The following is a 72,089-nucleotide window of genomic DNA, read 5'->3' as shown; positions in this document are numbered from 1 at the left end:
AAAAGACGCTGGATAAAAGGTAGCGTTAACAGTGGTAATTTTCTCTTTTTTAAATGGTGCAAAACTAACATGAATTAACGAAATGGAAAAAGTGATCAATGGCTAGTGTACCAGTAATCCAGCGGCTATTATTGTACATGGGACATCCTCCCCATGATCATAACCATTTATCATATTAACCCCATCATGGATGAATAATTTCTGAAAATGACACTGATCCAATGATCTGGTGGGTTCATCATAAGATGCAAACGAATGGATGGAAATAAAAGAGGCTAAAGTTTTAACCGATGAAGGACCGTCCGATCTATACGATTTTACTCAATGGGCCTACCAATGATGATATTCACCAAATAAATGGTTCATATCACAAAGTGTTGGGCTCCACATATTCTGTTGAGCCAAGGACTATAGTTTCAAGGTGGTCCGATGGACTACTAATCCAATCCTAAAGGATAGGTATAAACCGACATGACGACATCTTTACACCATTGGAAGTGCAGCTAGTTAGCCACGCGAGCAACCTTTCCATTTTCCGCCCAACAACCTTGTTGCACACGAGTTGAAATAGGGCGCATGCCAGACGGTCCACAAGACCTTAGCACTCATCTGGTACGCCCCAAGATCACAAATCACCCAATCAACTACAAGGAGTGGTTTGGATATTCTGAATATTATCCCAGTAGATGAACGGTTCAGATCTACATTTCCCTCGGCCACCTATAGAGAAAGGGTAGGTTGTATACGAGTCCAATGCAACAGCGATGTTGTGTCGACACTACAACTAGATAAACATGCGCCGCCATGCCGGGCGTGGATTGACTTCTTATAATTTGAACAGACGTGGTCACATGCAACGTTCAATGTGAACGCTTTCTTTCACCCTAACGTGTTAATCTTTAGGAAATCCAAGCCGACCAAAAGATGGGCCACACCGTAAAGATCATGTTGGTAATTGGATAAATCCATTCATTGGATGGGCCACCCTCTTGTATTGAGTCAGAGTATTTGATTTCCAATGATTTTCAATGGTAGCTTGTTTGCAAATGGACGTCTTGATTTTCCCTACGGTTATCTCTATGATGGACGTTTTGCACGGCTAAGATGCTCTACAAAAGTGACACACTGGCACATTCTATGCGGAAAGTTAGAAGTTTGCTAATTCCACACACTTGTGTGATTCGTATACATCCACGAGCGGATGCATGCATGGGTCACGATGCGACTGATCACACAAGATTCCCTTGGAAAATTCTCAACTTTCATATATATTGCTTTACCCTAGTGCTTTACACTAACTAAGCTCATATATCCATATCTAATGAATATACATGAAAAGAAATCAAAGAATATATGGTAGAAAAATAAATCAGGATATATAAGATACTCAATATACTTAACAAAATATCTATCACAATTATCACACTCCTTTTAAAATTTGATTGATGTGGGTAATCGATCAACAATAATTTATGTACTAAAATAGAATGTTTTGCACTCGTCATCGTAGTCTTTGTTAAAATATTGATAATTTGATATTATGATGCCATGTTTTAAAGAGAATTAAATAATTTCGAATTAAAACTTTTCACGAATGAAATGGAAAATGACCTAAATGTGTTTGGTTATCTCGTAAAAGACAAGATTATATGAAATCCGGATAGCGTTGGTCTTATCTACTTAAAATGGTGTCCAAAAATGATTTCACTACAGGTGAAAGGCATGACTCTATACTTGGCTTCTATGTTAGACGTAGAAACATTTGGTTGTTTCTTATATTTTCAAGATATAATAGAAGTGTCAAGAACCATATGATATTCTATAGTGGATCGACAGGTGAGGGCACATCCGGTCCAATCGACATTAGCATATGCAAAAAAGTCAAGGAGAGACATAGATGAAAAGAACAATGAATGCTATGATGAAGTGCCTTGCAGATGGGATAATTGTCAAGACAATTGCTATATGCAAGGTATGAGACTCGTTCACAAATTGACTAATTAACAACATGTACAACATAGGCGATGTCAAGTTCATCCATTGTCAAATAAATAAGAGTACCAACTAGGTGATGAAAAGTATAGGCTATTCTAAGAAATCACCAATATTGAACATTTGATTCCTCGATGGTCCTTTGATCAGAAAGGTTTTCCAATTTGATAAGATTCTTGGTATATTTTTGTTGGCTGACAAGTATACCACAATCTATACAAGAAACTTCTAAGTTAAGAAAGTATATAAGCTGACCTAAATCCTTCATATGGAAGGATGACCGAAGGATCGGCTAAAGCTTTGTGATTCTAATAGTGTCATTGCCCATTAAGAGTAAATAATCAACATACATGAGTAAAATCACAATGCCATGGGCTGCAGATCGTATGAATATAATGAGGAATCGTAACCACTCTATCTAATCCCAACCCCAAGCACAACCTCGTGAAATCATTGAGACTATGCATGAGGTGCTTATAACTTTAGCCTATATAATTCTTTCTGAAGGTGATATAAATTTTTTTTCTAAGTTTGTTGGACTCAAGGGTTGAGCAATGTACATAGTCTTGTAAATTCTTGTGAAGAAATGCATCTTAATTTACATTCACCAGTCGAATAGACCAATTAAAAGTAGCGATAACCACAATAAGTGTTCGGACGGTCTTCATTATGGCTACTGATGCAAAAGTTTTTTCAGAGTCAATACCATACTATGGGCGCTACATCTCAGGCCAGAATCGACTCGTGCTTCGATGGGTGCCTTTTCCAAAGGCTTTGTGAATGCTGTGTTTGAAAGAATATTACGTTTGATCAAAATTGCCACTAGCTAGTTACTTCTTCTCTATGGTCGGCTACCCCCCATAGAAATGCTAAGAGAGAGGATCCTAAGATGATTATTTGGTCTATGATAAAAGATTTAAGGTAAGGGACTGCGGTTATAGAGAGGGAAGGTGTTAAGCATCCACTATGCCCGTACCGTCGTACAATCTCTACTTCACAAGATCTTGCTATTCTTGAGGGTCAGTGATTAGTTCTTGTGTATAAACAATGCAATGGTGTGTGTAATGTTGTGATGAATCTAAAGCTTATGACAAGCTTAGGTTCAGGCTAGATAAATCTAACATAACTCCTCTACTTGCCTTCGAAAATAACCTTGGGAACTCGGGATCAGAGCCTCTGTAATCGGGTGATGATTTTCAGGGCGTGACAATATGGTATCATAGTAGAGTATTGAAATAACTAGAACCTTGGGAATTGGGATTATACAAACCACCATAACTAAGGGATGCAACGTTTTAGATTAGAGGTTTAAACATGTAGGGGATCTCCTTGATTTTAGGAGTATCAAATAATGTATGAAATTTAGTAAATTAGGAACAATGAACGTTAGGCCCAAATGCTTCAATTTGCCCGTCTTGAAATTCGAAACTAAGAAACTAAACTCGATCAAATCCCTAAATTTTATGGTGCTTTCAAACGTGAATTTAGAGATTACCCTAAGATCGCCTTGGTTGGTATTGTCATGTGTGAAGTGCTCGACTACATGAAAAATTTAGGTTCGGGCGGCTCGATACCAACTACCCCAAGCGCAGAAGAACGACTTATATTGAAAGTGGAAATCGTCCAACGTATGAGCGTAGATATTGGATTACAGTTAAGGATTATGCCTATTGAATTACCACTATTCCTAAGTTAGGATTAGGCTACTGGTTACATTAAGAAATGTAAATGACTGATTATGCTATTGAATTGAACATTAGGTTAACTCAGCACGTCCATTAAAACTATTTCCTTTAGGACTTATTATAATCGGTAACACGGAATGACAAAACTATAGACAAGTATGACAGAACAGAAGACTAAATTTCACTAGGATTAGGAAATGATATAATGAATTTTTTACCATAACGAGGCAGAAGATCGATGTATTCAACTCAGACCCATTGCAACATTCCTTCCGTGTTGGCTTGACCATCGACGATCGAAAATTTGTTACTTCACCTTTGAGAAGTGTTAAAGATGGCTGATAGAGGTTTAGGCCCAACTAAATCCTTTCGGTGGGCACTAGATAGTTAGAAAGTTAGGTCCCAAATTAAAACCGACCCATTCCGACATATGGTCCAAGACATAAATTCTTAAGTCATGTGGGAATGTTTAGGGATTTTTGGATATAAAACATATTTGAAAATTTGGTTTTTTGGCTTTTTAAAATAAAATTAATGGAGAAATCTTCAACTTTGGGGCTGTTGATCAATGCCAGTCTACAGATGGGTTTCTACATACATCGATGCACGAAAATCATGGTGTCTACTATTGTTGTTGGGGTTTCTACAGATGGGTTTTGGCTGAAAGACAGAGATGGGTTTTATGATGCCCTTGAGAGATGTGGATGTAGTGTGCTGGGCCACCAACTATGTTGAAGTAATATAGGTTAAAACAAAGATGGCTGGAAAAGGGCTGCTGCCGAAGATGAATTGGGATGCAGTGGTTAGAGTCCGGATGTACATGATGATTAATGGAATCTCTCACAATTATTAATGGAATTTCTATCAAGATGATCAGTGAGATTCTCGTGCCTTTAAAAAAGAAACTATGAAATTCTTGTAACAAATTAGGCCATTACACACATCAGGTGGCCTACAGCATATCAAAAGAAATGAATGACTAGATCATTCTAACTGTGAATTTACTTGACAGTGCCACACCTTAAGAATATCCAATCATTATTTCAAACTTTATATAAAGATAAGATCTTACACGTATTACATTTGCAAGTGTGCCTGGATGTGTATAGAATCTACACGCCTGTGGAATGAGTAGACATCTCGAAGTTCATGTAAATGGACACTAGATGTAGATTGACCGTACTCGCCTCGAAGTTTGGGCAAATTACCTAGAAAGCTAAGTCATTCCATATATTATAAGAAGGGTCTTCTGACATGCTTTCGAAAGTTACTTGGACCAAAATGCCCTTGTCCTTGTTTCAGTAGTTGTACGGTTTTCCAGAGAAGAAAAAGTTACGTCGTATTTAATGCCAAGAAAGTGATGTGTATGGAACCCTTTTTTTGTGCGTGGGCAAGGACCAAGCTTGTGGGGCCCACATTGATGTATGTGTATAATCCATGCCGCCCATCCTTTTTGCCATGTCATTTTAACGGCTCCGGCCTAGATATTAGCCTGATCCAGAGCTTGTGTGGGCCACATAATAGAAAATAATGGGGACAATAGAACCCACTATTGAAACTTTTCAGGCTCACTATGATGTTTGTTAGAAGTAGACACTGCCCAAGTTAGGACTTTTTTGAGCCCAAGCGGAGTAGGCCGATAAGGTGGATGGAATGGATCACCCCATTGTGGGCTTTAAGCTATGGTACCAATGGTTTGGTAGAAAAGGATGTGAACATGTTCAAAACCATGATCCATACAACATGACAGCCACGACCTATATAACATAACAACTACGACCCATGCAAACCACGACCCAAATGGCCCCCTACACTGATGTATGTGTATAATCCATTCCGCCCATCCTTTTTATCGTGTCATTTTAGGGTTAGGGCCCAAATATCATCCCGATCCAGTGCTTTTATGGTCCACAAAATAGAAAATAATGGTGACCGTTGAAAGTTTATAGGCTCACTATGATGTTTGTTAGAAGTGGACATTGCCCAAGTTGGGACTTTTTGGGGCCATGCCGAGCTGGCTGAGAAGGCGGATGGATCAGATCACACCATCGTGGTCCTTAAGCTATGGTACCAATGGTTTGGTAGAAAAGGAATTGAACACGTTGAAAAACACGATCCATACAACATGACAACCATGACCCATATAATTACATGACCACTACGACCCATGCAAACCACGACCCAAATGGGCTGTAGTTGTATGGATCATAGTTGTCATGTTATATGGGTCTTAGTTGTCCTGTTATATGGGTCACAGTTGTATGGATCGCAATTGTCCTGTTATATGGGTCGTAGTTATCCTATTATATGGGTCACGGTTGCAGTTGTCCTGTTATATGGGTCTTAGTTGTATGGATTGTAGTTGTCCTATTATATGGGTCACAGTTATCCTGTTATATGGGTCGCAGTTGCAGTTGTCCTATTATATGGGTCTTAGTTGTCCTGTTATATGGGTCTCGGTTGTATGGATCGCAGTTGTCCTGTTATATGGGTCGCAGTTGTCCTATTATATGGGTCACAGTTATCCTGTTATATGGGTCGTGGTCGCAGTTGTCCTGTTATATGGGTCATGTTGTCCTGTTTTATGGGTCTCAGTTGTATGGATCGCAGTTATCCTGTTATATGGGTTGCAGTCATCCTATTATATGGGTCGCAGTCGCAATTGTCCTGTTATATGAGTCTTAGTTGTCCTGTTATATGTGTCTCAATTGTATGGATCACAACTTTCCTGTTATATGGGTCGCAGTTATTCTGTTATATGGGTCACGGTCGCAGTTGTCCTGTTATATGGGTCTTAGTTAGCCTGTTATATGGGTCTTAGTTGTATGGATCAAAGTTGTCCTGTTATATGGGTCATAGTTATCCGGTTATATGGGTTGCGGTTGCAGTTGTCTTGTTATTTGGGTCACAGTTGTCATGTTATATGGGTCTCAATTGTATGGATCACAGCTGTCCTGTTACATGGGTCGCAGTTATTCTGTTATATGGGTCGCGGTCGCAGTTGTCCTGTTATTCGGGTCACAGTTGTCTTGTTATTCGGGTCGCAGTTGTCCTGTTATATGGGTCACGGTTGTTGTGGGTCGTGGTTATCATGTTATATATGACCCACAATGGGGTGATCTGATCCATCCACCTTGTCGGCCAGCTTGCCGTGGGCCCAAAAAGTCCTAACTTGGCCCCACATTGATGTATGTGTATAATCCATGTCGCCCATTATTCTTGTCATGTCATTTTAGGGCCAGGGGCCAAATATCAGCTTGATCCAGTGCTTGTGTGGCCCACATAATAGAAAATAATGGTGACTGTTGAAACATCAATGAATCAGATGTGGGCCTAAGTTAGGACTTTTTGAAAATAATGATGATTGTTGAAACATCAATAATGGTGACTTGGGCATTGTCCACTTCTAGCAAACATCAATGTGGGCCCAAGTCAGGACTTTTTGGGCCCACGACAAGCTGGCCAACAAGGTGGATGGATCAGATCACCCCATTGTGGGCCATATATAACATAATAACCACGACCCATATAACAGGACAAGTAAGACCCATATAACAGGACAACTGCGACTGCGACCCATATAATAGGATAACTGCGACCCATAAAACAAGACAACTGCGATTCATACAACTGAAACCCATATAACAGGACAACTAAGACCCAAATAATAGGATGACTGTGATCGTGACCCATATAATAAGATAAGTACGACCTATATAAGAGGACAATTGCGATCCATACAACTGAGACCCATATAACAGGACAACTAAGACCAATATAACAGGACAACTACAACCGCAACCCATATAATAGGATAACTGCGACCCATATAATAGGATAACTGCGATCCATACAACTGAGACCCATATAACAGGACAACTAAGACCCATATAACAGGACAACTGCGACCGCGACCCATATAACAGGATAACTGTGACCTATATAACAGGACAACTGCGATCCATACAATTGAGACCTATATAACAGGACAACTAAGACCCATATAATAGGACAACTGCGACCGTGACCCATATAACAAGATAACTACGACCCATATAACAAGATAACTGTGATCCATACAACTGAGACCCATATAACAGGACAACTGAGACCCATATAACATAAAAACTACGATCCATACAACTGCGGCCCATTTGGGTTGTGGTTTGCATGGGTCGTAGTTGCCATGTTATATGGGTCGTGGTTATCATATTGTATGGATCGTGGTTTTCATCGTGTTCAATTCCTTTTCCACCAAATCATTGGTACCATAACTTAAGACCCACAATGGGGTGATCCGATCCATCCACCTTGTCGGCCAGCTCGGCATGGGCCCAAAAAGTCCTAACTTGGGTAATGTCCACTTCTAACAAATATCCCAGTGAGCCTGAAAACTTTCAATAGTCATAATTATTTTCTATTTTGTGGGCTATAAAAGCACTGGATTGGGCTGATATTTGGGCCCTAGCCTTAAAATGACATGATAAAAAGGATGGGTGGAATGAATTATACACACACATCAGTGTGGGCCCATTTGGGTCGTGGTTTGCATAGGTTGTAGTTGCTATGTTATATGGGTCGTGGTTGTCATGTTGTATGGATAATGGTTTTGAACGTGTTCACGTCCTTTTCTACCAAACCATTGGTATCATAGCTTAAGGCCCAAAATGGGGTGATCCATTTTGTCCACCTTGTCGGGCTGCTCCGCGTGGGCCCAAAAAAGTCCTGACTTGGGTAGTGTCCACTTCTAACAAACATCATAGTGAGCCTGAAAAGTTTCAACAGTGGGTTCCATTGTCACCATTATTTTCTATTATGTGACCTACACAAGCTATGGATCAGGCAAATATCTGGGCCTTAACCCTAAAATGACACGGCAAAAAGGATGGGCGGTATGGATTATACACATACATCAATGTGTGCCCCACGAGCTTGGTCCTTGCCCACACGCAAAAAAGGGTTCCATACACATCACTTTCTTGGCATTAAATACGACGTAACTTCTCTTCCCTGAAAAACTGTACAACTACTGAAACAAGGACAATGGCATTTTGTTCCAAGTAATTTTTGGAAGCATGTTAGGAGGCCTTCTTATAATATATGGAATGACCTAGCTTTCGTAATTGACCCAAACATCAAGGCGAGTATGGTTTCTGTACTTCACTGATTGTGATGATGATGGAATACATATACGCTTCATCCTGTCGGTCCAGTATGGCTGTGGGTAAAAAACCTGTCTACTCCGTTCATTAGGTGAGGTCCCATGTGTCAGAAGATGTATGGCTGGACACACTGGATGAATGAACCAGATCCGTGCACAATAAAATGGGATAATCCAAAGCAGTCATTTCATTGCCGTATATATAAAACGGTTACTCTGTACAGGTACTTGTAGAAAAGCCTATACTATTCTACGTGTAGGGCCTATTGGGGTGTGTGTGGCATCCAACCTGTCTAGAAGGGTGGCACCTACTATGGAAGTCAAATGCCCCCAAATCAGACAAATCCCACCATCTAGTCGGTCACCATTTGAATATGGATGTTTTAGATGGCTGTTAATTGTTTTCTATGGTATGATGTACTTAAAGATTATATAAGCCTAGTTTTGGAACATCCCATAATCATGGGCAAGGGTTGAATGGAAATATATAAATATAATAATATGGAACATCCCATAATTTTATTTATTTATTTATTTATTTTATATACTCACTTACACAACACCACCACACACTCACGCCATAGTGGAATTTCACCACCTATGGGTACTTGAACCCTTGAGCAGGCGTTGAACTCCTGAGAGTCTACCACCAGACCAAGAGTAAAGACCCGAAACATCCCATGATATGTAACATGTGATGGTTGGATCACCCATTTTCTCAGAGTGTCCAACTTTCATTGTAGGCAACCTTGATGAATAAGTTAGATGCCAGTCCACACACAAACTTGCAACCGAATAAAATTTTTAGTTTCACTGAGGGTGTGGCTAGTTGGTGGCCCATCATGATTGGCTAAGTGTCCACGGTAAGGACGGCCCCATTTATTTTTGACCGTTCTTCGTGCAACTAAGTGGCATCCACCCAAATTGCAATATAGACAACTAATAGATTTGTGGATCGCTATAATGACCTTCAATAATCATAATTAATGTAATCTTATGGTTGTACATTTTCTTATTTATCAGTAAAAGTTGAAATTGAATAGGCTGGTTGTATATATATTTGTTTTAAAGGTAAACACACCAAAACGGAAAAAAAAGGTGTAACAAGGAGTTCAAGATTCTTGGAGGTGATACTAATAGACATTTGTGAGCCATTCCCTACAACATTCTTAAGTGGATACAAATGTTTTTATCAACTTTATATATGACTACTCGTATTTTGGTACTTACAAATAAAAAAAAATAAAGTAAATACAAGAGCTAGTTTGATTGTCAGTAGAAAATTTCCCTGAAATCTAATCAACACATATGGAGCCCATAACTGCTTTTTCCTATTGATCCGAGGTCCCATCATGCATGGATAACTATGCCTAAAAATCATCTAAATAGAACAAGTTTTCATTTTTATGTATCCATCATGTTATTCTTTGAATAATCTTTCTTGGCTTTGATGGATGGCTCTATGCTTTTTACCACATTCACCAACTTACTAAGAACAAGAGCTTAAATCCTTTATACATGAGCTTTAGTTTCCGTATCTTCGGCCTTCAAAGTTATCTTCTGAATATTTATTAATGCTCATGACTCCTGGCTATACTCCACAGCTCATGCTCAAGTTTTGCAGCATCAACTGTCACTGCCTACTCATCAGGGCATGCAATCACTCCTATGGCCGAGCATCAGTAGTGCGCTTCAATGTCACCATTTGTGGAGCTAGTTGAGTTGGAATGTCCCCAAACATCATATAATTGCATTAATTCCACCCTTGTAAGTGCAATTGCAATAAGGTATCTTATCATACAAGTTCAGATAAAATCTTATAATACACCCTCCAGAGGGCCTAGTGCCATTGATATTATCTAAATTAGTTATAAAGCATTCAATGTCTTGTACACTTAAGGTTGTACATAATCCAAACCTTCCATCATCGGGGCCATAGCATGATGATCATCTTGTGGAAAAATCAGCCCGATCCAAGCATTGGTAGACCAAACATAAAATTCATTGAGCAGTATTTATGGTATAATAAAAATATGGGTATAGCCCAAATAATGGGTAGATGATGAAGTATTCAGATACGTGTAAATTAGAGGGCATCGAGAAATCTATTACAACTTAACCTAGTACTGCACTAGACGGCCCAACCCAAATAAAGGAGTTGATGTCAAATAGGCAACTTATTATAAATCTGCCAAGCAATAATAAGAGTTCAGCCAAACTCAAATCATCAAAAGAATATAGTGACAGTGAAGATCACAAGTTTAATTTCCCCTCAAATTCATAAGAACAATTAAAAATGATTGTTGTGGATGTTGAGCTCTATATGAATGAGTAATAATGTACGTAAGTCGAACGGTACAGATGATATGCATCATCCCATAAAAACCTTATAAATTTTAGCCTGATCCAAAACTCTGATTAAAAAGAACTTTTTCAATCAAATGACTTTCTAATAGAAATATTAGGAGTTTTCCAATTTAAACCAACCATAGTAGCTTTTTTTAAATATGGGTTTTAGATCGAGTTTAGCTAACTATATGAAATTTTTAGAGATTTAGAGTGTTAAACATCCCAAAATCATAAGGGAAGAGTGTTGCGAGTTTGAGAATTGCTTTGGTGGAGTCAGCTTTTTCAAGATGTTAAAGATTTTTTAGGAAAATTTTCCCCCCCCTCTTGTGTCTTGTATTGGGTTTGCTAATCCCTTTTTATAGACTCTAATCCTCCCCACTAGCAGTCAGGTTCTGGGTGCCTTAAGGCGTCATTGGGAGTGTGGATTTGATATTCATTGGCAATTTTACTAAGGAATCTATGTAAATTGGTATCACCGGTCATGTTCGGTAGCCTGTAATCAAAATCCATTGGATGTAATAGAATTTCATTAGAATGTGTTTGACAATCTGCATTTGGAATGCATTAGTGGAGTGGTAACCAAAATCTTTGCAAGATGAATTCACATGGTTTTATTGTGATTTCAAAACATCCCCTTTGGGGGTATTTGATGTGAATTGGATACTCTTTCAAATGCACTGATTCACACTGATTACATGCTCCCAAACGACCCCTAAAGAGAAACACCAGTCCTCTCTGCTTCGGATATGCTTAGATTAGAATGGTTAAAACTGAATTTAGAAAATAAATTCATTTTGTAATATTGATATTATTAAAACACCATTTTAAACATTTTGGTTGTCGCCTATGGCTACATGCATGATCACACATAGATTACTCCTTAAACATGAAATCTTGAAATTCTCAACTAACAAATGCTTTCTAAATTAAATAAAAGAAAACCGAAGTAACTATTGTCTCTAATACACCATTAATAATAACTATAATTAGAACTAGCAACCAAACATGCTCTAAACATGTGGATAAAAATCATTTCAACCCCTTGAGTGTGTCATAACAAAATTCTTGTGTTCCTACTGCTGTATTAAGGCGTTTTGTTACATCAAAAACCCTAGCTTGAGAACCAAGCATATCACTAGTCCCAATGTTCAAGTTATCTCATAACTGCAGATAAATAAATAAAAATACTTTTATTAACAAACACACCATACGCGCAGAAACAATCCATGTTATTGTAAAATAAAGTTTGCTAATTACACAAACCTTGATCTACCCGGCCCGACACATGCCTCCACCAATGTAACACATATGGAACATCAGAGCCATCCAATTGGTGGGTCAAACTATTTTGATGCCCTACCACCAAAAAAAAGTGGCTAATTTGATCTAGTGTCCATTTTTTTGGTCCACAAGATGAACAGATTGGTCTGTCTGTTGTGCCAGCACACCTGATGGAAGGCTGAGATACTGGCTTCCAAATAGCTAGGTGCATATCGGGATTAGCACTATTATAGTAATTAGGGTTAGATTTTCCACAAAAACAGTAATGAAAAGAAGAACAAGCAACAACAACCAGGGTTAGGTAGACAGCAAAAACAATAACAAGAAGAAGAAAAACAGTAACGACTAGGGTTAGGTTGTCCAAAACAACAACAACAACAACAATAGATAAATAGTAGGTTGAGAAGGGGCTGAAGGTGATGACAGAAGGCTAGAGAGCACAAAGGAGTGAGATGCGTAGCCCATTTGCATTTCATCATCTGTGCTCTCTATCTTCTGTCAACAGCATCACACCATCCATGCCTCCTCCCTCTCTCCCTCTCTCCCTCTCTCTCTCTCCCACACACACAGGGAAAGAGGAGTACTCCTCCATAGGAACTGAAGAGAAACGAGGAAACATCAGCTGTGGATGATTTAACAAGCTCTCTCCTTCACTATATTTATAGAAGGCTGTGGCGGGCACACACGTCCGTTTCACACGAGTACCTCCTACATGTAGGCGTTTTCTCATGAGAAATCCGATGCCCCAATATATCCACCGGATTGATTTCTACACCCACATCGATGGATGGAGGGTTTTTTGATGCTCTGGCAACCTGCGGCACTTGATGCACAGGTACTAAGAACTTGTATATGTGGCATACATTAACTCAAATTAAAACAACTAAATGGTGGAACCCACTGTTTGTAAGTAACATTCTGAAAACAAGACTGATTGAACAATCGTAACCACTGATTCATGCTCACTCGTCTGTTGAAATTGGACCACTGGACATTTTTCATTTCAACCATCCAATGAATATCCAGCAATCTGATACGCAGATAATCAAACAAGCTATAAGCTTTTGTTCATGGTACGTCTAAACCTTGACCCATAATTTGGACAGTTTAAATTTGAATTAGCTGTATTCCACGTATGCAATTTCTAAGTAATTTTAAAGTGCGTGTGTATCATCTGTCACACTGCGCTAGAGTATCAATGTTTTTTTCCTGATTGATATGCTTACCTAGTTTCTGTTTCTGGAAGTGAAATGGTACACTTTTATACCAGAAATACAGGCCTTTTCACGTTATTTTGTAAAAGAAGATCGAGTGGTTGCACATCAGGATGTACACTCGTGCACATTATATACCATTAACTGAATCCTAACCGTCCAAAAGGGGGACCCCTCTGTATATGGGGCATCTCAGAATCGGATTGGTTGAACCATTTGCTGCTTTGATGTCTGCTATCTAATGAACTTTACCTTTTGCTCATTTTCATTTTAACCGTGCATTTGATGGCTATCAAACAAACGGTTAGGTTCATATATTAAGTGTAATTTATAGAGAGTGTGTGACAAATCGATGATGGGCCCAGAAACCAGACAGTTTGGATTGAGGTATATAAGCACCACGTGTATGTTAATCATGTGGACACGTGTATAGTCATTGCGTTTACGTATGAAAATGAAGATAATTCTTTGATTTAAATGGTCAGTCAATAACAAAATAGGGTGTAACTATCATTTAATAGTTTAAACGAGATAAAAACTTGGATACTCTGGAGAGTGTGATGGATGATACGCATGCACTTATGAATTACTAAGAAATTGCATATGTATCATTCAAATTAAACTGTCTTAATTATTGGTCTCCACTTTAGATGTATCATGAACCAAAAATTAAGATTATCTGAATATCTGACAATTAGACATTATTTGATGGTTAAAAACGAAAAATACCCAATGGAACAAACGAGTGTCCACAATCAAAGGCCGGATTTAAAAACAAATGAAAGGCCAGATTGTAAAAAAAAATTATACATTGGAAGCCATAATGGGTTCCGCAATTTAGTTTATGCCATGTGTACATTTTCTAAGAGCTTGCTTATCAAGTATCATGCTTCACCAGAGTATCAAATACTCCTCCATTTAAATTTGAATGTTTCTTGGGATATATTTTGCTGCGGTTGTCGATTAGTGGAAGATATGGGAAAGGAAACCTTATTTAAAAAAAAATTGTGGAAAAGGAAATATGGCTTTCTTTATAAGAAGATTTTTCTTTTAGAAACCTAAGGTCTATTTTTAAATTTGTTGTTTAATAAAATAAAAAAATTTCTTGAGAAAAACTTTTAAGATGGTTACTGGTATGTGCTAGATTAGTACATGTGACACATGTGGGAGGCTTATAGACGGACAATGAACATGCCACATATGCCACATATGTTGGCATATATGACACATATTAGGTGGTTAATGGTACATTTGAGTTCAACGGTTGAGAAACTTATTAAACTTTCATAGTGAGAAAACATCTTTTGATGAGGTGGAGTAGGAAAATAACTTTATTTATTTTATAACAAACATAAAAAGCGAGAAAAGATGTTTCGAACAATTGGTTAAAGAAAGGCTTGACTAAAAATGAAAAATTAATTTTATGAAAAATAATGTTTCCATTTGTTTCCTTTCCATGAATCCAAACATGTTCAAAATATGATTACAACTTAGGGATACAGTCGATTGGAACCCAATTGACCCAACGGGATGGGTTGAGTTGGGTTGTCAAGGTCCTCATGTTGGGAGTACACATAGGTGGTGGAGTTCCACTACAGCGTGAATGTGTGTGTTATTAATTTAAATAAATAAATAAGGTCCACAGGTTGGGAATGGGTTGGAAATTGTCAACCTGATTTGAATTCGAGTTAGGGATAATCACATGTATTTGAGAAGGGTTGGGTAGAATATAGAGGACTTTCTTTTGTATTTGGGGTTGGAAATAGGATCAGGTCCAGGTTGGATTCTCTTAAGGTCGGGTTGGGCTCAGACTGACCTCATCCCGATCGAACTGCCTGAGTTGCACCCTTGATAAAGGATGCAGTATTAGGCAGATGTTAGTGTTACGCAGACGTTTTTCCATTACTACGCATCGCATCCTCTACTCACAGAAATCGTGACCGTTCATTTGTTGAGTGTTACCATAGATGGACGTCCTAACCATCCGAGCAGTTTACTTATGCCCAGCGAGTGTGGACTGACCAATAAACTACTTTTGTAATCCGAACTTAGATACGTAGACTCGAATCGTCTGATAGATGTGATTTTTGGGCTCCACCCTTGAATGGTCTATATCTTGAATATATAAATCTAGTGTTTGAAAAGGAATCAAGAAAGACGTAAATTAACATCACCCCGCTAAAAGATCAATGTCAATATTCGACCGTCCATTGGGCAATACAATTCCATTAGGGTCTAGTCATGAATCATGCAATAATGGAGAACCTTTTCTTTCGTACACTTGTCAAGCAGCCATCGGTTGCGTGCCATTTTCATATTTACAGGCCTTTCTTTCCTGCCGACATGTCACATATACAGGACATCCTATCCGTGAAAAAGATGGGCCACACCAAGATATGATCACCCTAGTTCATGAATCAAACCGAGCAACTCATCAACTGGGACACAACATCTAATCAATGGACATAATATGGTATGACTCATAAATTGGTGTGGCACACCTAATGAACGGATTTGTCTGATTTTTCTATGGCCCACCTGAGGAAGGCCAGCTGGGAGTGTGAAAATTTGTGATGACATACATGCAGAAAAGGTAGACCTGGTCTTTGATATCAGATCACATCTCAAGTAGTTTTAAGTCGCACCCCTTCTTGGAATCATCTATCATTTCTAAGAATAGCTACGACATTATCCTTAGCATGCATGACGTGCTTTGGAATAGATGGCAATTGAGAGTGGTACATTCGACGTGGTTCCCACAAGAAGCATCTTTGCTTACCATGGTTGTGTGGCATGATCACATTACATTGAGATTGGACAAGATTGACAGTGAGAAATATCGACATTAAAAAAGTTTTATTGAAGTCATTTGAGGGGTTGGTGGTGTAACTTTCAATGGAGACTGAAAATGAGAAATGATTTGGTGCAAAATGAACCATGTTGGTGGTTTTTTTTTTTTTTTAAAATATTTATTTATTTAAATTATTAGGGTTGTTCTTTAGAGGGAAATGAACAATGATTATGAATTATTGTATCTATCTCCTAACGAAAGTTGTATTTGACTGCAATAATAACAATTTTATATTGTTTGATTATCTACAATAAAATCATAATTATATCAATTTTATATTACTTCAATATTAAATTATCATTAAAATAAACTAATATTGCGGTCTGAATGAGTTTTATTTTTTATTTTTTAATTTTTTTTTAATATTCTTTTACATGAAAAAGTGTACAATATTACAATTATTTGTTTGCTTAATACATTTGCATTCGACAGTCCATTTCTATGTTTGATTTGACATTGATAAAACAACAATGAAGACATAATTACTTTACATTAGTAGGAAAATGGGTAAAACAAATAGGCTCTGACGGACCGGAACATGTGCTAGAGTTTTGGGCAGATATCCAATGTGTCAAAGATTCAAGGCTTTCATAAACTAGGGTATTTTGAAAATGCATTAGGCCAAAATTTTGATTTGGCAAAGTCCATTGCATTAGAAAATGTGCACTAAATAAAAGAAAGTCCCATGGTCCGAATTCAAGATACATGTGTGGATCCCTAGGGCTAGTTTTGATACCACCCAATAACTAACTTCTTAACTTATATATGTTAAGTTAATAAGTTATTTTTTTAACCTTAAGATAGTTTAACTATTAAACTTAAATAAGTAACTTATAATACAAAGTAACTTATTTTGATAAGCTTTATTTTATTATTATTTTACTTTTCAACTTACGAAAAGTAATTTACACTAGGTCACCGCGAGCCATGGTCGTGATAAATGGATGTGCTATGTTGGGAAATACATCCCGTGATGTTTTCGTGAAATCTACCCTGTCAATCATTTTATCCATATCATTTTAAAGGGTGGGCCTAAATATGAGGTATATCTAGCACTCAAGTGGGTCAATTTGTAACAATGGTATTGAACATCCATTGTTGAAACTGCACTCATTGTCATACGGCCCACCATGATGTTTCTTAGAAATCCACTACGTCCATCAATTTTTTCCGCTCATTTTAATTGGTGTATCCAAATATAATGATGTTCTAAAACTCAAGTGGGTCACATAGCTTGAAAAAATACTAGTAAACCCCACTTTAGAATGCATGAGCTCAAAAAAGTGAAGTGTCCTAGCATTATGTTTTTGAGAAATCCACCATTTGTCATTTTCCTTGCTCATTTTAGGTTGTTAGCCCAAATATGAGGTAGATCCAATACTCAAGTGTGTCACACTACTTGAATCGGTGGTATTGAATCTCTACTGCTGAAATAGTCATGAGACTCATGACATTTATTTATTTTTAAATATCCGCTTATTCACCTATTTTTTCATATGATTTTATGAGGGTGGGAATGACATTATAACCAGTTTGGATGTCATATATGTTGAGAATTTGTGCTACGGAATCACACAGATCTAGATCTAGGATAGCAATCCAATGGCACCAAGGACACACAAGAGAACACAAAGATTTAACATGGAAAACCCTTACGGGAAAAAACCATGGCATAAAGCGATATAAATCCACTATGAAAGCAAAAATTACAAAGAGAGAGGACTTACCCGATTCGAACAATCTCGAATCTTACCCTTGTTACACCCTTTGATAACCTTAGAACCCTTTAGAATACCTTTAGGAAGCCTTATAATACTTTAGAATAGCCCAATGGACCCGTATTTATAGTTTAAGAAACTCCACTTATGCACTTCCTTTGGAAAAGTTTGGAAATCGCTTCAAATTTACGCATTTCGCGCAAGATCTGGGTAACCTAGACTGGTCGAGCCGAGGCCTTGACTGGTCGAGGAACCCCCTTGACCGGTCGAGCCATACCCTCGACTGGTCGAGTGGCTCGGACACAAAAAATAATAGTACGCTGGACTTTGAGTTGAGCAGTGCACGACTAGTCGAGCGACTCACTCGACCGGTTGAGCCAGACTCTCGACCGGTCGAGTAGCGCCAAATTAAAGGCATCTGACAAAAATCTCCACCATGCCTTCAATCTTCAACTGTGCATCTTGCTGCCATCTTCTCTTATCTCTGCATCATATCATAGCTTCAATTAACACTTTTTGTGCACACTCTGTCCTTCTTTTAAGATATCGCCAAGCCCAGAGAAGTTGCACAGAACTTGAACTTCTCTACAGGAATGACTTAGGTGAACATGCCTGCTGGATCTGAATCCACGTGCCCAACCACCTTTGATCTTGTTTTCTCAAAAGGAAAGACGTAGTCTTCTTACCATCTCATCGCTACCTAATATTGTTTACCGGGGTACTTACTCACAACACTGATAGCCTGTGAAATAATCGGTCTAATCCAGACCATGGCATACACTGCCAACCGCATTCGAATAAGGCTCATGAGATATCCTGCTTTTCCTCATCCATTTTGGAATATATCCTGAGGAAAACTTGAGGAGAGACGCGTAGGTAATGCTCTCCGGCTTTACATGGTCCATCACCTCCTTGATCAATACCTACCCAAGGTATTCTTCATGAGATAACCAAAGCCTACTTCTCTTCCAGACTCAATGCCGAGAACCATCTTTGCAGCCCCCGATCCTTCATACTAAATGTCCCACTTAACTGAGTCTTTAATACATTGATTTCAAACATGTCATACTTGGCGATTTACATGTCATCAATTCCTGACTCACCATGAAGAAATCAAACCACTACCTAAGCGACAGGTCGTGCCACGACCTCCTGCAAAGTCTTTTCTCAGCTCCTTTAACTTCGAACCGCTCTGGTTGCTTCATATAGATTTGCTCTTCCAATTTTCCTTGTAGAAGTGTAGACTCCACATCCATCCTTCCAGCTAAAGATCACATTAGCCAACCAACGCCAATCAAGGATCTAATAAATACCTGCTATACTGTCGGCGCAAATATCTCTAAAAAGTTAATCCATTCTTTTTGAGTATAACCCTTCGCCACCAACCTCGCCTTATATCTATGCTATATCCTCCTGAAGATCCACTTGCATCCAACCGCTTTTCGGCCCACTAGAAGCTCCACCAGCTCCCATATGTCAGTTTGGTACAATAAGTCTATCACATCGCCTATAGTCACCTTCCACTTCTCAGCACCAGGCTCACCTAGAGCCGTCTGAATAGAAGAAGAATCCCCTACGACATTTGGAGTCGTCCATGTACCTCGTCGATGTCCTGCAATTATGCCGTATGATTCTTCCCATAGGTGGCTGCTCAACCTGCTCTGTATCTCTGTCCGCGCGTCTCAGCCTTCCTGCCCTGCCCACTCATGTGGCCATGCACAGCATGTCACACACGTGTAAAAGTGAAATCCGCTACAACCATTGTAGCTCCACTTTTTGAAGTGCTCCTGATCAACTTGTAAACATGATCGAGTCGTTGCGCTTTTATGACTACCCGTGCCCCCTTAGATACCTTAAGAGTACCATCAATACCTGTGTACTTACATCATTTGGCTTCAAGTACACCAAGAGAAATCAGATTCTATTCTAAATCAGGAACGTGCCTGACATCAGTCCAGGTATGCTCCACCCCATTAAACATTCTGATGCGCACCGAACCAACAACCACAATATTACAGGCAATGTCATTGCCCATAAGTACCTGTCCACCATCGCACTCCCTATAACTAGTGAACCAACTACGATGAGGAGTCATGTGAAAAGATGCTCCTGTGTCTAGCATCCTCTCGTCCTTACAATCATTGTATGGCCGCCTGATTGTAGACACAGACAAAACATTACCATCACATCCACTCGATCCATCTGACGTGGTAGCATTGGCCTCCCTGTACGAAGCCTTAGAATCTTCTCTCTTAGATTTAGAATTTTTATAATCCTTTTTCACATGTCCTTCCATCCCATAATTCTAGCACTTACCTTTCCTTTGCCCTTGCCCCTGGATTTGGATCTAGAACCTGAAGAACCTGTACCTTGTTCAGAATTCCTATCCTTCGTAATCAGTGCCTCAGAAGATATACCAATGTTGACGTTAAGCTTTCTCATGGCCTTCCTTTGAAGGGCTAAGATAACGGTGTCGACATTAAGAGTTTTATTTGTGCTGCACATAGTATCTTTGAATGACTCATATGACGCCAGAAGAGAATTCAGCAACATATATGCTTGTTCTTCATCTTTCACAACTTCCTCCATATCCAGTAATTTGTAAATCAATTTATTAAAGTTGCTGATGTGAGCCTCCAGATCTTCACCCTTTGCCATCTTGAAGTTATACCACTTCCACTTCAAGTGTAGGCGATTTTCAGAGGATTTTTTCACATAGACATCCTCTAACTTCGCCCATAACTTAGCCGCAGTTTTCTCCCTCATGACATTGTAGAGAACCTCATCCGTGAGACATAAACGGATCGATAATAAAGTCTTCTTATCAATAGTATTCCATTCATCATCAGTCATAGTAGACTTTCGCTCATCAAGAGCACCATCTTCGCCTTGCTTGTTAAGGAACTGATCATCTTGATCTTCCATAACTCAAAATTATTTTTCTATGAGTACTTCTCAATATCATACCTAGTACTTGCCATTATTACTAATATCTTATATTCAGATATGTGCCCCAACGATTGCTCTGATACCACTTGTTGGGGATTTGTGCTGTGGAATCACACAGATCTAGATCTAGGATAGCAATCCAATGACACCAAGCACACACAAGAGAATACAAAGATTTAACATGAAAAACCCTTGCGGAAAAAACTACAGTACAAAGCAACAGAAACCCACTATAAAAGCATAAATTACAAAGAGAGAGGACTTACCCGATTCGAACAATCTCGAATCTCACCCTTGCTATACCCTTTGATAACCCTAGAATCCTTTAGAATACCTTTAGGAAGCCTTATAATAGTTTAGAATAGTCCTAGGGACCCCTATTTATAGTTTAGGAAACTCCACTTATGCACCTCCTTTGGAAAAGTTCGGAAACTGCCTCAAATTTACGCAGTTCACATAGGATTTGCGTAACCTCGACTGGTCGAGGAACCCTCTTGATCGGTCGAGCCATCCCCTCGACTAGTCAAGCGGCCCAGACACCAAAAATAATAGCACGTTAGACTTTGAGTCGAGCAGTGCTCGACTGGTTGAGCGGCTCACTCGACCGGTCGAGCCAGACTCTCTACCGGTCGAGCAGCGCTAGATTAAAGGCATCTGACAACAATATAATCATCACAATGGACTTTCAAAAGATTTCAATGGTGGTCATTCAATCTCCATTATTTCCTTCAATGTGGCCTACTTAAGCTTTAGATCTGCCTTGTTTTTGGACCCATCTTTTAACATGATATGGTAAAATGGATGGATAGGGTGGATTTATGAGAAACATCACGGTGGGCCGTAGGTAAGTGGAGTTGGTTTCAACCGGCAATCCACTTCAAGTCAAGTCAGGTAGCAACTTGTTCAATCAAGCAGTGATGATGGACCCACTTTGATGTATGTGTTATATATCCCTATTGTCCATTTGTGTTTGGCAAGCTCATTGTAAGGCATGAGCTCAAAATGAAGCATATTCAAATTTTAGGTGAACCACACTGTAGGAAATATGATGATTAAATGTCTAAACTTCTTGGGGGCCACAAAAGTTTTGGATCAAGATGATATTTGTGTTTTCCCTTCATCTTGATCTATGTAACCTTATCAACATGTTGGATGAAAAATAAACATTATGGTGGGCCCTAAGAATTTTTTAATGTTGGTCATTCAATGACCATAGTTTCCTATGGTGCGGTCCACCTGAGATTTGGATATGACCCATTTCTGGCCAACACCCTAAAATGAGTTAGAAAAACCAATGGATAGAGTAGACATAACATATACATTAAGGTGGGCTCCACCATCACGACATTAGTGGATTGGGTGTTTGAATAACGTAATTAGACGGGCTGTTTTAAAAAACATACTTACCAAACATGTTTTAAGTAGAAACCAAGATAAGCTACTTGGTAACTTATTTAAAATAATTTATTATCGGAACACACCCTTATGAGTAGAATACCTTGGTTTTTTGTGTATAGAAGTTTTCAAATATGTATTACCAAGTGAATAGTTTGGATCTGTGAGGTGTGCCAATTTTCTGGATGTTTGTGCAAGAGTCCTCATTGTATCACAACCCTGAGGTGGTGAAATCCCACTATGGCATGTGTGTGTAATATATATATATATATATATATATATATATATATATATATATATATATATATATATATATATATATATATATATATATTGGATCTTTTTTGTTTTTATATTTCATTATTTGGGTTTTGGAGATTGGAGTATCCATAGGTGGGGAAATCTCACCATGGCGTGAGTGTGGTGGTGTGTTTGTAAAAAAAAAAAGTTGCAACGGCAGCTATTGAAGAAACCTTACCTTTGTTTTCTGACCAAGTAATTTTCGGGAGCAACGCATTCTACGCACAGGCGAACACATGCCGCTTGGGCAACATATAAACCATTCACGTTACACGCCACAATGAGAAAGGACCTACCCTAAAAAATGTAAGCAAGTTGGGTAAATAGGTGGGCCATTAGAATAGATGCTCATGAGAACCGCCCTTGCCTTATTTTTCCAAGGGAAAAAAAAGATTTGGGAGAGCCAGTGATTTACCACCTTCCACGCACATGCTAATGTTTCAATGTTTGTGGAATCTAAACCATTCTCAAGACATCTTATCATAAGAAAATGCCTTCCTTGAAAAAATCAGACCTATGGAAAAATAAGTACCCCACTCTAGCCGGTACAATCAAAGTCGTAGATTCAAGTTTGGATAGGCATTGACCTCACTAGAGCTGTACACGAGTCAAGTTAGCTTGGTTAGCTCACTTGAGTTGACTCGAAAAAGCTCGACTCGCCTCTACTCGAAAATGGATTCGAAGTGAGTCAAGTTAGTTTTTGGAGCTAGAAAAAATTTTGAGCTTGCCCAAGCTAGACTCGACTCAAATTGAACCTCAACTTGAATCAACTCGGATCAAATCGGCTCAGTGACTCGATTATTTTGATATTGATGTTGCTCGGCAAGTGTTTGATAAAATGACTCAATGAAGTGTGATTGTCCTTGTATCTTGAATTTTATGTTGCTCATAGAGTGTTTGATAAAATACATGTAAAGTGTTGTTACTGTTTTGCATTTTGTGAAAAATTAAAGATTAACGCTATGTGTTTGAGAAAATGTTGTACAGACTCGAATTCGGTTTGAATTGCCTGAGCTATTGATCGAACCTATACGAACTAGCCAAACAAGCCCGATGACCGAGCCAAGCTGTGCCGAGCTCTACTCGGTTCGACTCGTGTACAGCTCTAGACCTCACCTTTCATACTCTTGTAAATAAAAATCTCATTAAACTTATTTTCAGTTGGCCTAAATATTTTTATCACACCATCGAAATCACATTACAGGCAAAAGCAAGCACATGAGAAAATAAAACTCTTCAATGTTTGATAAGGATCAATCCCGGCCCACTTGTTATCATTGGCCCACCAATGATGAAGAGGTGATATGATTCATCCGAATCCAATTTCAGCACAATATTCACCCTTGGAAAGGGTTGCAAGCTGCAATTTGGTGGGCCGTCCAATTTATTGGGAGATGAGAAAATGGGTTCAAATTCTCGGGGAACGATAAATCGGTCTTGTGGTGAGGGGGTTGCGTGAGTGCATGGGCATCCGTGCAACTTGCCAGGAAGCATGGAGAAAGAAAGATAGAATTTCGAGCATCCCTAAGCACATACTCCTTATCTTCTCTCTCCCAACAGACTCCCTCGAAAGCAACTTCTTCCTATTCCCTCCTTAGAAAAAATGCAACAGCTACACGCAAGATCCGGATTTCCAATGTTCATCTCCTCATATGTGTGATTTCCACATTTGGTTGAGATCCGTACGGTCCATCAGGCGGGCCCGGCATTTCTTGTCCTGGATCCAAAATTCAGGCGCGTATGACAGTCATGACGTGGAATACCCATACAGAAGTGGAAAAAAAAGAATTTATACTCATTTGGCCCACTTGATCATGAGAGAAATCTTCTATTTTGGTCCATTATACTTAATCATTGGGATCTAGCTGACGAACGGATTGGATATTGTGCTTGTGTAGAGGGTAGCTTGATGTCACTCGTGCGAGTAGCCATTGTATGATCAACCCGGAAGTAGAAGAGTTCCACTTGGCTGACTGCTTTGATGAAGAGATGGTCAGATGATCGGAACCGTTAGTTCTTGTCCCTCTGTGGACGGTCTACATCCGGAAAATACTATTAACTGATGAATATGACCATCTTTGTCTATAGTTGAATATGAACTCTTGAAATGATTTTGTAATGGTTTACCTTCAACTGCACAGAAATAATGGTTAAAATAAACCCCTTCAGTGGTTTTATTATGTGGTAGCTGAGCCAAGATAGGATGCATAATATGGAGGGTTCCGATCATCTGATCGACTATATTTGCATGTGAGGTGGGGCGACGAATGCTTGTATGTCTCTGTCGCGACTGACGTAAAACGAACACGATATGGATGCCGCCGACGAAGGAAAGATATCGAGAATCGGGCGGTGCGCGTGCCTCCATGTGGCAATACCCGGTGGATCCTTCTCGATCTCAACCCGTGTGGGGCCCACTACAACCCGTCACAATTATTCGACCTCGATCCGGTCGGACGCGGACTGCCTGTAGACCCGGTCATCGGCTATATCCCTCGCGACCCGACTGTGTGGGGACCACCGTGATGTATATGTTTTATCCACGCCGTCCATCAGTTGTCCCAGACATTTTATGGCATGGGCGCAAAAAATAAGGTGGATCGAAAGTTCAAGTGGATCACACGACAGGGAACAGTAGGGATTGAACACCTACCGTTGAAACTTCCTGTGGGCCACAGAGGTTTTGCATATTTGTGTTTTCCCTGGTCTGTATGAACTTGGATGGCAAATAAACATCATGGTAGGGCGTATAAAGGTTTCAACGGTGGTGTCATCATCCCCTGTTTCCTGTGGTCTGGTCCACTTGACCATAGAGTCGGGTTAGGGCAATCCACGTCCGATCTGATGGGTTGGATACGAGGGAGCGGACTGGGTGGGACACCGCACTCACCCAAGACGATGCGGCCCCCAACTTAATGTATGTATTATGCATCTACGTTGTCCATTCATTTTTTTCAGATCATTTCTAAGTATTATTTTAAAAATGAAGCTGATTTAATTATTAGGTGGACCATATCATAGGAAATAGTGGTGATTGACTATTAATGCATAATAAAAGTTTTGGATCAAGCTGATTATTGTTTTTTTTTTTTTTTTTTCTCTCCAACATACCGGCTTATGTGATGTTCCAGTGCAATCCAAGAAGTTTTGAATGTAGAGCGCTCATTAACCACTGTTTCCTATGATATGGTCCACCTGGTTAGATCTCCTTCATTTTTCAGATAATGCTATAAAATGATATGAAAAAAATCGATTGACTTCGTCAATAAAGAGTACATATATCGAAGTGTGCCACAAGGAAAGGGCCGCACCGTCTCGGGTGAGTCTCGGGTCAAACATGATCCGCTCCCTGCTCTGGCCTATGGGGAGTGAATTAGGGGTTACCCGGGTAACCAATACGGTGGGCCCACCTTAATGATGTTTTGTGTATCTACGCCGTCCATCAATTTTTTCAGCTCAGTTTAAGACATTTTACAGAAAAGGATAATTTGATACAAATCACCGATGGACCACACCAAAGGAAAATAGTGACTGAATGTCCACCATTAAAAACTTCCTAAGGCTTAAAGTAATATTCAGTGTAATGTTTCCTTTCCATCCAACCCGTTGATAAGGTCAAAAAGACCTGGATGAAAGGAAAATGGAAAAATCACCTTGATCTAAAAGTTTCTAGGCTCACAAAAAGCTTTTAATAGGCATTCACCACTCTTTCCATTGGTGTGGTTCAATTAAGGTTTTTATCTTCTTAATTTTTAATATTCCGTCGTAAAATGATATGGGAAAACGGGTGGACGGCGTGGATATACAAAAAATTCATCAAGGTAGGCCCCACACGGTAATGGTCACCTAATCCACTCCCCTAGCTCTGAACGGCGGAAAGTTGGTTACAGCTGGCGTGACCAGATTGCGCCGGTGAGGCGCTCAGCGGCAATGATCGGTGGGCCCTACATGGCCCATGCCATTTTTGGACGGTAGCCTTTTGTGTTGTTTATTTCCAAAAATGGACATGGAATTTGTAGGGGGGATGGAAAATGATGGAATATCTTATCCTGCTTTGGGTCCATTTCCAAGGCTATCTTTATACTGCCTTTTCAATTGTTTATTGTATTTATATTCATCTTTATGTTCCTTTTGCAGGCAAGGGAATAGTCACCGTTCATTCCTCCCCAATGTCCTTTTTGACCTTCTCTCTCCTTCTACAATCCTTTTATAAATAAAAATGACTTAAGTAGTAGCCGTCCATCAGGTGGGCCTTGGTATGAATGGGCAGTGATCATAAGTTTACATGGATGCGACCATCTTCAATGGTCGATCCATTGGCTTAAATGTCCTAGCGTTGAGGGGGTGGGTAATCGCCGTACTAAGTCGGTGGGGTCTCCCATTCTAAATGTCTGGTATGGATAAAGAGAGGGAAGTGATAAGCCGTTTCTATTTGGATTCGGTTCACAGCTCATGCATGTGGAATGCATTCGCATGTATATGTTTACGGTTACTGTATTCTCTCACTCAAAAGATTAATTTTTCTAATTGCTCCCAATGATAATTGTCCAACCTTCACAAATCATCAGCATATGTCAAATTTAAAAGAAGTCTAGCACCAAATAAAATTTTCTTTTACAACAAGCGTTGTTTGATTTGTATTATTGTTGATGTGAATCTTCTTCAATAACATTGCATTATAAGAGATGTTCTTTTGAATATAATAATGTTATATATATGTGCGTTTGGATGTTGCATGATAGAATTGATTCTTAACCAAATGTAAAATACTTTTATTATTTTATTGCTATTCAATTCAGACGCGTGGCCACATGTGTTACGAACAATCATAATTCTATCAAATATATGTGATTAAGAATAGTATTGAGTGTGCCAGAGTTATGCTTGAATCGATTGAATGCTTGTAATTCTAGGTGCCGAACCAACTGGATTAGGATTAGACTTGTGAGGGTTGATTTGACTATTCAGCATCAATTGTTGGTGATTTAAGAAGGGGAGAGTTAGTCCTTTACAATAAATTTTTTTTTTACCTTGAGCTAATGACTTTTCTTTTAATGGTAATAATGTATGAGGTTTCTCAGTGAATTAATAATGAATGAGCAAGATTAAAAATAAATTTGATCACCGATTTTATTGATTTGAATGTAAAAATAATACAATCAATGGAAAAGAACATAAACTAAGTAGAGAAGAAAATAAATACCTACAATTGCTTGTGCTGGGAAATGGCTTGGAAAAAAAATACTAGACAACGTGAGATGGTCGGTGTGAAGTCAGCTAGGAGAATGTCACTGGTGATCTGCTAAGGACTTGGTGATCACGATCCGACGACAGTGGTCATGGATATTTATCCAACTCTTAGGACGTACTATGATGATGGCGTTGAATAGTAGTAGGTTTAAACTAAATTAAGGATTCCAAATTTGCTACAGCATGATTGGATAGAAGTGCAATATATAAGCTAAGAAACCAAACTAAAGATAAACAATATTGTGTTATAGAAAGATTTATTATGTATGGGGAGGGCGCGAAACTCTTCTTTGAGTGATGCTTTTATAGGCTTTGAGAGACGGTGGCCTTGATGTAGTTTCCTTATAAGTCTTTAGTTGCACATTGGCCATATCCTTGCAAGATCTAGAATCATTCTTGTATTATGCCACTATGTATAATTTGTTTATAATCCTGGATAGGCTTTCTGTTGATCGGTCTTAATCCCTGTCGCCTCCGAGATAAATATTGATTATCTAATTTGGGACGACTGTATTCTATATGAACTGGATTGCAAAGAATCCGTCATCGGCAGGTCTTTGAAACTTCCAGAGTGCATAAAAGTTACACACGTTGTGCGTGTCAGTCATGTGCTATTCGAATGATATTTGCCTTTCTATCACAGGCTTGCTTTTGAAAGGCTACATGTCACTGATCATTGATGCTTGTGGCCCTTCTCTAGTGTGAGTATGATTTTCTCTAGTAGTTCATACAGGAGTGTTGACAGTGGTGGCTTCTCACTGGGAAATTTAGATTGTGACATGCCATTTGTAAACAAATCACAATAGATACAAATATTCTTTTGTTCAAAATCAAGTTCACTAACCAAGCTTTTTAATCATAAAGCTTCCTTCATAACTTCTATAACAACTATATACTCTACCTCAATAGTAAATGGAGCAACCATTAATTGTAACATCGATTTCTAACTAATCTAGCTACCTACAAGAGTGAACACATAGCATGTAGTGGGCCTTTTTTAATTCAAATCACTTGTAAAATCAACATCAACATATTTAATGATATTGCAATTTATTTTATCACTATTTCTGTCAAATGCTAACATGATACCTTCAATACTCTTTAAGTAGTGTAGAACCCATCTTATAGGATGTCAGTGTGTAGTTTCTGAATTTGCCATGCATATATATGCTTACTACACTAACTGCTTATAAAATATTTGGCCGTGTGCTTGTCATGTCATATATTATACTACCAACTACACTAAAATAGGAAGCCTATGATAGGTAGTCCTACTTATTATATGTACTTAGCGACTAAGCTGCCAAAAACTTGAAATGAGTAATAAGAGAAATAACCACTAACTTAGAGTTTTCTATACCAAACCTAGCCAAAACATTCCTAATGTATTTCCTTTGTAATACAATTTTCCTACCATTCTTTCTATATATGTGTATTTTCATATACTCGGATTGATTAGCGTGGTAAATGCAAGGGTGGTGCCTATGCAATGTTTGACTTAGGATGGTAAGAAAAGAAAAAAAATCTAGCATGTTCAAGTTTCTGATATGATAGAATTCGGCTAAACTGGTAAGCCACAAAGCATACACTTGAATATAGACTAGAGAATGATGAGGGTTGGAAAGAGAATAAGTGTTGTGATGAATTATAAGTGAAGTGAAGAAAGAGGTAAATAGACTATACTAGGTTACCAACAAAATAAAGATGAGGGAGAGAGAAGAAGAGACCCGATGCTCTTCGTATAAAAAAATAAATAAATTGTTATATATCTTTAACCTTGACTCTAACCCTACTTTGTAAAATCTAAACCGTTGAAATGAGTTGTATGGGTTGGATAATGACTTTGAACGGATTGCATTGGCTTGGATGCGAGCTAAGGTTTAGATTGAGTAAATCGGGTTGGAGGGTTCATATGGTTTGAATGGGCTAAATGGGCTAGACTGGGGGCTGGACTATTGGTGTTAGGCTAGAGAAGAAGTGGCTTGGTGTAATGACCCAAAGTTTTTGGTGCATTCATGCACTTGCATGAATCTAAGCATCCATACATTTGTACACACATGCATTGTAAATTTGTGCAAATAGTGATAATTGATATATGTGGTAGATCTACTTAATATTAGCCATCAATTTATTAATTAATGAATATATGATTTTGCGTGTATATAAATTTATGTATAAATACGTTCACTCCTACCATTAAATCATACAAAATCCAGTGCCTATTCATAGTTCACACAATCCTAACCTTTAAGTATGCATTAAACTCACTTGATCATCCACCATTTATATAATTAAGGTATGTGACTGCCCACTTGTCCTTCCATTCACATGATTGTAGGTATATTTCTCTAATCATCAATCTAAGCCATTCATTTGATGAACCATTAGACTGATCCATACCAAAACCCACTTTGTGCTTATCCATTTGTAAAATTAGTGGCTATAAGTTAACCCATTTATATGATTAGGATCCTTACTGTCTAATTATCATAAAAAAGAAAAATAAAAGTGAACCCACGTATGGGTGTAGCTAGATGAATGTAGAAATCCCAAAAAGGGCCCATCTTAAGCTGTTACTGGCCATTCATTATGTCTCAGACAATGCCTGTAGCATAGGCAAACAAGCTGCTGAAAGTCTCAGCAAGGACTATGGCAACGATGGAGTGACCATGTATCAAAAACCGTAGAACCTCTAAGGGCTCAGTCCAGCGAGAGAGAGGCCATCCCGAAAAAAGAAACTCCACTGTAAGACAGAACATCAGGGCATTCCGGCAAAAACCATAATGGATCGTCCCAAAAATGACCATCCAAGAGAAACACACAAATCCCAAGGCAATGCCATCCAAGTAGTCCCAAAAAAAAAAAAAAACGTTAAAAACATTTTGGGGGCCACAAAAAGTTTTGGATGAACCGGTTGGATGGCAATTAACCATTACAGTGGGCCCCAAAAAGGTTTCAATGGTGGATGTCATTATCACCACTGCTTCCAGTGATGTGGTCCACTTGAACATTGGATCTGGCTCATTTTTGGGCTTGTTCCTTAAAATGATAAAGAAAAATGGATGGACGGTGTGGATAAAACCCATACATCAAGATGGCCCTTACACAAGCTATGCCAAACTAACACGACCCTCAACAATCTACAAAGTAAAATTGACCGTTGAAATAGCTTTGTATTTGTCAAAATGTTTTGTAAACTGCGGTCCACTTGAGGTGTGAAATTATGGAAATACCTAATCAAATGTACATGTTCTGTATTGATACCCGTGGTTAAATGAGATGGGTAGGCCTCCAACATGTTTCGAACTTGCAACCTATTCTAACCCCACGAGTAAAAGTTTCTTGATTGGATGGTTAGGATCATCCAATAATAAAGTGGCCTATATGGTGAAGAAGTTTGGTGATGTTTGGGCAGTTATTATCAGGAGTGTTTTTTACACTATTATAAGTATTAGTATTCACCGCCGGGACAACAAAATCATGGGTCCCACCTAGTTTTCGTCCAGACTTAGCCTAGCCCAGCCAAAGCCATGATGGGCTTTAATTTCCAAGAAGAAGCCCACCTACACGGCATTGTATAGGCTATATGGCCCATGGTCTGAGCCTAGCATGGGTCTATAATAGCAGGCCAAGCTCGACCCATACAAAATTTGGCTGGGCCCTCTCGTTACAGAGTGAATATTTATCATCCTCCTTTCACTAGGTGGGCTACACATCCACATCTGAGTTGAAATTGAAAAATAAAAACTAACGGTCTACATGTATAAGATGCATGTCTTGCGAAACTGATTCTTGGAATGCATATTTGTAGGAAAGAACAAATAAATATTAGGGCTGTCAATGGGGCAAGTTTGGGCCAGGGTAAGGTTTATATGAGACCGGCTTGCATAAAGTAAGCCTACGCCCGAGGCTGGCTTAGGCCTGTTATGGGGCAAACCAAACAGGCTTGAGTCTGACCGTGATAATTATGCATGGCCGGGTCTCGATTCCGGCCCAAGCTCACGCCAGCCACTCTCTTTCACGCAAGATTTGAACTGTTCCTCAGGTGCGCTCGATCATGCATGATATTTACCAAAAATCTCTTGAAACAATATTAAACTAGTCAGGCCAGGCTCATGGACAAACCCTAAGCTTGGCCCGAGCTTAAATTTTTAGGTCTGCGCCTAGCCTTAGGCCTAGGATTTTCGCATAAGCCTGGCCCGAAAGCCTGATGGATCAGCGCAGCCCATTAACAGCTTTAATAAATACACATGAAGTACTACCAGGCTAGGCTAGGCGGGCTTCATTGCCACCAAACTCATCTATGGTAGGTCTTCCTAGTTGGGTGGTCTGGATTTAGGTAGATAAATGCCCCACATAGGATTTAGGATGAAGGTTGTCAATGGGCAGCTTTTAAAAAATGGTCCAAAATAAGAAAATGGTGGAGAGAAGAGATAATCATTCATTATCATTGATTAAGAGTCACCAACAATCATAGTCAAGACACACCACGAATCACAAAATAAATAAATAAATAAATAAATATATATATATATATATATATATATATATTATATCTTTTTTTTTCTTCTTTTTTTTCACTTTTATTATTTGAAAAAAAGAACACCAACAAGTTGGGTCAACTAGAAGACTTAGCTAAGTATTTGATCGACTCGATTATATCTGTGGGTAAAGTAATAAAAATACCCAAGAAAAACTGCAACTGTACATGTTAATGTCGCATTAAGGCCATCTAATTGTGAGTAACATGTTTCCTCTTTATTCTTACATAGAGCATTTTATAACTTTAAAACAAAACCAGTCTAATTGGGAGAGTCTGAGTTGACTCAATTAGTATTGTTGAGACCCGACCGAATCATGTTGGGGAGTGTGTTTGCAAAAGACTTGGATTGAAGTCATCAAGTAGAGTTGACTCAGTTGAGTTTCAAGTCCATCCACTGAGTTTTAAAACTAAGGGCTTCTATGGCTATTCATCACTAGAGCAAGAGGAGCACAATATACGCTTCTTTTGATCCCAAGTCTACCTGGGGCGGTAAGCACTTTAGTACCTGAAAGAAAAAAGAAGAAGAGAAAAACATAGAGGAGAAAGAAAAGGTACATGTCAAGTCTCTTTAAGGTGCCATCTTATTGCATGCACATGCTTATATAGAAAACATGCACAGGGTCTAATTTTCTCATCTGCTTAATAATAATACTTGAGGACTTTTGGTAAGACTAGACCTGGTGTATTTGAGTACATTCGGAATCTAAAAGTCATTTAGTAGTGTGGATTTGGAAGTAATGAAAATACACAATTTTGGTATGTTTTGATTATTGATTGAATGCCTTCAATCTATTACTGAAACAAGAGTTTTAATTCGATCAATAACCTAGTTGATTGGACTGAGAAAATCCTAGAAATTTAGTTTACTCTTTGGACAATTTTGGAAATTGCCGATTCAATCGAGAAATGTGTCAATTCGATCAATGTTGTGTCGATTGCAATCGATTTGATCGACAGTCCAATCAACAGTTTGCATAACTTCTGCATAAATATGTGGTTTTGTTTCTAATTATATATGGAATATATAAATACCGTGTTAATTATGCAATTAGAGTTAATGAGATCGTGAGAGCTTGAGAGCCATTGATTTTGAGAGGGAGAAAGTTATGGTTTTCAAATTTGTAAGTTGTTTCATCTTTTGTAACTTTTCGATTATAGTGGATTATTCGTTGCTTGGTGCCGTGGTTTTTTCTTGTAAGGATTTTTTCATGTAAAATTCGCGTTTTCTTTGTGGTTGCTTAAATTTTCGTTCTTTATTGTATTATTTGATTTTTTTTTTTAAGTGCTTCTGTGCCCGATAGATTGTGTTAGGACTTGTTGTGTCCCCAACAAGTGGTATTAGAGCGAACGTTGGATTTTAAATTAAATCTGAGACATGATATCGAGGAGATCAAATGTGATGTTTAAGATAGAGAAGTTCATGGGTAAAAATAGTTTTGAATTATGGAGGTTAAAGATGAAAGCTCTCCTTTCAGCAAGGGTTGCATCATACACTCCTAAGCAAAATGAAATATCCTAAATCGATGAAAGAATAGGATTTAGATGAACTTGATCAGAAGGCGATTAATACAATCCAATTGTGCTTTGCTGATAAAGTCATGTATAATATCATTGATGAGATAATCATCGTAAGATTGTGGGTGAAGATGGAGAGCATCTATATGGTGAAATTGCTCTCCGATCGCTTTCTCTGAGGAGATAATTTTATAATATGAAGATGGAGGAAGGGTCGGATCTCTCTGAGCACATCAACGTCTTTGACAAATTGCTTTATAAATTGCCAAATTTTGAGGTGAAGATTGAAGAAGAAGACAATGCCCTAATTTTGTTGACGTTTTTTTCAGACTCCTACGAGTATGTAATAAATACTACGTGTTATGGTAGGGATACTTTGGACTTTGATATCGTTACCTCATCCCTTCAGTTAAAGCTCTTGATGAGGAATAATGGTGGGGAATGTATTTTTATAGGTGCACTAGTTACCAGGGGAAGATCGTCTGATCAAGAAAGGGGATGTCACAATCAAGGTCCAAGTCAAAGGGTAAAGGAAAGTTAAAGTGTTGGAATTATTACAAAATGTTACATATGAAGAAGAACTATACAAATCTAAAAACCCAGAAGGATAAGAAACCAAATGATTCACTGAAAAAGGCCAATTCAATGAAATCTAATAAATGGACGAGTGGTTATGAAGTATTGTCTATGTCTAAGGTCAAACACTTGTATAATGAGTGAATTCTAGATACGGGGGCATCGTACTAAATGTGTCCTCATCGGAGTTGATTCACTACATACACCGAGTATGATGGTGGCCTAGTTTTTATGGGCAATGATCATGTCTGTAAGACGATAAGACTTGATTTAGTTCGCATTAAAATGTATAGAGTGGAGCATACTTTGATCGATGTGAGGTACATTCCATATTTAAAGAACTTGATATCTATATGAGCTCTTGAGACACTCATATGCAAATTCATCGGCTAAGAAGGTGCTCTAAAAGTTTCTAAAGGGGAATTCACTGTTATGAAAGTACAACGAAGTGAAAACCTATACAGGTAAAAGTGACTGTTGTACAACCTGAAACACTCGCCTAAGTAATATAAAAAGTTTGATCATCTCATGTTGAGCCAACAATTTATTAGAAGTGGGTTCAATCATTGTGTCTATTTTATGTCACTAAGTGATGGGGAATTCATTATTCTTGTATTGTATATTGATGACATACTTATCATTAGCCATAACATATCTGAAATTAACATATTAAAGGCTCAATAAACTAGGACATTTGGGATGAAAGATCTGGGGGCTGTAAAAAGGATTCTTGGCATCGATTTAAACAGAGACAGTGAAATGAGTAGATTATGGTTATCTGAGGAAGAGTATCTTGAGAAGGTTTTGGTTAAGTTTGATCTTAAAAAGGCTAAACCGGTTAGCACACCCTATGCTACTTACTTTCGGCTTTCTTTGAAACAATGTCCTATATTAGATGAAGAAAAATAGTATGTCTTGTGTACCCTATTCGAGCATGGTTGACAGTCTTATGTACGTCATGATCTGTGTTAGACCGTATATTTCACATGCAGTATATGTTGTGAGTAGATACATATTAAATCCTCGTAAGCAACATTGAGAGATAGTGAAATGGTTACTTCGTTACATACAAGGTACGACAGACTACGTTTTGACATTTGAACAATCTGAGAAGAGACTTGTAGGGTATGTGGAAGTAAATTGTGCTAGTAATGTGGACAATAGAAGGCCGATTTCCAATTACCTGTTTATGTTAGCAGGTGGGGTGATCATTTGGATGTCAAAACTTCAGTTTATAGTTGCTTTTTTCACAATCGAGCTGAATATATGGTAGAGATGTAAGCATTCAAGGAAGTTGTTTAGTTAAAATGGATGATGAAGGACTTGGGGCTTCAACAGAAAGTTATGCCTGTGCATTGTGACAGTAAAATCACGACCAATTTGGCAAAGAACTCAGTGTACCATTATACGATTAAACACATTGATGTTCGTTATCATTTTATCTGGCAAATGCTAGAGGAATGTGGTATTACTCTTAGGTAGATTTACACCAGTGAAAATCCAGCGGATATGCTTATGAAGTTGGTTCCTTTAGAAAAGTTCAGGTTTTGGTCGACTTATCTGGGCTTGACGAAGAAGTAATGAAGATGGATTGTGCATAAAAAGTGGCGATGATGGTGCTACTATGAAATTTTTATAGAAATGATGATATCAGCTTGGAATAGTGTAGATGAAAGATTGAAGCCACGATAAAAATTGTTGATTTAGTGCCATCAATCTGTTGCTAAAATAGTATTTTCAATTCAATCGATAGCCTGGTCAATTCTATTAAGAAAATTCTAGAAATTCAAGTTTACTCTATGGAGACTGTTGGGCATTGTCGATTCGATCGATAGAGGTGTCGATTCGATTAATGGTGTGTTGGTTGTAGTCGATTCAATCAACGGTTTGTGTTTTGTTTCTAATTGTGTATGGGGTGTATAAATACCATGCTAATTGCATAATTATGGTTAATGAAATCGTGAGAGCTTGAGAGCCAAGGGTTTTGAGAGGGAAAAAGCTATGATTTTTTAATCTATAAGTTGTTCCATCTTTTGTAACATTCTGATTATAGTGAATTGTTTGTCACTTGGTGCTATGGTTTTTTCATTTGTGTGTTCTTTGTGGTTGCTTGAATTTTCATTCTCTATTACATTGTTTGATTCTATTTGAAGTTGTTTCCGCACTTGACAAATCATGTTAGGACTTATTACGTCCTCAACATTGAAATCTCACTCTTTTGCTATAATTCCAATATAAATTAGTAAAACGAATTTTGGTTCTTTCTTAGAGGCAAGAGTGTCACATGCGTAACAAAGCTATCGATAGATTACGAATACATTGTATAGTTGGCACATTTTTTTTTTCACACAAGCATGCACAAATACCCCAAACACACCCACACACTCATATCATAGTGGAATTTCACCACCTTTAGGTACTTGAACCCTTGACCTGTGTTGAAACTCATGTGAGTCTACAACCAGGGTAAGAGTAAGGACTAAAAATTGTACAGGTGGTGCATTGATAATATCCTAAAATGATTTAATTATCAGCTACATCACTAAAATCACATCAATGTAATGATCCAAATAATCCAAACATTGGCAATGTAAATTGACAGTAAAAAACTGCTAGTGAGTCACTTGTTTGTGATCGTTACGTTTATGGCTTGCCTGAAGCTTGAAAGTTTGACATTTTTTTTGCCGAAGTATATGTATTTAATGAGCTTATTATAATCATTCTGTCAAACATCACATGTACACTAATTATGGTTGATTAGGGATATTAAAGTTAATCTAATAATCAAAGTCAAATTCCTATAAATATATCACAGAATTGCATTGCATTCTCATTTTGGATTCCAATGCATTTCAATTACAAGCTGATAAACAGAATTGAGAACTTGAAATATTGAATTTCAATGCATTCCAAATATAAACTAACTAGCATTTGCATCTTCTGCCTCAATGGCCATTTTCGATTGATAGAATCAAAAATTAAATTAAGAAATAAAATGTCATAAAACCCATGAATAACAACACCATGCATTCATAAAATAAAATAAAAAAAACATTTTAAAAAATAGTTTAAAAAAATTAAAGTGAATTTTGTTTTTAGAAGTTTGGATATTTGGATTAACAAATTCAAAATAGAAAAGGAATAATTCCCCATGGTCTTTTAAGAAAAAATGAATTTTGTTCTTAAAAGTTTGAAAATTAGGAGCAACATTTTTCAAAACATAGAAAAAATAATAAAAAAGTTCTCCTTTGAGGAAAAGGGTGGAAATAAAAACAGTTTTTTTTTTGTAGTTACCTTTTTTACTTTCACCAACCCGATAAGCCCTAAAACATGAGGTGGATTCCCTCTACAATAAGACATAGGACACATGATAGAAGTTGTGGTAGAAGTTTCACCAGCACCATGATAGAAGTTGTGGTCGAAGTTTCACCAATGCGGACACAACCCTCAACGATCTACAGAGTAAAATTGTAGTTGAAATAGCTTTGCATCCGTCCATTTGTTTTGTACACTGGGGTCCACATGAGGTGTGAAATTATGAATAGCCTAATCAACTGTACATGTTCCATGTTGGCGCCCATAGCTAAATACGATAGGAAGGGCTCCAACGCGCGTGTCGAATTTGCAACTATTTCCAACCTCACGACCAAAAGTTTCTTGGATCGGACGGTTAGGATCATCCAATTGGAGTGACTTTTGGACTGTGTGGTCCTAACATGACGGATACGGATTGACCAACAACCTCGATCATGCCAACATCATGTGGATGGGCCCGATCACAAGGATGGATGAGGGAGATACATACCTTCAGGTATTCTGTCATAACTGATGGGTCGGGCCAGCAATGTTGTGGAGAGGATTGAAGCTAAAATAACCCACACAACTGCCAATTGAAAATAGAAAAAGGGAAAGGGCTTCATCTCTTTACAAATCATGCAAGTGGGAGTAGATACACATTCCCTACTTCTCAAGAAACTCTTATAAAGAGGAAAAGAAAGAAAGCAAATCCACTTGACTCTCCTTGCCATTTCCAAGCAAACCCACTTCACCTTCCTCAAACCATTTCCAAGCAAACCCGCTCATACCTGACACGGTGTGACCTAACTCATTAAGTAACCTATTATAGTCACTTCCAACTAAGATAATCATGGCCCACTTTGATGGTCCACTCTATTGAATCAATTGGTGGGCTGTAGATAAAGCCTTTGTGTAGTGATCCAAATCGTTCACAAATGGGGCCCAACATGGATGGACAACAGTGAAAAAGTTGTACCAGTTAGATGATCCAAACCGTTCACAAATGGGTACTGCTTAGGGGCCACTTAAAAATGAGTTCATCTCATTTTAGTTTATTTGTAATTATGCATTAGAGGCTTTTTTTTTTTGGGTAGGGATTAAAAATTGATAGCCAATAATTTGTGTAAAGATCTGTTTGGTTGCACCAAATATCATAAAATTTTTATGACATTTTGCACTAAATTAGACTGATTAATCTTGAAATATCAAGAAATTTGGTGCAACCAAACGGACCTTAAACTATGATTTCTAATACATAATATTCACCAAACATGGTGAACTCAGTTTCAAGTGGCACCCAAAGAGGCCCTTAGAATTTGCTTTATATATTTAATTGGGAAATTTACCAAAATAATTTCATTTTAAAATCTTTTATCTAAAAACTATTTAAATATTAATTAAAAAAAAAACACTGGGCCTCTTGAAAAAACTTCCTGCTAAAGGGTATCTTTGTGTACTTTCATTATCGTGGTTGTTAATTTTCATTGCTAATGACAAATTTACCCTCGGAGGGTATTTCCATTTCCATGTATCCCAACCGGATACTCTGGAAGGGCGTACCATGTTGTATATGTCAAATCCACTCCGTTCATCAAGTTCTATCCTTGGTTCTAAGACCTTAAAAAAATAATCAGTAAGATCCACATCTGAGGTGGGGCACACCACAAGGAGCAATGGGGATGGGATGCCAACAATAGTTTTGTATGAGGTCGCTGTGATGTATGTCTTCCATCAGACCCGTGAACAGAGTGTTATTCACCAGGATGACGTGAAATGTTTTAGGAGCAGTTTGACATTGCTTCGGTAACCTTGCCCATTAGAGTCTTTATTGGCCTCTTCTTTTGTACAAGAGTTAGGCATTGAGTCGAGTCAGATCGAGTTAGGGCTGACTCCAGACCAATCTGAATTCGATTTGACTCGGTACTGAGTCTAGCATGCCTGACCTGATCTGAGTCCAGGCTAACCTGGTCCAATGCCGACTCGGTCACAAGTACCGAGTCAGGTCAAGTAGACACCAAATCAGGTCAGGCTTAAATCATAACTCAAAAGCTAGGAGTAGAGGTGTAGACAAACCCAGCTAGCTCGGTTAGCTCGCTCGACTCAACTCAAAAAAGCTCGCTTTAACTTGGTTCGAAGCAGAGTTCGAGCCGAGCCGAGCTGATTTTTTGTGCTCAAAAATGAGTTCGAGCTGACCCTAGCTCGACTCAACTTGGATCGAACCGAGCTCAGTGACTCGGTTACTTTGATATTGATGTTGCTCACCAAGTGTTTGATGAAATGACTCAAAGAAGTGTGGCTGGTGGCAAGGAAGGTATGTATATGAAACTAACACCCTTTTTTTCTTGATTTTTATGTTGCTTAGAAGGTGTTTGATAAAATACCTGTAAATCCATTGCTACTGTCTCAAATACAGTGAGATTTTAAAGGTGTAATTCAGGTGTTTGTAAAAATGTTGCAATGACGAACTTGGCTTGAACTAGCCCGAGCTGCTGATTGAACCGAGCTGAGCTGGCCAGTCAGGCTCAAGGACTGAGCTGAGCAAGTTCGAGCTGAGGTCAGCTAGTGGCCAAGCCGAATCGAGCTAAGGCCAGCTCGACTCGGTTCGACTCGATGTACACCCCTAGCTACGAGCACATACTAGAATTGAGTCATGCTCACCTGCGCACCAACGCACATGCGCACCCTTTCAGGCGTGTCATGGGCATCTAATCCAAACGGTCCATGTGATGTGGAAACCCATGAAACCCCATGGGACAAATTTTCACCCTGATTTAAGATTTTGGTGCGCCATAGTAAAGAGAAATGCAAATGAAGAGAGGAAAATATTTTCATTTTCACGGCCCACCAAAGTTTTGCTTCAAAGTAAAAACTGGGGCCGGAGGGTTTCATGAGGTGCTGCTTCACATGGACAGTCTAGATTTTGGAGTCACATCATGTATGATGAGTTCTCAAAACAGTTTGCATGAGTTCCGTGTGAACTGGTGCGCAGATGAGCATTCGACATTATATATATATGGAAATGGTCCTATGCGGTCGTGCTCATGAGAACTTCCCATGAGGTCGAGCTGTGTGGGCCCCACCGTGATGCCTGTCGACCATCAACACCGTGCATTTGATGGGTCCCCTTTAAATTATAGGATATCCCAAAAATCAACCGTATATGAAACTCAGGTGGGCCATACCATCTAAAAGCATGTGAAGAGATGCCTAAAGCATATAAAAGCACTTGGTGGGGCCCACCTGAAATTTGGATGCGTCTGAAACTTGGTCTTAACCCTCATCCAAGTGGGACACACATAATGGATGGGCTGGATTTGCAAACCACATCTCGATGGGCCCAACAAATGATTATGAATTTTTTAATGGAGGGTAGCCCCTCTCAACTTCTGTATGTGGTGTGGCCCACACAAGTCACGGATTGACTTGATTTTTGAAACCTAGGCCCACCATGGAATGGTGCATCCGACCGATGGGGTAGATGTTCGACAAGCATCACGTTGGGGCCCACACAGCTCGACCTCATGTGAAGTTCTCATGAGCTCGACCGCATAGTACCTTTTCCCATATATATATATATATATATATATATATATATATATAGAGAGAGAGAGAGAGAGAGAGAGAGAGAGAGAGAGAGAGAGAGAGGCATGCTCACCTATGCACATGCCGACCTTTTTACACGTGTCACGGGTGTCTAATCCGAACGGTCCATGTGATACGGCATCCCATGAAACCTCGTAGGACCAATTTTCACCTTGATCTAAAACTCTGGTGGGCTAGAGAAAAGAGAAATGCAAATCAAGGGAGGAAACTGTTTTCTTTTTCCATGGCCCACCAAGTTTTGGATCAAAGTATAAGTTGAGCCTTAGGGGTTTCATGGGGTGCGGCATCACGTGGACCGTTCAGATTTAGGACTCACATCATGTATGATGAGTTCTTAAAAAGTTTGCATAAATTTTGTGTGAACTGGTGCGCAATTGAGCATTTGGCTATATATATGAGTCGAGTCAATATCAAGTTGGATTTCCGGTAGAGTTGGGTCGAGTTACTGGGTGATCCAAACTTGACTCGGTTTGACTTCGGATCGACTCACCTATTCGGTTTAGATCGAGTTGGGTCTGAATGAGTTGGATGAGTCGAGTCATCCCGTGCCCAACTTTATTTCGCACGCACAGTTCAAATGCTAGTTCTCACCCGATGGATATAGTGGATTTACATATAAATCATGGTGGGCCCCATTGTCCCTAGTGCACATTCACACATGGGCGCATGTGTCACAAGATAACAATGTGTGTGAGATCTAAGCTTTCCATAAGGTGAACTATATTGTTAAAATATTCTTGCACTAAAAATTAGGCTATCTCAAGTGAGGTGCATCACAACAAATCAAACCAATTGAATATTTTAAAAAAATTACAATATTTTAATTTAACTTGTACATTGTCATCAACCCAAAGGGAGGAAATGTCTTGTTTCTTTTAGCATTTTTTCCAACCTTATTAAGCTAGTTCTTGTGAAAGTGTTTAGCATCAAAAGAGGGCGAATTTCTAACTTATAGCAAGCAAAAGTCTAAAACGTGCATGTGAACACACCCTAGCTGCGTGGGGTCACCATCTTTTTATATATACGTCTATTCCGTCTATTAAGAGCCACCATCGTTTATGGGTCACACCAACAGGAATAATGTAAAACTGCTCCTATAGTGTGCAAGTTCACAAAGGCCTCACGTTTGGATTGAGCTTGTTTTTATATTTTCACCTTATCCTGATGAGTTTCACCTAATTACAGGTGGGATCCAATCTCCATTGTTCCTTGGGTATGACCCACCTGAGTTGTGGATCTTATTATTTTTTCTCCAAGTCTTGATGGTAGAACCCGATGGACTGGGTGGACTTTACATATGTAGCTTAGGCAGGTGTTTTAATAAAAATTTCAATTTCCTTTTAAAAATTAAATTTAGTTTTTATATATATATATATATGGAAAAGGTTCTATGCCGTCAAGCTCATTGGAACTTCCCATGAGGTTGAGCTGTGTGGGCCCCACCGTGATGTGTGTCGAACATCAACCCCATCAGTCAGATACACCATTCCATGGTGGGCCTAGGGCTTAAAACAGAAGTTGACAGTGGTTACCTTCCATTAAAACATTCATAATCATTTGTTGGGCCCACCAAGATGTGGTTCACAAATCCAGCCCATCCATTATGTGTGTCCCACTTGGATGAGGGGTTAGACCAAGTTTAAGATGCATCCAAATTTCAGATAGGTCCCACCAAAAGCTTTTATATGTTTTAGGCATGTCTTCACATGATTTTAGATGGTATGGCCTACCTGAGTTCCTTATACGGCTGATTTTTGGGATATCCCATAATTTAAAGGGGACCCATCAAACACACGGTGTTGATGTTCAACATGCATCATGGTGGGGCTATATATATGTGTGTGTGTGTGTATCAAGAATTTCCCCAGCAAAGCATCAACATTTGAAAATCTGTGGAGAAATTTCCAGGGCCAGAAATTCCCCCAACTAGATTTGTAACGATGGTCTAGCGGAATCGAAATCAATGTGGTAAATTCATGGTCTGAAACCACCTAGTCTTGACTTGACCTAGACCTTACCCAAACCTAGATGGTTTGAATAGGGCCCGGGGTGAAATCCGGAACCCACCCAAATATTAATGGTAGGGTCCGACCCATGAGCTGAGCTAGGCCCGTACTTCTTCGGTCCAATAGAGATAAACTAGGTCATGAAAGAGCCGTTCCGCATCGTGATGATGGCCAGTAGTTCATAGGACCACTGCACATGAGGCCATCCATGCGATCCAAACCAGTCATTTTTGGGCCCTATTTTGGAGGCCCACAGTGAGAAAACTTAACATCCGACCCAAGAGCGAAGCAAGCCTCGCATCATCATACAGATGGAGTGTACAACCAAACAATCAGGATGTAGCTTGGGGCCCACTGGAGGAGAAGTACTAAAATCTGAGAGTGGGCTCACGTAAAATGGACGGCCCACCAATAACCATTTCAATTAATTTCAGGGGCCCACTGTATAAAAGGGTGTGAAAACGGAGAAAAGATGGACACAGAATCAAGGAGCCTTGGAAGTTGAAGTAGGAACATGTGGTCATTTCACATTTTCAACGGTGAAATCACAGGAGCTGTCGTTTTAATCAGGAATTGCACGCTTGTATTCTAAGATATTTAGCCAAATGTACTCTATTAACCGTGCATGCCGAATAGATCCGGACCATTCATCTGGTGGGCCCTGATAACCACCACTCCTGTTGGTTAGTGCTCGGCCACGGATTGGAGGGCTTTCCCCCATTGAATGCGAGTAGCCGTCCATTTCTGTTCCCCTAAAGTCCTCCAATCTTTGCCTAGAATAATCAAACTAGCGTGATTTGTGGTACGGAGAAATCGACAGTTGGGCCTCCGAATAAACGGTTCAGATCTCATATGTGTCATGCCGCATGTTGGATGGGCCAGGCTGTTTGCAAAAGGTTTTGATCATTGAAACATGATCTGGAACCCATGAGTGCTTTTAAACGACATATGCTAATTGAAGGGAACTTCTCACAATGTCTTTAAACCGTCCATTCTTCTCATATGATGGTGGCCCACTTAATAATTGGACTGTGCCAACAGGCCGGGCCAGGCTATTCACCGTTGGCCCAGACCCAGATAGGGGCCTAGATTTCATGCATGGGCCAGACCCTTGGGCCAAGTTTAGAGCCCAAGTCCTGGCCCTGACGAGTCAACTCACTCGAGCTGGCAGAGCTGCCCGGTTCATTGCATTTGCCGCAGGAGATTGATAAACAGGCGTGCAAACATAAATCCGGCCTACTTTCCGGGTGGGCCACAACTGTAGAAGGCAAATGGGCAGTTATCTTAGTGGACATATCTTGACCTTCGGGCCCATCTTGATGTATGTGTTATCTATCCATGCCGTCCATCAGTTTTTCCAGATCATTTTAGGGCATGACAGAAAAAATTAATCCGATTCAAATCTCAAGTAGACTGCACCACACGAAACAGTGGTCATTGAACGGCCGCCATTAAAAACTTCCCCGGGCCTACCGTAATGTCTATTTGCCATCCAACCTGTTAATAAGGTCACACAGACCTGGATGAAGGGAAAACACAAATATCAACTTGATCCAAAACCTTTGTGGCCTCCAAGAAGATTTTAATGGTGACCATTCAATACCAGCTGTGTGGTCCACTTGAGATTTGGATCTGCTTCTTTTTTAATAACATGCACTAAAATGATCTGAAAAAACTGATGGACAGCCTGGATATACAAAACACACTTCAAGGTGGCCCCACGGTCAGGTAAACTCCTACTAACGTGTTACCCGGTTAACAACTAATCCGCTCCCTTAATTAGAACGAAAATCATGAACGGTCAATATTTAACATGCGCGCATGGCCCACCTGAAGAGTTGAGCAGCGTGGCCTTCACGGTGGGTCCCACCTCGCACAAGGTTTGGCGCATGCGACCGCGATTCACCTCTCCAATCCCTTTTCCCGCGTGAATTACTTATTTTCTGCGTTTGGTCATTCACGGCATGAATCTTCGATGGAAACCACCTTTAATTTTTGGTTTGAGGAGATATATTGTACTCAGGTTGTGTATGACACTTGATACGCAGGCTCTCAGAAATTGTACATGTAGTATATATTAACTCAAATGAAACCGACTAGATTATGCATCCTTAATACCAAGATCAGATTGGTTAAATCATCTTAAACTCTAATTCGTGGACACTTGTTTGTGGAAATATGACCGTTGGATAAACCGTCCAGTTAACATCCATCAATCCGATATTTAGTTAACCAAATAAGATTATGATTTTGGTTAATACAACATCGATACCGGTTAACATAATTTGGACGGTTAAATTTGATAAATTATATGCCACGTGTGCAATTTCTAAGTGCATGAGTATCATCCATCATACTCTGCCAGAGTTTTAAGGTTTTTCTTTCTTAAGGTCGCATTCAATAAGAGACAAAATCTTTCTTGGTTTCACACCTGCACGGACCTTGTTTGACACGGATTTTCCGTAGATGAACGAGAAATGCGGGGAATTAGCAGCGCGCGTGTTAATCTAGAACATGTGTGGGAGATCGGGGCCACTCATCAGGTGAGAGTCACCGTGAGCTGCTCCAAAAAGTAGGTCATCCCACTGTTACATGGAACTAGCAGATTATTAGAGAAAAATAACCATTGATCTGGAGTCGGATTCCGTAGTGACCCCTAAGGTCGGTACTTGAAAAGCTCTGTGGACCCACCATGATGTATGAGTTTTATCTGCTCCATCCATCCAATTTTCTGGCTCATTTTAGGGGATGATTTAAAAAACGAGGCAGATTCAAAGCTCAACTGGACCACGCCACAGCAAGTCATGAGGATGATGATGCGTTTCAGTGGAAAACGGGTTGATACAAAACTTATGTGGCCCCGGAGAAATTTTCAACTATAAGCTTTCAATCCACACTTTCCTATAGTGTGGTCCACTTGGGCCTTGGATTTACCTCGTTTTTTTGGCTATTGCCTTCAAATAAGCTCAAAAAATGAATGGACAGCTTGGATAAAACACAAATATCATGACGTGGCCCATGGGGCTTTTCCCATACAACCACTGTACTTAAGGGTAGGGGTGCACATAGGTCGAATCTGTCCGGTTCAGTGGTAAAACCGGAACCGAACCGTTACTAATGGTTCTAGGATAATTAGAACCAGACCGTTAGTAACTTAGAACCGAACCGGAATTGGACCGTAAAAATCAGTTCAGCTCCATGATTTTGGGAGAGAGAGAGAGAGAGAGAGAGAGAGTGTGTGGAGGGGAACTGGGGGTGGCCGTAGTAGGGTCTGTGTAAATAAGTGAATGGTATAGACCGGTTCACGGTTTGGTTCAGTTCTATATATCTCAAACTGAGAATCAAAACGAAATTAACGGTTCTTTGATTTTTGAAGCCGGAACTGAAACCGGTTACTCTAGAACCGGATATGGTTTGGTTGGTTCCGGTCCAGTTCATGATTCTACCGGTTCGATGTGCACCCCTAGTTAAGGGCCACTACCAAATCCAGTCCTGTGTGTGGACCGACTTGCATCGGCAATTTCTACCGGTGCGGATCCCGCCAACCTACCTTACTGTCAATTAATAAATAATGAAGACTTTCTGGTAATCGGAACCATTCGAGAGGTGGGCCCACATTAGAGAGGCCGTAAACAGGCATACACAAAACCCATTCGAATGACAACAACCGTTGAAGGAAAAACGAACAACGTGACCAATCCAATGTGGGACGCACGTCTGGACCCGTTCCAACCGTCCATCAAGTGTCATGTGCTCTCGAGGACCATCTATCTTTTACCTAGTGCGCATGTATCCAGAAGATCACAGGCTGTAGCATATAATACAGTTTGCATTCTGTCAACCAAAAAGTGCCACATGTCAAGCAATATCTACCGTTGGATTACCCGGTCAAAGAACTTTCCAAAATCCGAACGCATTCAGCTTGTGTCTTCCTTAAAAACGCATTGTTTGGGTGTTGGTTTTTGTGAGAAATTTCAGTGAATTTTACGAGGAGCTTTTGGAGTTTTTGCTTTTCCAAAGGTGTGGAAGACATGAAGGGCTCTCCAAAGGTGTTTGTGGCCATCCTTTCTCTCTTCGTCTTTGCTCTGATCGTGTTCCCAATCGAATCAAGGAAAATACTAACCGCTGATCTCAAATCAGGTATTATTTTCTTTCTTAGAGGATTGAATTAGGGTATGTTTGGATGCACTATTGAATTGAATTGCAATTACTGATCTAATAAAATACAAATAACCAAATTGCACCCACATAGCAAAGATTCCATCCAACCCATTTATCAGGTGTGGCTCCCCCAGGATGTAAGGACACTGAACAAATTAATCTGATCTAAAACTAAGCCAGCTGACTTGCGCGAATTTATTAGTTTTAGGTATAATTTTTCATTGTTACATGCTGTTGATACAGAAATCTAATTAGCTCTCCCTATGCCAGCAAACCTTTAAGGGATAGATAAGGAAGACCCTGGCTGGGATAGATAAGGAAGACCCTGGCTCGTGCAGGAGGCCCCCCGATGCCTAAATCAGGAAATGAATCTAGGTTTAGTTGAATGTTGAGAGTTTAGGGTTAAAAATTGTGCGTACCTTTCACCATTAGAGGTATCTTATTTATAGGTGAGGAGAGGCGATGTTGTAGAGAGCACATATCTCTATTTGACAGTAATTGATAATCGTAGGATTCCGACTCCTTGCGCAACGGATCTTTCTAGATCCTTGGCTAGAATTTTGGGGTGATTCGTGTAGAAATCGATTTCCGTGATCTTCAGTCGAGAATGCGGACAGACCTGATTAAGGTCAGGTTGGATCCCACAGAAGGTGAGTTCAGCTATCCTGGAGTAGTTCGAGCTAGGGCACAGCCGAAGTAGGTGTTGTGTCCATCTGAGGATGGGTTTCGCCGACCTGAGGTGAGTTAGTTGGCTTCACATTGCAGTTTAGTAAATGCCTCGACGTTGTGCTTAGAGGTCGAGCTCGGCCTTTCTACGTACTTGGTTGAGGTGACGGAGGTCTAGCTGCTGAATCACACTGGTCGCTTGTTTGAACTATTAACATGGCTTGTCAATAATAAGTTGGCCTATTTTCCCCATAACACATGTCATGTGGCCTACCTCAGCTTAGGTTGGGCTTGCTTTTTGAGCCGCCGAACATGCCTGATGATGTGTTGATGTGATCGACACAACAAGGTGGGCTACCGTTCAAGTGTTGTAAATACGGTATACAAGAGATGTTGCATAGGATTTAGGTCCATCTTAAATCCATACCCCAATCCACAGTAGGCCTTGTAGTATTGTCTATGCTTACAAAACTGATCATTGCATTGCTAGATAGAAATATGCCATGTGAGTGGCTCATAAATTCAACACATTCAATCTTCTCTCTCTCTCTTTTTTTCTTTTTAATTATGTTTAATTTTCAAGATCATGAACATTTTGAGAAGTTTCATTTTGAAGTGAAAATAACAAATTGCTTTGAACATCTTTTAAAATAAAGGGTAACTTTCATTTCTTTGAAAAAATTACTAAAATGTTAAAATTCTGTTCATTTAGATTTTTTGGTATCAGTCGATGTTAAGAAGCGTCATTTGGAGACAAAATCCTGTATGGCTCGCCCTGATTCATTCCATTTCTGTTTAGTGACTTATCTTGTTGCCCATAAAATTGATTTGGACGATGATTAGAACCCTTCTTAGCATTCGAATCGAGGGTCCCAATGTATTGCTATAGGCTACGTCGAGACTATAATCAGTGGACCATGGTTGTGCTCCGTCGTTGAAACCGTTGATATGATGGGCCTCACTGTTCGCAAGGGTAACTGTTATTTCGTGGGCCATACATAGCAATTTTAGTCTCTTCCCATGTTGAAGATTTTGAAGGCAGCCACCTATATCTATGTCATATCCAATAGTTTGGATCATGGAACATGACCCAGATCCAATGGCCGTAGTCACTGCAGCAAGTTGTGTTCTAGCAAACCTCTACTAAGAAACTAACATTTCATTAACTAAAGGATCTCAATTTAATTTACTTGTGCATCCAAACGTGACAAATAAGCCGGTGGCACAACCATGGACTGATAGCTGGTTTGAGTCGAATGTGACTCATTTGAGTAGACGACGGACGCTTTCGAAATGGATTTGGTTTGGCACCAAAAGCCAACATTAAAAATATTCCTGACGCGGACGAGTCACCCCAGCTGAGTCCCAACTCAACTCAGGACTGAAATAGTTAGTCGAACTCACTGAGTCTTCAGTCCATGTTTGCAACCCTAATTGGTACAATGTAGATGTGTGTCATTCTGAAAAACACTGTGTTACTGAAGGCCCACCTTTGAACTATGCACTCAATGCCCATCATCATGCTTCAATTTGACAGCTCACAAGCAAAAAAAAAATTACGCTTATTTGATTGTCTAACTATTGGATTCCGTCCACATTTATTTCACAGTTAAAAATGAAAAATATCCAATGATCTTACTTCAACAAACAAGTGTCCACTAATCAGAGGTTAGGATTTTTCAACCAATCTGATTTTTGGGCTGTGGCTTACTTCTCTGGCTTCCATGATTTGATTTAATGCATGACACGTTAACAATTCATGAGAGCCTGCGTATCAAGCATCATACTCTGTCATAGCATCAAATATTGCATGGTTTGAAGCTTTCGGAGGCTCACTTTTCCATTACATACTGTCCTTTGCTTCTTTGAGTGATTGTAGGTGATGATGGGGAGCCCCCTCAAGGTTCAGTAACTAATCGGGAGCCAGGGTTCACACCACCGGCGCCACGGGCAAATGAAAACCGGGGCTCCAGCCCACCTGCTAGACGCCTTTGAACTAGACTTGTCATTGAATATTTGTGGTTTTGATCTTTTCTACTATTTGAGTGGATGGACCTTTGTATTGTAGTTGGAAAATAAAATTACCTCTTAGTAAGAATGCCGATAATATTTCATGTGGTCTATTTGTTTTTGGTTTTTTGGGTATGAATTGGCCTAATTAATATGATCTGAAGCACAGCAAGAATCCCCCTAACTAGAATTCCCACCTTATATAGATCTCTGTGTGTATGTCTTATATACGAATGTGATATCTTATCCAGAAGATGTTTGCCTTGTGGCGCACCTACGGCAAATTTTTTTAGCAAAAGCAATGAAAAATATGTTAATGTTTAACTTTTCAAGAACAAAAATACTTTGAATGTATGCATGATCATTTAGGGTTTTTAGTAGGAAAAAATATATGTGAATTTGGTGGACTAGAGCTTTTAGGAGGGAAAAAAGTTTGTTCTAGGATTGGACTAAGAGAAGTGAGAGAGATATACCATAAATTAAAGCCATATATATATATAGGGAAATGGTATTATACGGTCGAGCATATGCAATGTTACCGTGAGGTCGAGTCGTGTCTTCTCACCAGTCGTTGAATAAGAGTTTGTAAAGTTCATGGTGTAGATAACTCCCAGTAATAAGGAAGCAAAGATGGAAAAATCGGCTGATGTTTTACTTATTGCAACTTCCATGGATGCAGAAGCAGATTGCATGGTGCACCCATAACCTTAGTGATGTGTTGACGTAAACATGGTAAGTGGCCTCACCATGATGTATGTGTTATATCCAAACTGTCTATCCATTTGGAGAGATCATTTTAGGGCATGAGCCCAAAAATGAGGCAGATTCAAAGGTTAGGTGAACCAATACCACAAAAAATAGTAGGGACAATGATTTCTACCGTTGAAACCTTCTTAAGATGCACCATGATGTTTATTTTCCATCCAACCTATTCAAAATGTCAAACAGACCTAGATGAAGATAAAAAAATGAATATGAGGTTGATCCAAAACTTTTGATACTCCTAAAAAGTTCTCAATAGTAGGCATTAAATCCTCAACATGTTAAATCCTCAACGTTTTCTATGTTGTGGTTCACTTGGGCTTTGGATCTGCCTGAATTTTTGTATCATCCTCTAAAATGATCTTGAAAAATGGATGGATGGTGTGGATACAACACTTACATCATGTTGGGCCTACATAACTTAGTGACATAAACACACCGCCAAGTCTGAGTGTGGCACACCACGCAATCCGCTTCCGAGTTCCGACCGAACAACATCTCATTCCTATAATGCATGGCTAATCTTCTAGCCGGAGGATGATGTATGTGAGAAATCCACTATGTTAACACGCTAGGACATGTGCCCAAAACGAAGTAGATCCAAAACTCAAGTGGGGTGCACAATAATAGGGAAATGTCTACCGTTGAAACCTCCCAGGCGTCGACAGTGATGCTTATATGCCATCCATTCTATTCACAAGGTCGTTTCTATTGGGATGAACTGGAAACACAGAAATATCAGCCTGATCCAAAACTTCTGTATCCCTACGAATGTTCAATGTTGGACGTTCACTGTTTATTGTCATGCGGTCCACTTGAGTTTTGTAACCGCTTTATTTTTCAGGCAATGTTTTAACATAACTTGGCAATTAGATGAACGGTATGGATTTACATCACGGTGGCCACAAGTAGGCTATCCAAGCCAATCTATGTCTCACTCCTAGTATCTGGATCTCTTCGTGTAAGCATATCTCTTTGTTTGAGAATAGTAGTGGATTGCCCTTAGTTTATTTAATGTCCATTAATTGGATGGATAAAAATGCTTGATAAGTATCATTTTAGCATATAATTAATCCAAAATGGGACCCACAATTTGGATGGTCTGGAAGTACAATCCTCATCGTTTCCCTCCATCTAGGTCTTTTTGACCTTATTAATAGGTTGGATGAAAAATAAGCATTATAGTGGGCCGTAGAAGTTTTTACTGGTAAGAGTTTAGTCACCATTTTTTTTTATAATCTGTGGTCCACCTAAGTTTTGGATCTACTTAATTTTTGGGATGACATCATAAAATGGGCTTGAAAGATGGACGGACAGCATGGATATGCAAAAATTCATCAAGGTGGACCCCATGGTAAGGGTAACACCCATAGAATCCACTCCCATCTTCTGTTTCTTCTTCCTGGAAGTTGATTGTGTGGTGTGCACAGCACCATCGACTTCAGCCGTATGTTCACGCTAGCAAGTTCTATGGGCCACACCCTGCTGTATGTACTATATCCACATTGTCCATCCATTTGGTGAGATCATTTTAGATGATAGACTTAAAAATTAGTCAGATCCAAAGCTCAGGTAGACCACACCACATAGAGCAATGAGGATGACACCCACTGTTAAAACCTTTTGGGAGCCTACTCGATTTTATTTTATTTTCTTGTGCAATCCAACCATTTCATGAGGTCACGCAGCCTGGGATGAAGGGGCAAAACAAATACCAGCTTGATCCAAAAATTTTGAGAGCCTGAGAAGTTTTCAATGTGTTGAGGATCAAATATTGCATATTAGACCCTAGTTATTGCTTGGATTTATGAACATGATACCGTTTAATGGCCCGCTTTAATCATGTTTGTGATGCAGAGTGTATTTACGAGCATGGACTGAAAAGGGAGCTTAAAGCATGGATTTAACGCTCTGATGACACTAAAGGCAAGGGACGGACTCCAGAGGACCAAGCTTGAAGAATTTACACGCCGGAGATCCGAGAAAATCGAGAAACTGAAGCTCAAGTGGCTCGAAATTGGTCCAGAATGCAAGATCACATGGTTCCCACCATCTGCTTGGCTCGAAACTTCATACATGGCCTAAGGACCATAAATTAACTGTACACATCAAATTTGAGCCATCGGATCCCTATAGAAGTGGCCCAACGGGCAGATCAGCCCCTTAAATCCTCAAGTGGGGCCCACCTGATCTCTGGATACACTTTAATTTTGGACTCAACGCCTTAAATGGGGCAACAAAATGAATGGATGGATTGGATTTCTGAAAAACTTCATAAGGGGCCCTATATGTGCACGTGTGCGTACACAGTGCACACTTACCGGCTGTGCACCGGACGGTCAGCCCGGTTAAAGACGAGCTGACCAGTCTTCTTCTTGCGCAGAAGCAGCGGATGGACGCTGTCCGTCCGTTTTTCAGTAGCGGGGCCCACTCATCATCTGGTTCGATGATCCGAACCGTTCTCCTGTCTCAGGATATGGCCAAGACTCTCCAAGATCTCCTTATTGTCCCATGCATGCACTCAGGCAATCTCAGCCGTTAAACGCAGGATGGACGACGGAGAAGAAGATCTTGTGAGCCACACCAATTTCACTCCAAAACCACCATTCCCGAACGATTTTTTAAGGTGAACACAATGGTCGGACTAGATTTTCTTTCTAGCACCGATCCTGGGCCCACCAATGTCACAGCAAGAAACATCCGCAGCTCTGTTTCGCAAACAGAGCCTGCGGATGAATCTTGTGGGCCTCCACCATGCTTCATCGGTCTAATCTAGACCGTCCATCAGAAGCCCACGCTCCTTATCACCCAAGCCTAGATGATGAAATTACAGGAAGAAATGAAGATCGATTTTTAACCGTCTAAAAGGAAGACGAACAGTGCAAGAAGAACTCCGTGGACCACACCGAAATCAGTCAAGAACCATCCATTCCTGATGAGTTTTTCGAGATGAATCCGGTGGACGGCGTAGATCTCTCAAACGTCATAGAATATGGGCCCCACCAACAGCCAGCGCAAGAAGAATTACACATGTCCGCGCGTCCGGAAATTGACCGAATTTTCTGGGCTATTACACGACTGTGGTGATGATCGGATGGTCGATTCGGACCATCCACAAGCTTCATAGGGTGGCCATGACCCTAACCACGAAGTCAGAGCATGCTTTTCGGTGATCCTCTTGCCAAAAAGTCTATCCAAACGCGAACCTATTTGCGTTTTTCTTCCGCTGGCGCTTTGCACGACTCTGTTGCGTAAAGTCGGTTCTCCCCCGATCCCAGCAGTATCTACACGCAGCTACTGCCTTCATTACCTATAAAAAGTAAGAGAAAGAGGGAGAGCAATTGAGTCGGGATCCAAGCTTTGGACGAGCAGCGTGGAGGCCGTTGAAGAAGAGTATTTCTTTCCTATTTTTGTTTATTTCCTTTTCTTTTTGAGATTTAGTTAATCATGTCTATGAGTGGCTAAACCTCTTAGCTAGGGCTACGAGTTGAAGCTTGTAGTGAGATGGGAGACTCTATTTTATGCTTTTAATTTAATTTTAATTTATGAACTGAATTGATTTTAGTTTGATTATTGAGGGAATGTTTTTAGCCTTTAATGGTCTGTTGTGACTGAAATTACAATAGATCTGTGATGGCATTGAGTATTTCTTTCTCCTTTTTATGTTTATGACGTCAAGAAGCCCTATTGTTCACCATCGTCTCCTGGGCATAGTTGGATGACAGTACCCTTCCTAACCTTCATATCATATTGATTGGTTCTTAAATTAGTTTAATTCCGTTTGTTACTTTGTCTCCTGGGCATGGTTTGGTGATGGAATCCATTCTAATTCATATACCTTTCATCTCTTGAAAACTATATCAAAAGAAGTTCAGTTAATTTTCATAGTTACATCCCTCAACTGGATGAAGATGGACTCTAAGTCCAGTTGAGTTCTTGAAACAGGCATAAGATCTCTCTAATCTCTACAAGTGGATCCTCTGAATCCCTAGTTTCCTACCTCTAAATTTCTTAAGTTTTACATCAATATTTCACCATTATTTCCTCAAATTCATTCGATTTAGATTTCATTTTAATCTAGTTCTAGTTCTAGTGAGTTTCAGATTACGTACAGGTATCAGTCCCTTGGAATTCGACCTCGGTCTCACCGAGATTATTACTACATCACAACCCTATACTTGGAGAGTGAACACAATGATAGCAATTAATCCCTGCTATTTTCTTTGGTGCTATCCATTTGAACATTGAATCTGTCTCATTTTTGAACTCATGCCCTAAAATGATCTACTCAAATGAATGAATAGTTTGGATATAACACATACATCATTGTGGCGTCACATAACTTCATAACGTCAACACACAACAAGGACACCATGCAATCCGCTTCTTTTTCTCCTTACGAATCTGCAATCAATACGACTCGACTGCACGGTGATATTGCATACGCTCCACCATATAGTACCATTTCACACACACACACACACACACACACACACATATATATAAAGATAGAGAGAGAAGAATGGTCACTTGCGCACCTTCTTACGTGAGCACCTTTGTACACATGTCTTAGGCACATAATCAAAACGGTCCACATGATGCAACAACCCTTGAAATTTATGGGTACAATTTCTAGCCTAATCCAAAACTCTAGTGGGCCAAAGAAAAGAGAAATGCAAATCCACAGAGGAAACTGTTTCCTCTTGTCATGTCCCACCAGAGTTTCTTATCGGGCTGAAAGTCGAGCTCGTGAGATTTCAAGGGGTGACACATCACATGGGCCATTTTCACGTGTGCAAAGGTGCTCATGTAAGAAGGTGTACACGTGATCATTCCTACACACACACATCTCAATTTTAGAAAATTTTCAATTAGTAAAGCTTTATATTTGTATTTATATATCACTATCGTATAGAAATCTCAATTAGTGACAAAATTCAATTACTCTGAGATTATCGTAGTGATGAGATGAATTGAATTTATATATCACTTGATTGTGGCCTTACTGGCCACAGCAAGGAGATGCTGGTCCACCATTTGACCAGTGAGGAATTCATATGGTGTTTTTGGGCTGTAATCCCTCAACAGCGGGTCCCACCCACTGTTTGGGTGATCTGGGCTGGAGGTAGACGTCACTTGTACGGAGGGAGCCTCTTCTATACCTTAGCTTTTACACGTTCGGCTACGCTACGCTTAAGCCGTAAGCGAATTGCAGCTAGGTGGGGCCCACCGTGATGGTTGTGAGAAATCCACCCTGTCCATCCGTTATTGCAGATCATTTTAGAACATGGGACCAAAATTGAAGTGGATCCCAATCTCAATTGGGCCACACGAGAGGAAACAGTGGGGATTGAACGACTACCATTGAACCATTCACAGGGCCACGGAAATTTGGTATCAAGCTAAGCGTTTGTTCATCCCAGTCGGAATGACCTTATGAACTGTTTGGATGGCATATAAAAATCAAGGCAGACCCAGGAAGATTTCAACAGTAGGCATTTCTTTGATTCCACGTCTTACATTGACCTGGAAAAACTGATAGACGGTGTGGATTTCTAACAAACACCATAGTAGGCCCTACCTAGCTTCAGAGTGCTGTAACTTAATCCGCGTCCAGTGAAACCCGATCGGTCGAAAACATAAAAAAATGGCTCCTCATTTGCAAAATATAGCACGATTCACAGGAGCTTTGCTAAGTCTACACAGCCGTACGAGGCAGATCACGTGCATAACACCACATGAGGGGAACGGATTGGTTACTCCCTCTGCCACCAGCCCCGTGGCTGATGGTCGGTGCTCTGTGGGCCCACCATGATGTATGTGATTCATCCATGCCGTTCATCCATTTTTATATATTATTTTAGATTTCATACAAAAAACGATAGGAATATAAATCTCAGGTGTACCACACCAAAGGAAAACAATAGTGATTGGATATTCACTATTAAAATCTTCCTAAGGACCACTGTACTGTTTATTTGACATCCAATCTGTTGATTAGGTCATACAGACCCAAATGAAGGGAAAAAAACAAAGATAAGCTTATCCAAAACTTTTATGGCCCTCAAAAAGTTTTTAATGGTTGAAGCTCATTCAACACTTTTTCCTGTAATGTGGTCCACTTGAGACTGGAATATAACTCATTTTGGTCCTATACAATAAAATGATCTATAAAAATATATGGACAGCATGGATGAAACACATACATCATGGTGGGGCCCACAGAGCATCGACCATCAGCCATTGGCTGGTGGCAGAGGGAGTAGCGAATCCAAACCACATGTGAGTGCTAACATGACACATGCATATAACATCCAGTCCTTTTATTGGAGGGTTCCCATTGTACGGTTGCTCTACCTTATAAGACTGGCCCACTTTGTGTATAAATGACCACCCGTTTTCGACGATGGTCCACGTCTAAGTGCTTTAAATGACGTTGACCGACTTGCATCTGCAGTTTGGGGCGGATGAGGTGCGGCACCTTATTGCAGTCCCACCTTGAGTATGTATTCTATATCCACTCCTTTCATCTGTTTTTATAGATCATTTTAAGGCATGAACCTAAAAAAGAAGCGGGTCTAATTTTCATGTGGACCATATCATAGGAAACAGTGGTGATTGACCATTAATTGGCCACATAAGTTTTGGATCAAGCTGATTTTTAATTTTTCACTTCATCCAGGTTTATTTGACCTTATCAACAGGTTGGATGGAAAATAAACATTACGTGGAGCTCTAATAAGTTTTAAATTATAGGGCTTTCATTCACCACTGTTTCCTATAGTATGGTACATCTGAGATTTGTATCACTTCATTTTTTGGTTTTTACTCTAAAATAATATGAAAAACTAGATGGACGGCGTGGATATAAAATAAATGAATAAAGTTGGGCCCTGCTGTAAATGCCACACCGTCTTGGGTACGACCCCTGCCGTACCTAATCCACTCCCATCCACAAGAGCTCGGGCTGTATATTATAATGCAGTTTTGAGTTCCGAGGTTATAAGAATCTTGGAGGTTTTTTTTTTTTTTTTCCTCTTTTTTCTTTCAAAGGTGTGGAAAAGAAGAAGAGCTCTCCAAAGAAAGTTTCCGTACGTGGCCATCCTTTCTCTCTTCTTCTTTGCTTTGATCGTATCTCCAATTCAATCAAGGAAAATAGTAACAGGTGATCTCCAATCAGGTATAAATTTCTTTCTTAGTGGTTGATCTAGGATGTGTATGAATGCACTATTGAATTGAATTACAATTATTTGTCTGATAAAATAGAAATAACCAAATTGCAACACTTGTGGACATTTACTCCGTGGACATTTTAGAATGAGAAAATCTTCGATACTCTGGGCAGGCACTTAGAAATTTATTTAGAAATTGCATGCGTGGCATAAATGTTCAAATTAAATTGTCCACGTGTCCCGATTTAGTTAACCCATACGCCAAAAATTAGGCTTATTTAATTTTCTGACTGTTGGATTCGTCGACATTGATTTCATGGTTAAAAATAAAAAATAAAAATTATCCAATGGTCACATTTCAACAAGCAAGTGTCCATAAATTAGAGGTTAGGATTGTTTAACCAATCTAATTTTTGGGGTGTGTCTAAGCCTCAATGGCTTCAATGATTTAATGGGTTCAATTTTATTTAATGCATGACACATTTACAATTTTTTAGAGCCTGCATATCAAGCGATGTACTTTGCCATATCATCAAATAACTCTTTATGATTTGAAGCTTTCAGAGGCTACTTTTCTATTATATAATTTTCGCTACTTCTTTAAAAGTGATTGTAGGTGCTGATAGGGACCACCCTCAAGTATCACTGCTGAGGGGGCAGTGGCCACCACCAACACCAGTGAGGAACCTTAACCGGCCCCCCATCCATGGCTAACGAAGACAGTGGCCCGATCATCCTGCTAAACGCCTCTTAAGACAGATTTGCATTTGAAAATGTTTGGTTATGATCTTTTATACTATTTGAATGGATAAACCTTTGTATGAGTTGAAAATAAAATTACTCCTTTGTAAGAATCTCCATAATTTCTCATGTTATATTTATTGCTTTTGGTTTTTGGATAAGATTTGAGCCAGTTAATATGATGCGAAGAGATGATGATCCACTTGTTGCCCAATCGGGATTGAAAGAGATCCATGAATGGTGAGAATTTTAGTTAGTGGGACTCACGATTGGGTTAAGAGATGATGATCCACTTGTCGCCGAATTGGGATTGAGCTTCTTTGCAGAACGGTCATGATGTGATGGATGTTCATCTATTCATCGCTCGATTAAAAACCAGGCCTCATAGTGAGATGACCGATGGCAGTCAGATTTTCAACAATCTATTTGTTGGTCGGTCAAAATCAAGCTCCGTGGAGAGATCGCCAGTGAGATGACAGCATGTTCATGATTTTGATAGGAACCTAGCACATGGCGATACGATTGTGAGTCAACTATCCATTTGTTGTTTGGTGTGGACCAAACTTCGTGATGAGATGGACAATGGAATCACCTATCACGTAGCAAAAAAGCCCCACATCATTTTCCATTTGAGAATGAACAACTTCCTTGTGATCCAACGGGATGCCGCGGATGAAGGGTGGAGGGATAAACTAAGGACTAATAACTAAGGCTCATGCTATGAGCAACAATGGGGGTTGTGTTAAATTAAAATCAGGTAAAAAGATAAATATCCATGGTAGATGATAAATAAAGCTAGGCTTGTTTGTAACGGTTTGAGGCTCGAAGTTCTTTGTCAATAATTGCTTTTATAGGCTTCTAAGAGGCGATGTCCTTGTATAGTCTTCAGCATTGCGAAGGATTTGGATGCTCGGCTGTGTAACTCTTCTTAATTCTCCCACATAAGTATAGTCTATCACATGTGGCCACGTATACAAGAGAGACTCTCACATGCATCAGCCGGAATCCTTACGTCTTTAGACTCCCGCATTGGAAAGTTGCTAGAGTCCTTACGTCACTTGGCTTTGGTATCTTTAGACAGTACTTTTGGACAGGCTCTAATATTTAATGCTAAATAAAGATACTTTGATGTGATTCTGACATTTAATGGTGAGAGAGTGACTTTTTCTTTAATGAGACTTTTACTTTTGCATAGAGTGGTTTATTATAGAACTCTAGTAATTAATATTCTATTTCTCATATGCACATCTCTTATTTTTCCTCTTTAAGTCATTTACACCACATATGACAAGAATATTACGTGGCATCTTATAGATCGTTTGATCCGGGCACGCCGAATTGAGTGTAAATAATGATGGAGGGCGTAAGTAGGATTTTGCTTATTAATTAACACGAAGTGCCAACACGTTGCGACATCTCATTAACCCACATAAGTGTACCAAAAATGGATATGAACAACACCCCCATTTCTCTTTGCATTAAGAGAATGGAAAATGCACATAGAGAATATGAAGAGACGATAAAAAATAGTTTTGACCCATTTTTTCTTCTTATTTCTTTTTACCATTCACAATCATTTTACTAATCACAACACTATTCATTAGTCACTACTCACTAGCCAATTTTACTATTTATCTGGCCGACGACACTATTCATCTAGTTGATACCATTCATCAGTCGACTTCACTATTCACCGGCCGATTTCACCATTCATTCAGCCAACAACATTTTTCATCCAATTGATACTATTTATTAGCACTATTCATCGATCGACACTATTTACCCGCTATTCATTGGCCACTATTCACCTTGGCACTATTTATCTGCCACTATTCACTGGTTGTCACTATTCATTAGGCATTATTCACCCGTCAATTTTAATATTCATCTAGTCGATTTTATTATTCACTAGGCAACTCTTTTTTCTTTTTTTCTTTTTTCCTAACAACTGATACATATAACGTAAGAGATGTGGTACCGGAGACATGAGAGGTTGCCCCCCGAGCTAGTCGGCGTTGACATACCACTGCCCATTGTCTACTAAATTTGGATAGTTGCCTTTTCAACCGTCAATTTTATGTCTAAAAATCAATAATAAGTTTAGGGTAATTGTTTGGTTGTGCTTCATTTACAATGAGACTCGTGATTTGAACAATTTAAATAGGAGTGACTTGTTATTTGAAAGGTTTAAATTGGGGTAAAATTTTCCACCTGTGCAATTTATGTCTGCATACATATTGAGCATTACTCTATTTTAACTAGAGCCAAGGCACACTTCTCCACTGTCCACACTTCATTCTACTTAACGTGCCAACCTGGCAGTGTGAGAAGATCCAAGTCATGCATCAGGAGTTCCCTAATAGTGTAGATGACCTTTTCTTGTAATCACATCCGTTGGGTAATATCTCAATGCTAAATTTGGGCTTGAACAAATCTAGTCAATCTTAGACAGTCCATTGGAAAAATGACTGGCCCACCTGATTAGTTGACCGGCCTAGTCTTCACCCTAAGACACTCATACAACGTGTCTCACCTAATGCACAGCTCCGATGTGCCACCCACAAGGTTTTCTTTAGCAAGAGAGAGCGGATTAGGTGCAGCCTCTACCTCAACTAACATAGTGAGGCCTTGAATGTAAAGCCCACATTGACATAGGTATTTTATATCCATGTGATCCATATGTTTTACCTTGTTATTTTAGTGTTATTTTAGTCCATGAGCAAAAAAATGAAGTAGATTCAATTTTTAGGTGGACTATAGCAAAGGAAATAGTGATGATTGATATTAATGGGCCACAAAAGTTTTGGATCAAGTTGTATTTGGTGAGCCATACCACTGAAATAGGTAGAGTAGAAACGTCCATAGTTGAAACCTTCTTGGAGCCGGCCATGTTCTTTATTTGCCATCCAAACCATTCATAGGAATATTATTATCACTTAAGTCATAGGAACAAATAACACTATGATTAAAAAGTTTTGTAGCCCCAACAAAGTTTACCTGATGATGGGTGTAACACTCCAAACTTTTCAATATTTAAATATTGAAAGTTCTCTAATATTATCGTGAAAAGCTAAGTTAGTATATACATGTGTGATAACATACATAGCCTATACTTAAAACTTTTACACACTTATACATACCTTTGGACTCACAAACACACACTTCTATGCAGCTATACATCATGGTGAACTCAAGACCTTTATATATACTAAAGTGCTTAGTAGTTGATCAAATCAACTATTCAATCAATCATTCACTACTATATAAAGGTATCTAGCTGTTTACTTTGAATTTGGGCCACCTAATCATGATAAACTAACCACCAGATCTCCATATTCACCCGTTCATATATCAAATTAAAATTTTGATCCCTTAATCTTATTCGTCATCTATAAATATGCTTAACCTACCATTGAATATATAGTTTGTGTAACTTACATACGTGAACAAGTCCATTGAATTGAATGGTGTACTTTCATAACATAGACTCCATTCGAAACCCATTTTGTACATATCTATTTACAAAATGGACCGTACAATAACCCAATACATGACTATTTAATTAGTTTAATATTAGCCTATTGATTAACTATCTATCATATTGGCCAAATGAGTCATCCAAATATTAATATTAAAAAATAAAAATAAAAAATAAAAAACAGATCATTTTGAAGATCACAAGCTATATGTCAAATTTATAAGCTAACTTTTCTATCATGTATATATAAATGTTGTTTTGGATTATGACGTGTGAGAGTGCATTAAAAATGACATCTTGATCATCATGGTCATCATGATCAGATCAACACTCAACTTAATCTATTGATAAAGCGTGTAAAATGATGGGAAGTGAAGTTTCATGCTTTTGATAGTCCATTCACGCTTCAGACCGCTAGAAACAGGGACAATAGAAAAAGGGAAGATGCCATATGCATATTTAGCTATTCTATTAGAACCTACTGATTTAACGAGTGATCTGGACCGTTCATCAGATTGCTTCATCGACCCAAGACACAATGGCAGCAAGAATCTAAATTGTTAGTGAAAATCGAGTCCATTCAACTGTGCATCCTATCGAGGACTTAAAATCATCCTTTCCCACTTGCCTTTTTAGAACAGACCATCCATCAAACCGTACCTACGTTTGGCACATGTACCATGAAGATCAAGGCGAATTACAAACTAACATGCACTTTGCTAATTATACATACATGTACCGTTTCATTAAATCAATAAACAAACTGGTTTCACGTCACCTCATTATCTGGACTACTTCTTGAAATTGCAAGAGGTTTTCAACGGAAGCCCGAAACCATAGGCCTCAGATCTAAACCGTTCATCCAAGTGGGCCTCAATGAGGTTTCAACGGCAAGTATTTTTCTTTCACTGTTTTCGATCGTGCGACCCATATGAAACTCGGATCGGTTTTGTTTTCACCTCTTACCCGATCTCGAGTGGACCATACAACAAGAAGCAGTGGTAACGATGACCCCACGTGATTTACAGTCAGTCCTCGATCGCTGACGACCCACTTTACAGACAGTCCTGACTCGCTCCTGACCACTCGCTTTCGGAATTATTAAAGGTGATGCCGTGGTGGGCCCACTTCTAAGCGCTTTAGTCTTCGGGAAGGTCAAATAGTCAAGCATGTTTATCAAATGTGACGTAAATGGGACGCGGATTGCTTCCTACCCCCTCCCATCTCTAGCCACGAACGCGCATTTATCTGGGTGGGCCCACCATGATTTATCTGTTTATCCAGGCCGTCCATCCTTCTCTCAGATCATTTCAAGGTATGTGTACAAAAAATAAGGTAGATCCAAAGCTCAAGTGGATCACACCAAATAATAAGTTTGGTTGTATCAAATGCACAAAGCATTAAATGTGAGATTAATCCTTGGTGTGGTTCACTTGAGTGCTGGATATGCCGCCTTTTGTTTTCAGCTAACTTTAAATGATCTGAGAGAAGGGATAGACGGTGTGGATAAACAGATACTTCACAATGGGCCCTCCCAGCGAACTGTCTGTTCGTGGCATGAGACTGGACTCGGACACAATCCACGTTCGAGGCCGTTTGGCTCGTGCCTTCAGCATCAGCTAGATAGTTGGTGTTAAGGCTCCGTGGGCTCAACATTCATGTATTAGTTTTATCCCCACTGTCTATTTTCTCAAGCAGGAGCCTCAAAGTGAGGCAGATTCAAAGCTAAAATAGACCACGCCATAAGAAACAATGGGGATTGGACACTCACGGTTAAAAACTTATTCAGAGCAGCAAAAGTTTTAGATCAAACTTATATTAGTGCTTTCCTTCCCTCCTTGTCTATGTGGCCCTGTGAACAATTTGGATGATAAATAAACATAATCATGGGCCTTTGGAAGGTTTCAACGGTGGGTATCATTCTCCTCACTTATTTCTCTTGTGTGGGCCACTTGAGCTTTGGATTTGAATCATGTCTTATTATAAGTTGAAAAAAATGGATGATCGGTGTGGATAAATTACATGAATTATGACAGGGGCCATGGAGCTTCGATATCAACGAGCTGGCGGGATTAGGTCACCAGCCAAACCGCTTCTTATTAAATGATGTTGACTGACTTGAATATGCAATTCCTTTCGGAATGAGTCACGACGAAATTAGTAAATGGTGAAAGACTACCTGTGAAAGACTATCTGATAATACAATAGGGATCATTTCAAGTTGGGGGCCCCACGATATAGGCCACATACTATACTAGCGGGACTTCGGCGAGACCCAGAACCAGCTAGGTGGGGGCAGATGCGCTCGGACCCCGAAATCTTGGCTGATGGACGTTAGGGTGCAATGAATGTAGCATGCTGACTTGGACGAACGGTACAGCGACACGTCAGAGTCCCACCCACATCGCTAGTTACTGCTTCCAGGGCCTGTTCGGTGGGATTAGATGGGATTAGGTGAGATGGGATTCATCTGGTTCCGTGCCAATTCCGCTCCATGTTTGGGAAGAATTGGAAAAGCTTGGAATTACATTAAATTTCTGTGCCAATTTCACTCAATGTTAGTAAGTTGTGTAGGTCCACCATGATGTGTGGGCTAATCCACACCATCCACCCATTTATCGAGATTATTTTAGAGCATAGACCAAGAAATCAGGTAAATCTAAAGCTCAAGTGGACCCCACCATAGAAAACAACGGGGATTGAATACTTACCGTTGAAAACTTCTTTGGGGCCACATAAGTTTTGGATCTACCTCATTTTTAGGCCCATGTCATAAAATGAGGTTACAAACCAAATAAACGGTTTAGATATAACACATGTATGTTATTCTCAGTAATTTTAAATGATGGTGGGTATATCCACTCAATGTACCACCATAGTATCAACAAAGCATGCATTAATCTTATCCCATGGCAATAGGGGACAATCCCTGCCATGGGTAATAATTATGTTTTTCTTAATCCCATCCCACCTAATCCCTTCTAATCCCACCGCCCAAACAGGCTCTAAGTCACGCCCCGTACTCGCATACACAAAACCCATTCAAGTGAGGACGGGGATTAATTACTGAGAGGTTGGGTAGCGAGACTCGCTATTGAAGTGACGTCACTAAGTTCTGTGGCCCCACTATGATGTATGTTTTGTATCCACACCGTTTATCCATTTAGAGAGATCATATTAGGGCAACATCCAAAGAATCGAGTGAGTCCACATGGTGCCTGAATGAGAAATTTGCGACTGTACGACCCATTTATGGCCCATTTAGGAAACTATACTAAACGGGATACGTCGGCAAGTATGAAAGTCCACATGATGCCTGAATGAGAAATTTGCGATTGTACGACCCATTTATGGCCCATTTAGGAAACTACGCCCACCTCATTTTCCTTTGCGAGAATACGCCCGAGCTGTACGGAAGGCTTGCCAAAGGTCGAAAATACCCCTGCTTGTTCCTTCAAGCGGATATGTGGCGCTCGAAGACAAGCGCTGACACTCCTCGAACTCCGAGTTGTACGAACGGTTCAAAAGATATCAGAGTTACATGGGCCCCACAGTTACGTATTTATTATATCCACAACGTTCATCCATAGTTCAAGATCATTTCGGAGCATTATAAAAAAAAAAAAATCTTATCCAAAGATCAACTGGACCACACCACAGAGAGCAACGGGAAAATTGATTTTAACCGTTAAAAATTTTGTAGGGCCCACCATAATATTTATTTTCCATCCAATATATTCATAATGTCACGAAGACATGGATGAAGAGGAAAAACAAATTTTGTAATGATCCAAAACTTCTGGGGCCCCTAAAAGGGTTTCAATGGTAGACGTTCAATCTTCCACTGCCTTCTACAGTGTGGTCCACTTGATAGCTAAATCTATCTTATTTTTCTTCCCTAGCGTTACTATGAGTTCGCAAAATAGATGGACGGTTTGGATATAACACATACCTCATAAAAGGACCCACAAAGGCGATGGGGATTACAACAGGGAAAAAAAAAAAGAGTTGGTATCTTTGGCTACGGATTATAACCGTAGCGATAACTGCAGTCAGTGCTTTTTCAATATGTCCCCTACTATACATCGAAGGTCTTTCGATATATACTTCAATATATCGAATGTTTCGATTAATCGGAAAAGGTCCAAAACTATCCAGCAACTTTGCATAAAAAATCCTGCAATTTTCGATTAATCGAAGTGTATTCGATATGTACCGAAGATATAGCTACAGATTATAGCTGTAGCCATAACTGTAGTCCGTAAAAGTCTATGCAAATTTTTTTATTTTTTTATTTTTTAGTTTTTAGTTTTTATTTTTTACATGGAGAACTTTATTCTACCTACAATTTTCTCTAATACATATTTATATAAATATGTATATATAAGCATATAAAAAAAAAATTCTCTCTTTTTTTCATTTATTTCTCTATTCATTCAACAAGAATATCTTATAAACCAAAATTAGTTACTTGATGTACCCTATATGATTTTGGGGTAGGAGAAGATACTTTAGCCAACTAACCTAGTTATTTTCTAAGATTCCATCAGGTCGATGGTCGAAAATCCATTTCATTCACTTGGCGGTCAATTTCCAAATATAGGCATTGCCTACATGCAAGCTTTACCAAATCTCAATGTGTGAATAATCTTTACCATCCAATAAGTGTCCATGCCCATTAATCCAAGCCATTCAAGCAATGGGTCATCATGTTTAGGTCATCCCCAGAAAAACAAACCCAATATATCTTCCCATCCATTCGGTCATCCCACTATATGTAATAGCTTCTATCTTCTCTATGGTCTATCATCCCATTACTTGTTAGGGGGAAATATGGTAGAGCACAAGCTGTGCCATTGCTTATAGGAGATCAGTTCTCATACTTGCTATTACAGGGCATAACAGTCCCAAGGAACCACTAAAAAAATCTAGGGCATCTAGGGGCATGTTGGGAATGATAGAGAGAGAGAGAGAGAGAGAGAGAGAGAGAGAGGGAACAACAGGAATAACATCGACAATGACTAAAACTACCCTCTGCTAGGAAGGCCCATCCCATGCCAAAAGAGGATGGTTTGAAGTGATTTGGCGAAAATGCATGCAAATGACTGTGATGAAGGGAATTTAACGCGAAATGCCTCGAAACGCCGTGAATCAACACGGAATTGTTTGGGAGACGTGAAATGCATGGGAATGATCATGGTTTGAAGCGAATTGATCGCGAAATGCATGCAAATGCCGTGAAGTGAAGCGAATTGACCTAAATGCCTCAAACGACCGTGAATCAACACGAATTGTTTGGGATGTGAAATGCATGGGAATGATCATGGTTTGAAGCGATTTCGATCCGAAATGCATGCAATGACCAGTGAAGTGAAGGAATTGCGCGAAATGCCTCAAACGACCGGTGAATCCAACACGGAATTGTTTGGGATGACCGGAAATGCATGGGAATGATCATGGTTTGAAGCGATTTGACGAAATGCATTCAAATGACCTGGAGTGAAGGGAATTGACCGCGAAATGCCTCGAAACGACCGTGAATCAACACGGAATTGTTTGGGATGACCGCGAAATGCATGGGAATGATCATGGTTTGAAGCGATTTGACCGCGAAATGCATGTAAATGACCATGGAGTGAAGCGAATTGACCGCGAAATGCCTCGAAACGACACTGAATCAACACGGAATTGTTTGGGAGAACGAATGCATGGGAATGATCATGGTTTGAAGCGATTGATGCGAAATGCAATGAACGTGAGTGAAGTGAATTGCGAAAATGCCTCGAAACGCTCAGTGAATCAACACGGAATTGTTTGGGATGACGTGAAATGCATGGGAATGATCATGGTTTGAAGCGAATTGACGCGAAATGCATGCAAATGACCGTGAAGTGAAGGGAATTGATGCGAAATGCCTCGAAATGACTGTGAATCAACACGAAATTGTTTGGGATGACGAATGCATGGGAATGATCATGGTTTGAAGCGAATTGACGCGAAATGCATGCAATGACCATGGAGTGAAGGAAATTGACCGCAACCTCGAAATGATAGTGAATCAACACGGAATTGTTTGGAATGACCGAAAATGCATGGGAATGATCATGGTTTGAAGTGAATTGATCGCGAAATGCATGTAAATGGCCGTGGAGTGAAGCGAATTGACCCGAAATGCCTCGAAACGACTGAATCCACACGAAATTGTTTGGGATGCGAAATGCATAGGAATGATCATGGTTTGAAGCGATTTGTGCGAAATGCATGCAAATGACCGCTGGAGTGAGGAATTGAGAGCGAAATGCCTCGAAACGATAGTGAATCAACACGGAATTGTTTAGATGACGAAGTGCATGAGAATGATCATGGTTTGAAGCGAATGTGAAATGCATGCAAATGACCAAAATGTAAGGAATTGACCATGAAATGCCTCAAACGAGTGAATCAACACGGAATTGTTTAGGATGACGAGAAATGCATGGGAATGATCATGGTTTGAAGCGAATTGCCCATGAATGAAATGGCCGTGAAGTGAAGGGTATTGATCATGAATGGCAGTGAATCAACACGGAATTGTTTGGGATAGTGAAATGCATGGGAATGATCATGGTTTGAAGCGAATTGCGAAATGCATGCAATGACCGTGGAGTGAAGGGAATTGCCCGTGAAATGAACGACCGTGAATCACACGGAATTGTTTGGGAATGCGAAATGCATGGGAATGATCATGGTTTGAAGTGAATTTCGAAATGCATGTAAATGCCAGTGGAGTGAAGCGAATGGCGATGAAATGCCTCGAAACGCAATGTGAATCAACACAAAATTGTTTGGAATGACCGCGAAATGAATGGGAATGATCATGGTTTGAAGCGATTTGACCGCGAAATGCATGCAAATGTGGAGTGAAGGGAATTGCCGAAATTGACCGAAACGAGCGTGAATCAACACGGAATTGTTTGGGATGACGTGAAAGTGCATGGGAATGATCATGGTTTGAAGCGAATTGCGAAATGCATGCAAATGACCGTGAAGTGAAGGGAATTGACGCTGAAATGCATGGGAATGTGAATCAACACGGAATTGTTTGGGATGACGCGAAATGCATGGGAATAATCATGGTTTGAAGCGAATTGCCCGCGAAATGCATGAAAATGCACGTGAAGTGAAGGGTATTGACCGGAAATGCCTCGAACGACGTGAATCAACACGGAATTGTTTGGGATAGTGAAATGCATGAGAATGATCATGGTTTGAAGCGATTTGGCATGAAATGCATGCAAATGACCATGCAACTTAAGAGACTAGAAGAAGCACACTATGAACACAACTTGAAAAACATGGAGTGTGTACCGACATGGGTGTGTACTAACAAGCTAACCTCAAAAAAAAAAGCGAAAAAATATATAAAAATAATAATAATAACACATTAGAAAAAAAACGGAAAAATTACACTTCGATATATCGAATAGAACACGATATATTGAAACTCTTCGATATAATCGAAACCTAATCGATTAATGGTAGAGTAAGTTGTCGATTAGATCGAAATCTTGTCGATATAATATTAGTAAGTCATCCTTACAACCGACCGATATATCGACTATTATTCGATTGATCGAAAATAGTCACACAGTCCAGCGACAAAATACTTTTTAAATTGTATTATCGATATAATCGAGTAGATGTCGATATATCGAGGTATCGATATATCGACTAGATTTCGATATATCGAAAATTGTCAAAAAATGTCCAGCATCGAACAGCTTTTCTAGTGCAATTTTTTTATTTTTTTTCTAATGTGTTTTTTTATATTTTTTTTGTTTTACTTTTTTAGGTTAGCTTGTTAGTACACACCCATGTCGGTACACACTCCATGTTTTCCAAGTTGTGTTCATAGTGTGCTTCTTCTAGTCTCTTAAGTTGTATGGTCATTTGCATGCATTTCGCGCTCAAATCGCTTCAAACCATGATCATTCCCATGCACTTCACGGTCATCCCAAACAATTTCGTGTTGATTCACGGTCGTTTTGAATTTCATACACTTCACGGTCATTTGCCTGCATTTTGCGGTCAAATCGCTTCAAACCATGATCATTCCCATGCATTTCGTATCATCCCAAACAATTTCTGTTGATTCACGGACGTTTCGAGGCATTTCACGCTCAATACCCTTCACTTCACTGTCATTTATGCAGGCAAATCGCTTCAAACCATGATCATTCCCATGCATTTCGGATCATTCCAAACAATTTGATTCGATTTCACTGCGTTTCGAGTGCATTTCTGACGCACATTCACTTCACTCATCGTCTCAATGCATTTCGCGATCAATTCCTTTCACTTCCGATTCAAACCATGATCATTCGCATGCACTTCACGGACCCCAAACAATTTCGTGTTGATTCACGTTTGTTTCGAGGCATTTCATACATGTAACCCTTTTGTATGATGTAAAGGCTAATGGTCAATTGTCTTCAAACCATGATCATTCCCATGCATTTCGTATTCCAAACAATTCCGTGTTGATTCACTGCCGTTTCGAGGCATTTCGATTCCTTCACTTCACAGCCATTTACATGCATTTTGCGGTAATTCCTTCAAACCATGATCATTCCGATGCATTTCGTGGTCATTCCAAACAATTGTGTTGATTCACGGCATTTCGACGCATTTCACGGTTCACTCCAGGTCATTTACATGCATTTCGTGTCAATCGCTTCAAACCATGATCATTCCCATGCATTTCGTGCATTCCAAACAATTTCGTGTTGATTCACTGTTGAGGCATTTCGCGTCAATTCCCTTCACTCCATCGGTTTGCATGCATTTCGTGCTCAATTCGCTTCAAACCATGATCATTCCCATGCATTTCCTGTCATCCCAAACAATTCCGTGTTGATTCACTCGTTCGAGGCATTTCGTCATCGCTTCACTCCAATCGTCATTGCATTTCAGCAATTCGCTTCAAACCATGATCATTCCCATGCATTTCCCCATCCCAAACAATTCCGTGTTGATTTCACGGCTTTGAGGCATTTCGTGGCAATACCCTTCACTTCACTAGGTCATTTGCATGCATTTCGACAAATCGCTTCAAACCATGATCATTCCCATGCATTTCATGCATCCCAAATAATTCCGTGTGGATTCACGGTCCTTTCGGCTTTCGCCAATTCCCTTCACTCCATCATTTTACATTTCGCGATCAATTCGCTTCAAACCATGATCATTCCCATGCACTTCACTAGTCCCAAACAATTCCGTGTTGATTCACTCGTTTCGAGGCATTTCGGTCAATTCGCTTCACTCACGGTCATTTATGCATTTTTCGGTCAATTCGCTTCAAACCATAATCATTCCCATGCATTTCAGGTCATTCCAAACAATTCCGTGTTGATTCACTGCATTTCGAGGCAT

The 72,089-nt window shown here is 39.5% G+C and overlaps 1 long non-coding RNA gene across 1 annotated transcript; it reads left to right on the top strand.

Annotated features, from left to right (window-relative positions):
• Positions 1–57,711: 57,711 nt before the first annotated feature.
• On the top strand, positions 57,712–59,358 carry LOC131235187 (uncharacterized). Its single transcript, XR_009165973.1, has 2 exons — positions 57,712–58,464; positions 59,064–59,358. It is a non-coding gene; the product is annotated as an uncharacterized LOC131235187 (long non-coding RNA).
• Positions 59,359–72,089: the final 12,731 nt, after the last annotated feature.

Source organism: Magnolia sinica, chromosome 19, assembly GCF_029962835.1.
Source record: "Magnolia sinica isolate HGM2019 chromosome 19, MsV1, whole genome shotgun sequence".
In the NCBI taxonomy this organism is placed as follows: Eukaryota; Viridiplantae; Streptophyta; class Magnoliopsida; order Magnoliales; family Magnoliaceae; genus Magnolia; species Magnolia sinica.
Note: the sequence above shows the minus strand (reverse complement) of the source record. Positions and strands in the feature narration are given on the sequence as shown.